General features: G+C 45.6%; 1 protein-coding gene across 1 annotated transcript; it reads left to right on the forward strand.

The window, feature by feature from the left end:
- The first annotated feature begins 5,714 nt into the window (after positions 1-5,714).
- B4GALT1 (beta-1,4-galactosyltransferase 1) lies at positions 5,715-58,146 on the forward strand. The gene is made up of 6 exons (XM_041762164.1): positions 5,715-6,310; positions 34,809-35,044; positions 49,764-49,951; positions 52,664-52,786; positions 55,009-55,113; positions 55,333-58,146. The coding sequence occupies exons 1-6, from the start codon at positions 5,893-5,895 to the stop codon at positions 55,463-55,465; spliced, it is 1,203 nt and encodes a 400-aa protein (XP_041618098.1). The 5' UTR covers positions 5,715-5,892; the 3' UTR covers positions 55,466-58,146.
- Positions 58,147-63,834: the final 5,688 nt, after the last annotated feature.

Below are 63,834 nucleotides of genomic sequence, written 5' to 3' on the forward strand. Positions count from 1 at the left end.
GTCTCTGCCTCTCTCTGTGTGTGTCTTGAATGAATGAATGAATGAATGAATGAATGAACGAATAAATAAATAAAATCAGGAAATTAATGTTGATACAATACTATCACTTTATCCTTAGTCCCCATTCAATTTCACTGGTCATCCCCGAAATATTTTACAGCAGAAGGATCCACTTCAGAATCATGGTATTGCATTTAGGTGTCATTTCTCTTTGGTCGCCTCCAATGGGGAACAGATCCCCAGTCTTTCCTTGACTCTCATGAACTTAACATTTTTTAAGATTTCAAGATTTCAGGATGGTTATTTTCTAGGATGTTTCAATATTTGGGTTTTCCTAATGTTTCCCATTGAAACTGTAAGTATTTTGTGGAGTAGGTACTTTGAAATTATGTAAATATCTTGTTACTCATCAAATGTTCATTCTTTTATTTATATCAGTATGAATTCATGGTTTCTTATTTTGTTCAATTGGCTGTAAACTATTCCCATCAATATTTATTTTCATGCTCAAATTGTTCCAGATTTGGCCAATGGGAGCTCCTTCAAACTGATTTCTGTGTTCTTTTGACATATTCTCATTATTCTTTGACCCCTTTTTAAAGACTTTTTGGTACATGATTTTCTTCTTTTTTTAAAAGATTTTATTTACCTATTCATGAGAGACAGAAAGAGAGAGAGGCAGAAACACAACACAGGCAGAGGGAGAAGCAGGCTCCATGCAGGGAGCCCAACGTGGGACTCGATCCCGGGTCCCCAGGATCATGACCTGAGCTGAAGGCAGTGCTAAACCACTGAGCCACCCAGGCTGCCCGGTACATGATTTTCTAGGCTCATCTTGTAATATCCCTGGTCCATTCCTGAAATCAGCCTTTTCTCCAAGAATACCTAGTTCCTTTTATTAGATAATGATAGATAGTGTTAGATATGCTCATTGCTATTGGGAAGTTTCTGCTCCCAGCACTTCTCCCAGGAATTTACTCATATTTACATGTAAATATATACACACACCCCTATATTTATTTCATTATCTATCTATATTTTTGTCTATCTATATATTGAAAATCATGAATTCACACCAATTTCTCATACATATATATCAGTATATATACTGATATATACTGATATACTCAGATATATATATGTATATGTATATGTATATGCATATGTATATGTATATATAGTTACTTTTAACCAGTCTCCCTGGGTTTAACAATCCTTTTATCCCACTTGGGCTCTAACACCCTGTACTAGGCTGCCCTAATTCACAGAAACCCCTAGTACCCTAATACTCCATGTAGGTCCTCATTACTCTGCTTGGGCTTTGACACCCTGCACTGGGCTTCCGTCCTCCCCACTCATCACTCCACCCTTTCTCTTTATTGGTTGGGCTTTGACACACTGTATGGTGTTTAGACTCCTACCTTGCTTATCCCTACCTAATGGTTTTTGGACTGATTTGCTCAGGGAGAGGAAGAGGAAAGGGAAGAAGGGAATTTGCTTTTTTTGATTTTGAGGAACATATCTGGACCTGATTGAGATGATGAAATTCTATACCTGGAGCCTGATCTGAAGTCTTAACAGGCTGAGCCTTTGGGGGATCTAGGAGGAGATTAATGTATTCTACATGTGGAAAGAATGTAAATAATGTGTGACCACTGGGCCAACTACAGTGGATTAAAAAAGATGGCTGCAGATTCTTTACTCCTCCACTCAACAAGAGGAGGACACATCTACTCCCTTAGAATCTAGCCTGCTCAATGAATTGTTTTAACTAAAATACCCAAATAAGTGATGCTTAAGGCTGGGCCTTATGGGATCCACATCTTCTTACCTTGTCTTGAAATGCCCCTTTTCAGAATGTACCCTACAGTTTGGGAGGAAACCCAAGTAGCTGTGTGAAAGGCCTTTATAGAGAGGTCCAAAAGGAGGAGAACCAAGACTCCTGACCCATGATCATTCTAAGCCAACCTCTAGCCCGCACAAACTGCCAGTCATGTGAGTGAAGCCATTTTGGAATTTCCAACTGTGCCAGTGCCTCAGATGACACCATGTGAAGCAGAACTGCCAGTCAACCCACACAATTGTGAGAAAGAAATTGTTGAAGATATGAATTTCTGGGGTGCTATCTTAGGCAGAAATAGATAACTGAAATAACAGTCTACCATGTGCCAGGCACTATTCCGTGTCCTTCTAATTTACTAAGGTGAAAGAGAAACGTAAACTGACAGGTGCAGATAAGGGTGCTGTGAAAGGGCAGAGCAAATACCACTAACCAGTTGAAGGCAGTCTGCAGGGAGAACCAGAGACCTGGGTGACTCTGCTTTGAACAGACAAACTACAAAACCCAGATCCCCGTTTTTGGCCAGTCAGCACTTCAACTTCCTCTCCCAGTTATCTTCTCTGATGGGGTTAGTTTCTACTTGACAAAGTGGGATGTGGAAAGAGGTAGAGAAGGTTGCCTTGGGTCTGTTTCTCATACCAGTTCATGTTTGGACAGCTGGACAATATTGCTTTGATGGCTTCTGACCTTCTGAATCTTTCTGAAGCAAAAAATTTACGCATTGTAGGTACCTCTAGATGGGGGTGGAGGTACTGATAACGTGGGTGAGAGGGTCATTGGCTCTGCATGTTCCCAAGGAATAGACAGCAAGTGTTTCTTTTCCTTGCTTCCTGGCCACAAAGAGGGTCATGGAATAAGTCTGTGACCCCTAACCTCCTTCCCCTCCACCCTGTCTCCTGGCAACTACCTGGACACATACAGGATATATCTTCATCTTCCCCGCCTCTCAGTTTTCAGATGGGGGATTTAGACCCATCCTCCCTCACTGGCCAGGTATTTTCCTCTAGGCATAGGCTGTTGGGGTCAGCTTCACACTTCACCAATTCTCTGGTGAACAACTCTTAACTTATGTGCTTAAAATAACTTAGCTGGATGGGGTGCTGGGTGGCTTATTCCGTTGAGCATCCAACTCTTGATCTCCGCTCAGGTCATGAGATTGAGCCCCATGTCAGGCTCAGTGTTGGGCATGGAGCCTGCTTAAGATTCTCTTTCTCCCTCTGCTCCACCTGCCCCCCCCCCCATGCACCCTCTGAATACATACATACATACATACATAATTAATTAATTAAAATAACTTAGCAGGATGCCTGGGTAGCTCGGTTAGTTAAGCATCTGACTCTTGATTTGGCTCAGGTCATGATCTCAGGGTAGTGAGATTGACCCCTGTGTCAAGCTCTGTGCTGGCTGTGGAGCCTATTTAAGATTTTCTCTCCCTCCCCCTCTACTCCCCACCCATTCCGATCCGAGCACACTCACATGTGCTCTCTCTCTCTCAAAATAAAATAACTTAGCAATAGTTCTTCCTTTGTCCCCTTCCCACATAATCAAGATGATCATAAGCATTCATTAAACAGGCAGTTTAACAAATATTTATTTACTCAGTGCCAGCTATGTACTAGTTTAGTTTGAGGAGCTGAGGATACAGTAGTGAAGAAGAGAGAAAGTTTCTGGACTCATGGAGCTGATTTTCTAATAAAAGAGACAGACAACAAATAAATATATTGTGTTGGGTAGTGATGCATGCTCTGAAAAAATCAAACAGGTTAAATAGATTTGGGTGGGAGATTATTCTACATAGGGGTAGTCTGAGAAGACCACTCTCTTAAGGTGACATTTGAGAGATCTGAATTAAATACGAGGGATGAGCATTTCAAACTAAGTGAATAGCAAGTACAAAGCCCTGTGGCAGGAAGAAATAAGAAAATTCAGAAAATAGCAATCAGGTTAGTGTGGCTAAAGCAGGTAGAGAGCATGGTAGAGAATGATAGATGTGGGTGGGGAATAAAGACAGGAACCAATTAGATAGGGCTTCTACACATTTGGATTTTTGTTCTGAATAAAATGGCATGCTCTGATTTATGCTTATGAAGATCTTCCTAGATGCTGAGATGAGACGAGGGAAGGGCCATGGAGGAGGTGAAAGCAGGGTGACCAATTAGAAAGCTAACCATTATAACTCAGGATAAGATGACGGTAGCTTGGTCCAAGATAGTTATGAGAGGATCAGTAAGTGGTTAATTCTCATGATTTAAGTGTAGCACTGAGAAGACTTGCTGAGGGACTGGAAATGGCATTTGAGCATTAGAGAAGCACATCAAGGACACCTTTTAGGTTTGGGGCTCGAGGAACTGGATGAACAATGGTGCCATTCTCTGAGGTCAGTTAAGAGTGAGAGTGGAGTATAGGGAGTAGGTTGTCAGGGGCAGGATGTATTGACTTTGAGATACTGCTAAGATAGGCACTTGAGAATAAGTCTGGAGATGTAGGCCGGAGATAGAAATTCTACAGTCATCAGTGAACAGATGATTATAAATTACTCTTAGAGAATGTGTAGATAGAAAAGAGCCTCATGTGCTATGTTCCGAGGCCTTCCACAACAGGGGAAGACAGACATTTTGTATCATTAATATACAGACACCATAAGTCACTCCTAGGGAGTCCATACAGACAGAAAAGAGCATCGTGGACTATGGCCTGGGACCTTCAACAACTGGGGAAGAGGAGAAGACTACAAGGAAGACAGGAGTGACCAGTGAAGCGAGGAAGATCAGGAAAGCCTGGTATCCTAGGAAGCCAAGTGAGGAAAGTATTCTCTACGATCAAGAGTCAACTCCTGAGTCTCAGTTTTCTCACCTGTGAAATGGGGACAGTAAAAGTGCCTACTTCAAAGTGTTGTTAGGATTGAGACAATGAATTATAAAGCAGTTAAGCTTGTGCTTGACTGGCATACAGTTAACTCTCAAGCTATGTGATCTTAGGTAAGCTTCTTAACCTTCCCGAGCCTTGAACTCTGTCTGTAAAATAGGGGCCATTCCTCCTTCCTGGGATTGTGTCTGAGCTCACGCAAGTTGTAAACAAAGCCGGCTGCTCTCCTGCAGGCCAGCCTGGGAGTCGCTGAGGCTCTCTGCCACCCTCCCACTCAAAGCACGGATCCTCGAGGGGCGGGCGGGATGCACCTCAAACCGAGCTGGGCGGGCCCCCGCGGTGCCCTGGGCTGGGCTGTCCCAGGCTGAGCCGGACGCGCGGAGACTCGCGCCCTCGGCGCCCCACGGAGTGCGGGTGAGCCGCGCCTCCTGCTGGCCCCCACCGCGGTGGACGGGCCTGGCGCCGCCGGAGCCGGGGTACAGGACGCCCCAGAGAATCCCTCCGCGGCGGCCCCGCTCCTGGGCGTCGAAGGCCGTTTCCTGGACAACCTCGTCCCCCACCCCGCTTCCGGACCCAACCCGGCCTGCCCGGGCTGCCCGGGCTGCAACGCCGTCGCGGCCCCCAGCCCGTCAAGTCAGCGACCCGCCGGCTTCCTGCGCCGCCGCGCCGCGGGCCCAGGCCCACTGCCCAAGCCCGTCAGCACAGCAGGAAGCGGCGGCGCCTCTCGAGGGCCGCCAGGAGGAGGAGGAGGGGGTGGCGGCGGCCGAGCGCACACGCCGAGGGCTGGGGAGCCGGAGCGCGCAGCGCCGAGCGGGGCGGGAGGGCGCCGGCCGGCCGGGGAGCCGACTCCGCCCCCCGCAGCCCCCCGCCGCGGCCCCGCGCGCGCCCCGCGGCTCCGCCCCCGGAGGCCCCGCCCCCCGCTCCGGCCCGAAGCCCGGCTCCGACCGGCGGCCCCGCCCCCGCCCCGCCCCGCCCCGCCCCGCCCGCGCCGCGGGCGCACTTCTAGTCGTTGGGCGGCCGCGCGGGCCGGAGTCTCGGCGTTCGCCGCCTGCCAGCGGGCGCTGCGTTCCCCCGCGGCCCCGCGGCCCCTCCCCCAGAGCCGCGGTCGGGCAGCCTGGCCGGCGGCCCGCGGGCGGGCCGCCCCTCCCCGCCGTAGCCCACCCGCCTCTTAAAGCGGCGGCGGGAAGATGAGGTTTCGGGAGCCGCTCCTGGGCGGCAGCGCCGCGATGCCGGGCGCGTCCCTGCAGCGGGCCTGCCGCCTGCTCGTGGCCGTCTGCGCGCTGCATCTTGGCGCCACCCTCGTCTACTACTTGGCCGGCCGCGACTTGAGCCGCCTGCCTCAGCTGGTCGGGGTCCCCACGCCGCTGCAGGGCGGCTCCAACGGCGCCGCCGCCATCGAGCAGCCCTCCGGGGAGCTCCGGCCCCGAGGGGCCCCGCCGCTGCCGCCTCGGGACGCGTCCTCCGAGCTGCGCTCGGGTCGCGACTCCAGCCCAGGCGAGGACGCCGGCCCCCGCCCCGGCTCGGCGAGCAACTGGACGTCGGCCCCGGTGCCCGCCACCACGGCGCTGCCGCTGCTCGCATGCCCCGAGGAGTCCCCACTGCTCGGTGAGTCCTCGGGGACTTTCCCGAAGTTCCTCGGCAGGGTCCCTGGACGTTCGCCCGTGCGCTTTCCCGGGCTCTCCCGCCTCCCAGTTCCGGATCGCGGCGCCTCATCCCAGCCGAGGTCCCGGGCTGGGTGAGGGGAGAGGGTGGGAGCCGAGTCCTTTTGGATTCACGTTGAAGCCTGGGGTGGGGGTGGTGCGAGGAAGCCGCAGGCCCCTCGGGCCCCAGAACCGGGGAAGGCCTTGGAGACTTCCGTGCCCCGGCCCACGCCTCAAGGAGTTTTGCAGTTTGGGTTTGCTTAGGGCTTGGAGCTGCCCTCGCCCTGCCGCCTCTGGGAGGGACCGGGAGGCAGCTCAGGGTGACCCACTCCAGTCTGGGAAACTGATGATGAGGCCTCCAGCGCGGAAGGAAGTTGACCTTCCAGTTCGCATCTAGCTCACGTATCTGGTCTTCCCGTACAGCCGCTCTCTCCTGAGCGTGGGTGAACTTTTCCTGAGCTTTTGGGCAAATGTGTTGTTTGTTAACGTCTGGTGTCTCCTCAGTTAAATGCGGGTGTGTGTGGGGGGGAAATAAAGGGAACCTCTGTCAGGATTGTTTTGGAAGATTAGATGCAACAATATAAACAGGCATTTACGTTAATGAAGGTAAGCCCTTGGTAAACTGTGCAGATCCCTGCCCCTAAGTGAGCCTGAGCGAGCTGAACCGTCCCGAGGACTGAGGGAGTTTGTGGGGGCAGAGCCTGTGTAGTAGGGGCTTGGAGGGCTAAACTGTAACCAGTTCACACCGACTTGTCCCTACCAGGGAGAAGCGTGGAGTCTCAGGTATCTTGCCCAGATAATCGGAAGGGTGGCCACCAGCCTCTGTGTCAGCATATGCGGGGAGCTTGAGTTGGTGGGTTTTGCATTCCTCCTGTTTGGAGGAGGCTGAGCCCATCCCCTCCGGCAGGATGTTTCCTGGACCTGTGTAATCCACAGGCAGTCAGGCTCAAGGCAGCCACAGGTTGTTCTCCAGATTATCATACAGGTGGCTGCTCATTTTAAATGCCAGTTTGTAGAGATTCTGGTACTGAGTAAGGGGCCCTGGCAGGAGGGCAGGCATCCTGCCAATAGGAACTCTGTCACCTTCCCGTAAAACCCTGGCAGAGCAGGCCTTCTATGTGTCTTGCTCAATTTGTCCAATAATTGCTTCAATATTTTCATATCAAGTTTAGGAAGAAGAACATGGAATTGGTCAGACATGAATTGTGGAAATAAGGGGACTTTTTTTTTTTTTTAAAGCAGAAAATTGAATCCCTTTGGACTTGGTCTAGGAAGCAGACTAGTCCTAGAAAATAAAGTTTAAACTATTTGCTAAGTGTCTGGTCTCAGGCATCTTACAGAGTGTGTCAGAGTCTTTTTCTCGTATGTAAAATGGGGTTGTTGGTGCTTAACTCCCAGGGTTATTTTTAGGACTAAATGAGATTATGTACTTTAAGAACATGGCAAATGGGACTTGGGACTTAAAGTTCGATTTTCTCAGACTCCCAAAGAGATGGCTCTGAACACCAGAGAGAGAAAGAGGGAAGAGAGAGGTAAGTTCCCAGAACCCGGAGAGGCCAGTTTTTTTTTTCTCTTTAATTGTTCCCTTTATGTTTATGCAGAAAAAAATAAATAACCAAATTAAAGTGCCCCAAAGTTCATTAGATAGATATTTGAGGTATATATATATATAAGGTCTTCTCAATGAAGCGTGAGAACCCGTGGTGCTTTGTTTTTGTTTTGTAATGGCGTTCCTCATGATTGGTGACCAGTTACTGGTATTTCTGAGCTGAATTTTGAATTGGCAGCAAGAAGGGACTTCCTGAGAGATAATATTTGGAGGGCGAGGAGAGAGACCCTGGGTATGCTCTAGCTTGGCCACTTAGTGTGACATGCATGGGATCGTGATGTTTGGGCTGCTGCTGCTGCTGTGGAGGAACCATGAAGTGAAAGCTTTTTTTTTTTTTTTTTTTTTTTTTTCATTTTAATCAAGCCCTCAGTTTTGAGTGCTTAGGTGCAGCCCACTGAATGGGGGCTCCTGGCTGAGAGGGGTCCTCGAAGCTGAAAGTCTCTTTAGGAGTGTGTGGGTTGAGGGGAGTTGAACCGATCTGTTCATCTGGGCAGGTGTCAACCAAAGCCCTTGCGGGGTGGTTTTGAGGTTGATGGGAGAAAGCATCGGTGGGGTTTAGAACTGTGGCCTTTTCACTACTTGCGGTTCCTTTCCACGACTTGGCTCTACTTTCTGGTGTCCAGGGGTCTGGGCCAGATACTGTGATAAGCTCCTATGTGGTACGTGGAGGGTAATGAGCATGCCCTTCCCTGAAGGAACCAGGCACCAGACTAGGCTGTTGATGGGCCACTGTTGGATCCCTCGTGGGTTGTCAGAGCCTTGGGATAGACTTCAGATATACTTGGGTTTGAATCCTGCCTCTGTTTACTCTATCTGTGTGATGTAAGGCAGGTTGCAGTGTTTAGAGTCATTGTAGGCCTTGCCTCAGGATCCCCCATGGGGTAGTGTGAGGCCTTCAGGACTAGGGACTGCAGAGGGGACATGGGCCTTTCCTGAGAATTCCTACAAGTTCTCAGGGGAGTTCTCTCAGAAAGCTCAGGCCTGCAGGCACTGGCCTCTTGGCCCTCAGGCTGTGGCATCTAGTTCACTGAACATGATCATGAGGCTCCCTTTCCTGGCTGTCTGGGTATGTCTGAGGCGTAGTCAACCCGGGAGGAGCAGTGGTCTTACATTTTCTTTTCTTTTCCTGGAATGTTCGCCTCTGCTCAGATTTGGTGGCAGCTTAATGTGACTTAACTGGTACTGGTAGTGGAACTGCCAGCCCAGAGAGGGTCTAGGTGGGGGGCGGGCAGTATCTCAGGTTGGACTGGTTAAGGTGGACAAGACTGACCTAGGGGCTCAAATGGGGCCTGGTACAGCTGACACAGTCCCCTCAAGGGTGCATAGGGTGTGTGTGGGGGGGGGTGGGGGGGTGAGTAGTCCTATACTGCTTAAACCCAGAGTCTTCCCTTGCCCACCTCTGCTTTAAAGAGATCCTCTTCATTTGTTCAGACGAGGACTATGATCTATAGATGGGCACCAGAGAGTCATGGGCTCCTGGGCCAGCAGACAGCCACCATAGGTAGCCAGGGTCCTGGGAAAGCATTTGTCCATGAGTCAACTTGCCCAGCTTTTGTGGGAGCTGTCAACCAAGCCTCTGTTGTGGTTTGTGCCCTTGGGAAAACAAAGCACTTTCTGCGTCTCTCCTGGGCTCTCAGCTCTCAGGTGTTTTTCCACCAGCACGCTGTCCCCTTTTACTCCCTTCTCCCATATGCACACATGTGGATGTGAGCAGGCTGCCCAGGACAGAATGTACTTTGAGGACATCTGTCCTAGCCTTAGCTCAGGGAAGAGCTCTCTCTCTCCCTTTTGGGGATGAGTTTTGGAGCCTCATCACTTCCTGGCTTGGAGTAGAGCCTCATCCTCAGGGTGGTGTGAGGCATGGGGAGCCTCCCCTTGTCCAGATCTTTAAGCTTTGGGAAATTAGATAGCTAGTATTTTAAACCAGTTTGTCCTGTTGTTTTACCTTGGGAAAATAGTTTGTTGGCAAATAGAAAGATATGCCTTCTTGTCTAACAGTCTTGAGATTGAGAAATACCTTCTATGACTGTTGGGTTTGCTTTCTTCCACTCAGCCTGATGGTGGCAGAAGTGATTCCTGCCTGTTGCCATCTATCCCAGACTCTAAGCAAGCATGGAAGCCTCCACCTCCTTGGGGCATGGGGAGCAGGAGTCAAATGTGGGATTGTATTCAAACTGCAGCATCTTGGACCCATAGCATCCCAGGATGGGACTTTCTAGTTCCCTGTCCCCATCTCTCATTGTGCTGGGGCTGGAATTTGGATCCTGATTCCCAGCCCAGTGCTCTTCCTTGAGGCTATTGCCCAGTAGACACCTAGGGTAGAGGCTCAGAGCAGGCTACTATGACCTAGAATTTGGGAGGATCCTTGCTAGGTATGTCTGTGTGTCCACCTGAAAGGTCTTATGTGGCACCTGGCCTGGCTGGACATCCTTGCTGGCTAAGGCATCTGGTAGCTTCATTCATTTATTTCCAACAATGTGCCTGTGTTGTGCTTGGTACTAGACCTGCAAAGAGGAAGATGACAAAATGCCTCCTTTCGGAACTCACAGTCCAGGCAGCGGAGGCATATTGAACTGTACTGATGTCATTTAGGAAACTAAAATATGTATGTTTAGTCTCTCCTGTCCATCCTACCTTTTCTTTCTTTTTTCGGAAACCCAGAGTTGGTATCAAAGTTCTTCAGTCCTGGTTTTGGTTGTTCCTCTAATTTCTGAAGCCTTACTTAGCTCTGCTGAGTAATCCGTACCTTGCTGCTTTATAATGACTGTAATGAGACATCAGCAGTCATATGGTCTTTGTGTAGCAACAGGGTAGGGATTTCCAGGCTGAGACTAGACTAATTTATGGGTTAGGAACGATGGGACAGTTAATGTTCAGGCTGTTCCTGCCTTTCTGTGGATTTCACCCTGGGGACCTTCTGGGCTTTGGGGGCAGGTCTGGGAGCTCATCCTCTTTGGGCTGAGCTGGGCTCTGGGTGTGTAAGAAAGGGGCCCAGTTGTCCTGTGGTCAAGTTGAACCTAGTGATTTCTCCCCTGCTTGCATACCAAGTGCCCTGTGCCATCTTCACTATTCAGTGTTCCCTGCCGGCTCCTGACGACAAGAAGCAGAGATTGGAATTCTGCTTGTAATTGTATCCACCTGGAAATTCCAGTTGTTCTTATCCAGTTTAGTAGCAATCCATTTGTTTTAGGACAAGTGGTCTGCCCTTGTGGCTTAAATCCCCTGAGTACTGGCACTGTGGCCATTTTCCACTTGGCCCTGGCACTGCCCAGGGTAGTCTAGGCAATGAGATCATTGTAAAGGCCAGCCAGCCAGACCCTAACTCCTGAGGAAGTTAATAAAGCCTGGGATTGTAAGGGTTCCTGGGCACCGGACTGTGGCTGTGATTGTAAAGGCCCCAGTTATGGAGGTCTGTGTTTACCTGGGCCCACTCAGGTTACATGCTTGGGGAGAGATTGCAGATCCTCTCGTAAAGGTCAGAACCTCTGGGTTCAAAGGTCATGGTGGCTTAAAGTCGGATAGAGTCTGTTTGGGAGCTGGTTCTGAGTGGACGTGGCCTAAAGGGATTCGTCCTTAGAAGGCAGAAGGGCTGAGTCACACGCTCAGTGTTTCAGGTTCCACTTTCCAGCCTGGCCTCAGCCCGCCCCTTCCCTACACAAATGAAGGCCAGGAGATATATAATTGGCTGTTGCTGAATTCTTTGGCAGTGATTTTAATGTCTGGTCTGGGTGTGTTATGGAGCTGCTTCCCTTTCCCCTCTGCCACCTCTCCAAAGCCCCTCACAAAGCCCAGAGAGAGAACGATTTGCTTCCCTGGAATGCTACAGCTAGGGCTCTGGGTCCTTGCTTTTCCCTGTTTTTTTTTTTTTTTTTGAGAAGTGGGTAATCTCTCCCTCTTTTTTTTTTGGGTAAAAGGTAATGCAGGCTTATTGAAAATAAGTTAAAAGAGGTAGGAAAGCACACCTATATTCCTTTCACCTAGAGGAAACAGGTTGGTGAATCTCCTGCTAGATCTCCTGCTAGTCTTTTTCATGTACGTACTTAAGAATATAGATGAACAGATAGATTGGTATAAATATAGATAGCCTGGTATCCAGCATTTGTCACTTAAGATTTTTTCTCATGAGCTTGGTCCTACACCTTTAAAAACCACAAAAGCTGTGTCGTGTCATTCTGTCAACTGAATATGCTGTAACTTTGTTTTATCATTCAGTTGTTGAACACACACATGTAGTTTTTGTTTTTTCTTAGTGGCCCTCTGAGGCTTCTGCATAGAACATTGCACTTTCTGGATTGTTTGGCTAGTAGAGCTTTCTAAAAAGGGGGAATAAAGGGTGAACGCTTTTTTGCGAAGAGCTAGGTTTTAAAACCAGTCTTACTAAAAGATAGACCCATTCAAAATTACAGGTTTACTTAGTGCTGGCAGAGGAGTATCATTTATTGGTAAATGAAGTATATGTCTAGAATTCTGATTAAAAAGGAAACTAGGTACAGGAAGTGCCTAGGGCAGGGGCAGTGGGCCAAAGCTGTAGGACAGACACTTGAGCAGAAATCTGTTGTCAACAGAAGCAATGGGGATGATGCCCCAGGAGTCAGCTTTTTCAGTAACTTCTCCATTTGTCTCCTTAGCAGCCAAGTCCCTAGGCCTGGCTTATGTGGACTGTGGTGCTAGGGAAACACCAGCCTGTTAGCTCAGTGCAGTTGACATGAAGAACTATTTCCACAAGCTGGCAACTCAGACTGTGAAACAGACAGCATAGCATTCCCACCTCCAGGGAGTTCTGAGATCTGGGGAGGGGCTGTGAAGTGAGAACCTATATGCTTCTAGGACTTGCTTTTGAGAGAGCCTCAGAGACCATTAGAGTCCAGCATGCTCAGTCGGGGACTCTTTCAGGTGGTTTGAGCAATCTGGACTCAGGCTAGTAGGCCAGGTTCTTCCCAAGGTGTCATTCTGCTTTGAAGTTATCCCACTTTGATTGGCCTCACCGGATCTCCATTCTCCTCTTTTGAGGGACACTTTGGCTTTGGGAATCTGCCAGGGGTCATTTGGAACAGAGCCTGGGGTTCTAAGGGGAGGCTATGCTGAGGAAAGGGGCAGGGTCATGTCACTGGCATGACCAGTAAGGTAGGAGGTCAGGTTCCTTCCTGCCCTACCACATGGGTCAGGAGGTCATGGGGAGGGGCCCTGATAAGGGGGTTCAATAATTGGCTGGCCCCAGTGACAGGGTACATTTTCAAAATGCCTTTCAAAGTTTCTTCCTGTTTTGCATAATGTCCTTTTGCCTTTTGAAATCCTGAAAGTGCAGAGCTGTCATTAGTGTTTCAGGACACCACCACCGCCAGCTTGAAAAAAAACAGGATAGGGCTCTACATTAAGGGTGGGCTTCAGGGAAACTGGGATTTGCATTATAGGAGCTTGGTGACTTGGCATTGAGGTGTTAGGTAGCTCCTGGCATTCAGATGAATATGAAGGCAGCCTGGGCAGGGTCCCTGCCTGACTGAAAATGGGTGGACCTGAGTCTTCACGCCAAGTCAGGAAGAGCCCTAAGGAAGAAGGTGAATGAAGACTGATTTGCTCACTCAGCAAGCTTTTGTTAGTAACCACACTCCCTGAGCATGGGAGATAGACATGGACAAGGGCTGGTTCCCACTCAGCAGTGGACAGACCCTGACAATAGCGTGTAGTCAGAGAGAGGAAATATGGGTGCCCCCAGGGCACTGAGGAGGTGCAGAGAGCCAGATGGGTGATCTGGGCCAGGTCCAGAACCAAAATGAAGGGCCTCTCTTCCAACACTGATTTTAGCATCCTTGTCTCCCTCAGTGTGTTTGCAGTCTCCCTGGTTGGGAAGAGCAGGGGTCTACTGCTAAGTGTAGCCCGTCATTTCTTCTGGTTGCTGTGACATGGGAAGAAGGCCGTGGCTGAAGTCCCAGCTCCTGCACACAGTCACCAGCAGGGCAGGAGAGGACAGGAAGTGGGAGGCAGAGTGAAAGGAAGATAATGAGAGAGAGAGAGAGAGAGAGAGAAGCTGGTGTAGTGGGGATCATGCTGCATAGAGGAGAGCTGAAGATAGCTAAACCTATCTTCAGGGCCCGAAGGAAAGAAGGTGAGGGAGAGAAAGCTACAGAATGAGGGGGTTCTTGGTCTCAGGCAGTTAGGGGCAAGCCTCAAAGGCCACCAGTGTGAGAATTCCGAGATCTGGTCCTCCTAACTCATTACATCATTTTGGGCAAGTCCCAACTCTGGGGGCCCCTCTTTCCCTCTGTGAAGTTTGAGCAGGCTGGACCTGTTGGCTTTGAGTGTCTTCCTTCTCTTCCTCCTAAAGTCTAGGTTGGTATGGGGGGAAATCCTGGTCACATCTGCAACGCAAAAGACCTCTGAAATTCCCTGTGAAGCTCACTACCCACTGCCCATTTCAGGGATCTCCTGGTGAAACTTCTGTTGAGAATTTTGTCTTCTCTAAGGAGGCACAAATGTTTTAGCAGATGAATGGCCTTTGAAATGGCATAGGGGATGTTTCTTTTCATCACTGTAGCTGTTTCATATGGGAGAGATGTTTTTCTTTCTGTGCCTCAGTGGTCTCCCCTGTGAAATAGGGTAACAATAGTGTCTGCCTCATTGTGAGGTGGGTTGGTAGGCATAAAAGGGCCTAAAATAATGCCTAATACTGAATAAGCTCTGAATTTATGTTATCTATTATTGGTAGCACTAATAGTTATTATTTGTGATGATTTTGGTTTTTGCTTTGTAGGATTTCTTCATGTTTTTAGTTGAAAATACATCACCACATTAAATGTTTAAAAAAATATGCTTCTGTTTACTCTGTAACCAAACATGTGCCTACCACTGTAACAAAACTTGACAATACTTTCTAAGTGCATACATACTTTACTCTGTTGTAATTGTAGTGTGAAACTATTTTAGTATTCTGTTAATTTCATTCGACTCTTATCCTAAACTGTTATGTTATTCATAATTATCCTAATTATCTTTTCCGAGCTGCTATCTAAAATTCTTATGGAGGGGCGCCTGGGTGACTCAGTGGGTTAAGCATCCGACTCTTGATTTCAGTTCAGGTCATGATCTCAGGGTCATAAGATGGAGCCCTGTTGGGGCTCCCTGCATACTGGCGAGTCTGCTTGAGATTCTTTCCTTCTATGCCTCTCCTCTCAAGTAAATAAATAAATAAATCTTTTTAAAAAATTAAATCCCTGTGGCTGTTCCCTTAGCATTCAACATTCCAGGTTTTTCTGTCATAGTCTTTTTAAAAAAATATATATCATGATCATGTTGAACATTTTTGCTTATGTTTAGCTCTTTGCTTCAGTTGAATTATTTCCTTGGAATAAATTTGGAATAAATTTCTAGAGAGGAATTCTTAGGCCAGAGGAGATTGTCACCTTTATGACATTGGTTCACATTGCTAGTTTCCTTTCCAGAAAGGTTGGAATAATCCACAGGCCCTAAACTTTAAATTTCTGGACTAGGGGTATTAGCTTTTAAAGAATATAGATACCTAGGGAAGGTCAGATCTATCTGGAGTCTCATATTTACACTCCCGGCTTGTGTGTGTGTGTGTGTGTGTGTGTGTGTGTGAAGCTCCTTGTGTAGGGCACTACTGCCATGTTTGATATGGGCTCTTCCTATAGGCAGGCTATTGCATCTGGGCTGTCCCTGCTGAGGTGTATCCACAAAGGAGCCTTACCTGGTGGCTCTTTGAACACCTACCTCATGTGCCTTTGCCAAAGAATTAGCTTACACAAGATAAGAAATTGTCCTTCTTCCTTTATTTGTGAAGCCAAACCTGTAGAATAGAGGCAGACCCTCGCTTTAAAAGGCTGCCTTAAAAATGGTGTTGATCTAAAACTTTGCTGGGAAGTACCACATGCACCTATCCAGAAAAGCCATGTTAAGGTTCTGATGGGCTAACCCATGTGGATCTCCTCCAGTCTGATTGAGGGGATTCAGAAATGAGGCCCAAAGGAAGAAAGACTTACATTATATCAGGCAAAAATAAGTTGATCAGTAGCTATGAATTGCCAGTTCTGCCTTTATGGCCACCCCCTTCACATACCTTTTTTGTAGATGAACAGGTGCCTGCTGACGTTCATAAGTAGTAGAATGACTTTAGAACCAGTGATTTCAGTGACCAGAGGTTTACAAATTAAGCAGATGGGGTGCATTCAACTTGTGACAGCTGTTCCTTTCATCTTGTAGCCACTCTTGTCCTCTTCTGCTGCATTCCACAGCAGTCAGCTGTGATTTAACACTTTAACACCGTACTCCCTGGAGCCATGTGTAGTCAGGCTAGAGCTCTTATCTAGCATATTGTTCCTGGGGTGCCCAGGGCAATACTTTCTTCCTTTGTAAAATGGGGAGATAGTTCTTACTTCAAGGGGTTGGTAAGAAAATTGAATGAGATGAGGTATGTGTTGATATCAGTGCTCTGTCTTTTGTTCAATGTCTAACCCTATTCCCTTGGGTACAGAAGACCTATAATCAATATAGTAGGGTGCAGAGTAAAATTTCATCCAAATGCAGGTTTGTTTGTTTTTTTCATCTGCCCTGAGGCAATTAAGTGGCTCAGGGAGAGAGGTGTGAGTATGTAACCACAACCGGAAGACAAGGTTTAGCCTGCTTAGAGACCGGAGTCTCCACTAAAGAGACCTACCCCAGGCCACAAGGAGGCCTCCGTCTTGTTGCATCTACAACACTGGGAGCTTGGAGTGTGTGTTGCCATGTGTCAGATGTGCCAGGATTCAGTGGTGTTCCACAGCCTGCCCTTCTCCAGGTGGACATTTTTCATCAGTGTCCTGGGGAGAGGCCATCATAGGATATAAATAGGTGAATGGAGGGAGCATTGGATGTTTCATGGAGTCTCAAGGGGTGAGAAGAGATGTGTTAAGAAGAGTGGGAGTTGGGGGAGGGGGCAGCCTGGGGTGCAGAGTGACTTGGGGTTGGTGTGTTATTAGAAAAACTTAGTCTGTAGATAGCATGTCTTGTAAAAGAAAGTAAGAAATATTGATCTGTAGTTTTTTTTTTTCAGTTTTTTAAAAGTATATTAAAGATTGAAGAGAGAGAGTGCACCCACATGCACCAGCTAGGGGCTAGGGGAGGGGTAAAGGGAGGGAGGGAGGGAGGGGGGGAGAGAGAGAGAGAGAGAGAGAAAGTGAGTGTTGAGAGAGAAAGAGAAAACCCCAAAGCAGACTCCCCACTGAGCTTGGAGTCTGACCCTGGGCTTGATCCCTATGATCTTGACCTGAGCCGAAATCAAGAGTCAGGATGCTTAACTCACTGAGCCACCCAGGTACCTCACAGCTTTATTTTATATAATTGATAAATATCAATGATTTGTAGTTTTCTTATTGTGATATCTTTGTCCAGTGTTGGTATCGAGGTGGTACTGCCTCAAGAATGAGCAGGGGAGTGTTCCCTCCTCTTCCAGTTTTAGAGCTTATCAAGGATTCGTATTCTTCAGATGTCTATAGAATTCACCATGAGCCATCTGAGCCTGGGCATTTCTTTGTGGGATGCTATTTGATTACTAATTCAATTTCTTGTTGCATGTCTATTTAGATTTTCTGTTTATTCTTGAGTCAGTTTTGGTAATTTGTGTCTTCCTAGAGATTTGTCTCCTTTATCTAAGCCACCTAATTCATTGGCATACAGTCGTTCACAGTATTCCCCTGGGATCCCTTTTATTTCTCTGAGGTTGGTAGGGGTGTTTCCTCTTTTATTCTGGTTTTGGTAATCTGAGTCTTTGCTCCTTTTTTTCTAGCCAGAAGTATGTCGTTTTTGTTGATCTTTTCAAGGAACCAACTTTTGGTTCACTGATCTTCTCTATTGTTTTTCTGTTCTCTATTTCATTAATTTCGCTCTAATCTTTATTATTTTGTTCCTTCTGCTTGCTTTTGTTTGCTCCTCTTTTTCCAGTGTCTTAAGGTGGAAAGTTAGGTTGTTGATTTGAGATCTAAAGGTCATGTAATTTTAATATTTTATTAGATGCTATCAAATTGCCCTCCAATTCATGCTCATCAACAGTGTTTGAGACGTGCCTGTTTCCCACATCTATGCCAGTTATCAATCTTTTCTATTTGCCATCGATGATCAAACATATCTTGCTTTAATTAGTTTCTTTGATTACTGATGATGTTGAACAAACTTTCATGTGTTTGTTCATTAGCCATTTGTTTATCTTCTCTAAATTACTTGTTAATACTTTTACCTGTTTTTTTTTTTTTTTTTAAGATTTATTTGTGAGAGAGAGAGCACGTACTTGTGTGTGAGTGAGCAGGGGAAGGGGCAGAGGGAGAGGGAGAGAGTCTCCAACTGACTCTGTGCTGAGTGTGGAGCCCAACGTGGGGCTTGATCTCACGACCCTGAGATCATGACCTGAGCTGAAACCAAGAGTCGGACAGGACACTTAACCTACTGAGCCACCCATTTTTCTATTAGTTTTTAAAACATGTTTGTAGGATATAACTCCTTTATTATATATTATTTGTAAATATGGTCTGTTACCTATATTTTAACTTTTTTTTTCTGGTATCTTTGACCATACAGAAATTTCAAATTTTTTTTGTATTTAAATCTGTCTTTTTCTTTATGGCTTCAAGTTGTTTTTACACTCAGGAAGGTCTTCATCCCAAGATTATAAATTTTTTCTATTAGTTGGTTCTTTAACATTATAGTTCTTGTCTGTGATTCTAAGCTGGTTCTTTAACATTTTAGTTGTTGTCTGTGACCATAAAAGATGAACAGAATCACTGTTTAACCTTCATGTGTTGCAAGAAACCTTATATTGTACCTAAAAGGCCCTTTGAGGTCTCAGCCTCTTCCAAATCTGGTAGATTCAGGGAAAAAGGCAAAGTAATATTTAATATCTGTTTTATTGCTAAGCGTTGTGATGAGTATATACAGGTGACTCTTGAACAACATGGAGGTTAGTAGGGGTGTTGAACCCCCACCCCCTGTGCTATTGAAAATCCACGAATAACTTCTAATTCTCCAAAATTTAACTACTTTTAGCCTCTTGTTCACTGGAAGCCTTACCGATAACATATATGCTGAACATGTATTTCATATGTTATATGTATTATATACTATATTCTTACCATAAAATAAGCTAGAGAAAAAAGATGATTTGTTAAAATCATAAGGAAAATACATTTATGGTATGGTACTGCAAAAAACCTCTGTATAAGTGGACCCATGCCGTTCAAACCCGTGTTTAAGGGTGAACTGTATATGTGTTATCTCATTTACTGCCTGAAAAGAACACGTTATTATTCTTGTTCCTTAGAGGGGGAAATTGGAACTGATTGCATCCAAAGTCATCCTGGTACCAGAAAGGTATTATCAGCAATGTGTGGCTAGCTGACTGCCCAGATGGCCTATAGGGCAGCAGCCTCTCCATAGTTGAATGTCTGGTTTTATTTATTTATTTATTTACTTATTTACTTACTTACTTACTTACTTACTTACCTACTTATGAGAGACACACAGAGAGAGGCAGAGAGAGAAGCAGGCTCCATGCAGGAAGCCCGATGTGGGACTCAGTCCTGGGACCCCAGGATCATGCCCTGGGCCAAAGGGAGGTGCTCAACTGTTGAGCCACTCACGAGTCCCAAGGCCTGGTTTTAGATGGAGAGAGGATGTATTTGTAACCAGCACTGAAGTTCCAGAAATTGAGTTAGGGCTCCAGAAGTGATCAGAGGGGCAGCTGACTCATGAATAAAGCTCCCATGAGACTTATTTACATGCTGGAATACTACATTGCTGCTTTATTGGGAAGATTAGAATTGTTGTCAGGTGGTTTAGAGTTCTCTGGCTGCTGGCAGTAGTACAAGACAAGCCATAGTATAATCAAATCAGACAGCTGGTAAGTCAGAAGTCAGAGCAGAAAAATGAATTATACTCTAATGTTGGATGGTGTCTGGCTCTTATGGCTCATGAATCCATCCCTACAGCATAGCAGACCTTTTTTCAGGGACCAGAGTTTAGTCTATTGTCAGGGCTTTTTCTCCCTTGTACAGCCCTGGAAGGACACATCCAGTTCCATTTTCACACTCTCTTTTTTGTTTCCTTCTTTCCTGTCTTTCCATCTAGCCATCAGACTTTATTTCATGGCCTGTTATCATCACCGACTCCCCTGCCTTATTTTCTTTGTTCTATTTTATTCTCATTCCTATCTCCATTTCCTAGCCCCACCATGAGCAACCATTGTAATATGTTTAATGTATATCTGGTTTTCTCTTGCCAAATTGGAGCTGCTGCTTTATATATCTATATATACACACTTTTCATTAAAAATAATTTTTTAGATTAATGTACAGTAAAGTTGGCCTTTTTGGCATGTAGTTCTATGAACTGTAACACTGTGTATATTTGTATAACCACCACCATGATAAGGATTCAGAATAGTTTCATCACCCAAAAAATCCCCCTTGAAATCACATTTTCCTCCCACCCTTAGCCTCTGGTAACCACTGATCTATTCTCCATTACCAGTGTTGTATCCTTTTGAGAGTGTTATAAATATGTATCATACAATATATGTTCATGGATTTTTATTTTATTTTTTTAAGTTTATTTAAATTCCAGTTAGTTAACATACAGTGTTATGTTAGTTCTAGGTGTGCAATATAGTGATTAAACACTTTCATACATTGCCCCGTGCTCATCATGACAAGTTCATTCTTTAATCCCCATCCCCTATTTATTTAACCCATCCTCCACCCACTTTCCCTCTGGTAACCATCACTTCTCTATAGTTAAGAGTCTGTTTCTTGGTTTGCCACCCCCGCCCGCCTCTTTTTTCCCCCCTTTGCTCATTTGTTTCTTAAATTCCATATATGAATAAAATCATATGGTATTTATCTTTCTCTGACTTAATTCACTTAGCATAGTACTCTCTAGTTCTACCCACATTGTTGCAAATGGCAAGATTTCATGCTTTTTGATGGCTAGTATTCCATTATATATGTATATATGGAATAATTTATTCATCAGTTGATGGACACTTTGGCAGTTTCCATAATTTGGCTATTGTATATAATGCAGCTATAAACATTGGGGTGCATGTATCCCTTTGAATTAGTATTTTTCTACTCTTTAGGTAAATACCTAGTAGTACAATTGCTGGATTGATGGGTAGTCTATTTTTAACTTTTTGAGGAACCTCCATACTGTTTTCCAGAGTGGCTGTACCAGTTTGCATTCCCACCAACAGGGCTAGAGGGTTCTCCTTTCTCTACATCCTTGACAACACCTGTTGTTTCTTGTGTTGTTGATTTTAGCCATTCTGATAGGTCTGAGGTGATATCTCATTGTCATTTTGATTTGTATTTCCCTGATGATGAGTGATTTTGAGGATCTTTTCATGTGTCTGTTGGCTGTACCTGTATTTTTAACTTATATAAGGTGTATTATTTTGTTGTTTATTCTGATTCTAATTTTTTTACCCAGTTCCGTTTTTAATTTTTTAAAAGCTTGACATAATTTCAAACTTAAAGAAAAGTGGCTAGAATTATACAGAAAATTTCTGGATATCCTCTTGGTTCCCCTGAGTTCATTCCCCAAATATCCTTTCACTATAGTTGCAGTTGCTTTTATTTCTCCTCTTTCTCTCTCTTCATGTATATATGTGTGTCATAGGTTGTGAACTGTGCCCCTTTACCACTAAATATTCAGCATGTATTTTCTAAAAAACAATACTTTTTTGTATAACCATAGTATAATAATCAAAATCAGGAAATCAACATAGAAAAATTCCTGTTATCTCATTGCAGACTTTATGAAGATTTTTGTCAGTTGTCCCCAGAATGTCCTTATTGAAGACCATGCATTGTATTCAGTTGTCATGTCTCTTTAGGCTCTTAATCTGGAACAATGCCCAGGTTTTCTATTATATGATACTGACATTGTTGAAGAGTATAGGCCAGTTATTTTGTAGAAGGACCCTCAATTCGGATCTGATTTTTCTTTGTGATGAGGTTCAGGTTATGTGTTTCTGACAAGAATAACATTCAAGTGATTCTAAGTTCTAATTTTTAGTGCGTCATGTCTGGATGGAAACCTGTTATCAGTTTCCTTCTTACTAGCAGTGTGAACTTTGGTCATTTCATTATGGTGGTGTTTGCTATTTCTCCATTATTAAGTTTATTATTTTGCCGCCTTTAAGAAGTATCTTAAAGGCATTTGCTTGAAATTATATAAATATCTGGTTATTCTTCAAGCATGCATCCACTAGTTTTTAGCATCTATTGATGATTCTTACCTGAATCAGTTCTTATTATGGTGGTTGGTGATCCCATTCTATCATTCCTTCTGTATTTATTACTTGGTATTTTCCTGAAAGGAAGAGCTTTCCCTTCTACCCTATTCATATATGAGTTCAGACTTAGGGATTCTTACTTTATTCAATAGCTTATAATCCTTTACTAACATTATTTATTTTTTAAATTTTTTTAAAGATTCTATTTATTCATGAGACACACACACACACACACACACACACACACACAGAAAGAGAGAGAAAGAGAGAGAAAGAGAGGCAGAGACAGGCAGAGGGAGAAGCAGGCTCCACCATGCAGGGAGCCTGACCTGGGAATTGATCCCGGGTCTCCAGGATCAGGCCCTGGGCTGAAGGTGGCACTAAACCGTTGAGCCACTGGGGCTGCCCCTCATTATTTATTTTGATGCTCAGATTATCCCAGATTGGCCAGTGAGATGTCTTTCAGGCTGGCTCCTGTCTTTTTTGACATATCCCGTCATTCTTTGAGCACTTTCTTTTAGGCACAGCAAGATGATGATCCAAGCTACTTTTGTTCATTCCCTGACTCAGCCCTGGAATCAGCAATTTCTCCAACAAGCCCTGGTTCTTTTTAGTAAAGAATGGTATTTAGAAACCAAGAACTGGGCCCCAGGCATTCACCCTTGTATTTATTTATTTATTTATTTATTTATTTAAAGATTTATTTATTTGAGAGAGAGAATGCGTGCATGAGAGAGAGTAGGGGGAAGGGTAGAGGGAGAGAGAGAATCCAAGCAGACTCCCCACTTAGCATGGAGCCCTATGTGGTGCCTCAGTCTTATGACCCATGACATCATGACCTGAGCTGAAACCAAGAGTTGGTATGCTTAACTGACTGAACCACCCAGGTGCCCCTCACCCTTGTTTTTAAGGTCCATCCATGTTGCTATGTGTATATACGTCTAGTGTCCATGGTGTTCATCTCAATTTTCTTTCTCCTGTAAGGATAGTTTCCCACACTGCCTCCAACACTATCTTCACAAATACTTTTGTAAGGAACAGCCTTTTCTACATGTCCTTGATGGACATACCCTTGATGGGTATGTATTGATGCAGGAGTGCCAGATACCACTCCAGAATGGCCACTCATCATATACATTTCCACTGGTCTCTACTTCCAACAAATACTCGGCATTAACTAGCTTCCTAATTTTTGGCCAAGTGTATCAATATCCTGGGATAGGTCTCATTTTAACTTGCTTTTCTCTGATGACAAATGCTCCTATGCTTGATGACCTATTGAGTTTCTTCTTTGGTAAATTGCTTGTTCATGATAATCATTAACCAGTTTTTTCTGTGGGGTTCTTACATTTTTCTTGATGATGTGTAGGAGTTCCTTATACATCCTAGGTAATAATCCCTTGCTGGTCCCAGACATTGCAGATTCTGGATTGAATCTGTCCTCTATCTGTTCACTTTGCCTGTGCTATCCTTTTTTGAATACAAACCCTTTGTTTCCTGTTTGTGAGGTCTCTCAGCAGCACTTCATTTTCTAGAACTATGTTCATACCCTTTGTTCCTCCACAGTGTAAGTGTGCTAGCGTAGCTGATCTCAGCCAATTCTCTTCAACAAAGTCTATCTTTATGATGACTTAGAGTCTTACTGAGTGTATCAAGAATGACTTTACCTTTAGAGTGTGAGGCCTGTATGTAATTATTAGTCCTGTATTTATTTGGCAATTATATGCTGTAGGCCTATTCTGTGTTAGGCAGTCTGCTATTACTGAAAAGGTTCAGAGGTTGTGAACCTAGCCTGCCCGTGGCTTTTCAGAGGTAGAGTAGGGATTTGAGCCTCTTCTTACCATACTGCTTCCCTCGGAAACTGAATTTGATTCCTGTCCCACTGTGTGTCAGATTTTTATATCTAACAAATGGCCTAGGAAAGTGGAGAGCAAAGTGTTCTCCCCCAGCATCCTGAGGAGGGTAAACTAATAAGAAGAATGGAGGCAAATGTGTCTCTTGCCATCCTAGGCCCAGAGTCCTCAAGTGGTAGGCTCTGAGCTACCTGTTGGTGACTGGTGAGTGGCTCCAGGCTGAGAGTGGAGGTCCCAATGGAAGCAGGAAGATGGCCTCGGTCTGGAGAGGGAGGTCATAAAATAACCCCAGGCCTAAATCATTCTAATCCTTTTTGAGACACTCATATCTTCTCTTGCAGAAGTGCTGTAGTTCTTTTTAAGTTTTTTTTTTTTTTTTAATTTATGATAGTCACAGAGAGAGAGAGAGAAAGGCAGAGACATAGGCAGAGGGAGAGGCAGGCTCCATGCACCGGGAGCCCGATGTGGGATTCGATCCTGGGTCTCCAGGATCGCGCCCTGGGCCAAAGGCAGGCGCCAAACTGCTGCGCCACCCAGGGATCCTGAAGTGCTGTAGTTCTAAGATGAGAGAGAGAGATGCCCTAAGATCTTCCTGGAGCTAACAGAATTTCCAGGCAAATTGGCTTCCCAAGCCTTTCCTGGTAGTGGTAATTGTGGGCAGGAACAGTTTCCAGAATTTCCACAAATTCCAGAGGAGGGAGGGAGAGAAGCCAAAGGGAGAAGAGCTGAGTGAGGAGGAAATCTGCCTTTGGGCCAGGACCAAACAAAGCAGAAAATCCTCCTAGGACAGATTTTCCCTGGAGGTCAACACTGGGAAGCCTGTTTACTGACTGGGCTTTAAAAGCCTGTGGTCCCCAGCACAGTTTCTTGACCTCAGTATCTCTGTGGTTTCACCATGGATGGAAACTTTCTCTTGGGTCACCCCAGGACAGAAGTGTACTGTTATACCCCCCAGTTCCAGGGCCTTCCCAAGGTGTCCTTGCTTCTCCTACCCCACTAAGTTCTGGAGCCATGACCATGTATGATATAGAAATGTGCTTGAGAAGGGTTTAGATCAGTCAGGTCAAATAAGATTCACTTTTATGCCACCTTGGATCAGTTGGTGGCTCCCTGGAACCCTAGATTAAGAGGGATTCTGAAGCAGTCTCGGTGGGCGTAGCATAGAGAGCGAGTGGAGGGACATGTGTGTCTTGCGATTTGCTGTCTGCTGCCTAGGCACATTCATGAACATCAGAAGCCTAAAGGATTAATGAGGGCAAGATAAGGATGAATTTTTTTTTTTTTAATAAAAAGCACTTTTATTATTTGGTAAGGACAAGCCTTCCCTTTATGCAAGGTAAAATCCTGGATGGACCCCTGATGTTAAAATTACCCCCTATCAGGTTATACCCTGATACCTAAGTGATGGTGACTTTTTTAAAATAACCAGTTGAGGTATCATTTGCATTATCATACATAAAATCCACCTATTTTAAGTGTGTAATTCAGTTATATTTACTAACTTGACAGAGCTATGAATCCGTCACCATAATTTAGTTTTAGAAATTTCCATCACCCAATAAGACCCCTTAACCCATTTACACTTAATCTCCTTTCTAAACCCTGGCAAATTCAGAAAATAGCAATTAGATTAGTGTGGCTAAAGCAGGTAGAGAACATGGTAGAGAATGATAGATGTGGGTGGGGAAGAAAGACAGGAACCAATTAGATAGGGCTTCTACACATTTGGATTTTTGTTCTGAATAAAATGGCATGCTCTGATTTATGCTTAGAAAGATCTTCCTAGATGCTGTTTTGTCCTATAGATTGCCTTTTATGGATATTTACCTTCCAAACTAGGGTCTTTCCCTGAAATTTTTGACAGTCTCTTAAGGATGGCTTTTTTTTTTTTTTTTTTTTTTTTTTTTTTTTGCCATTCCGGAGTATCCTTGAGAAAGTGCCAATCCCTCTGTCCTTCATTTTACCTCATGCACAGCCTTGGGGTTGAAATGTAATCCTTAAACAAATTTTTTTTCTACCTTATTATTCATTTTTTCCTCTCGTTTATTTTTTTAAAGCTCTATGTGGGGCATTAACTCATGGCTCTGAAATCAGGACTTGTATGCTATACCAACTGAGCCAGCCAGGTGCCCTGAAACTTAATTCTTAAGGTCTCTGTAGCTCTGATCTGCCAGGACTCTCTGGGGTTCTGGTGTGAGGTAGATCCTGACCCTTCAGGGTGGTGGAATCGGACTCGGGCTTGTTTCCTTAGGGTTAGGTCTTGATACTTCTGGTGACAGAATCCTGGACTGAGTGACCACTCAAGGCTTTTCTGGTGATCTCATGACCCACGTCAGACTGAGTTTTGGGGTTATTCTCTCAAGGAATAAATGGTATTTGGTGAAGAGCCTGTTTTCATGTGGCTGTGTGAGGTTTAGATGAGGAAATGCAATGTTTTCATTAGGTTAGGCTGTCCACTGCCACAAAGTCTGAAATTATAGGCCTAGAACCTGGAGGAAACTCATTTTAAAATTGAAGGTGAGGAAAAAAAAAAAATTGAAGGTGAGGGCTGTGCCTCTAGATCATGAATCAGTTGCTATAGCTGGACACAAAAAGGCATATTTAGAGCCCAGGAAAGCGAGTGTTTGGGGGTGTGGTTGCCTTGGTCATAGATGCACAATTAGGACCACAATCTAGATTCTCGAACATCAAAAGCCAGATGATTCCCTGCCCTGTTAGTTCTGCTTCTTTGGACTCATAGTTGAACAAGTGCTGTGTGGGTCAACATACATTTGTGACTCCTACTCCACCAGAAACTGTCCCAAGTACAGAGAAGAATGGGACACAACCCTTGCCCTCAAGGAGAGGAGGGTCTAATGAAGGGAGCGGGTAGATAGACTGGCGCCCTAACCCCACAGGACTCCACTGTAGGCTTATAAAGTTTGTAATGTTGGTGTTAAAGGGTGTTGTGGGCAGGTAGAGTGGAGACTGACTGGTCCAAGGGGAAAACTTGGAAGAGGGGATGACATTTGGCTTGAACTTTGAATTGTTCCCTTACTTCTTTCACAAGGGTTTTTGGCATAGCTTATAAGGGTACATACTGTAAAAAGGACAGATATAAATAAAATCAAAAGAAGAGAAAATGTGACTTACAAAGATAAAGCCTGGGGAAGAGTTAAAATGTAGATATTCACACCTTCTGGCCCAACATAATTATTACATCTGTCCCTTTGCAAAAGCCAAAAGTAAAACATGTTCTGTTATATGATAAGTATTGTCAGAGAGCAGAAATATATGGTAGTTCCTGAGTATAGATTGTTTTTCTTGGTACCTACTCTTTTTTTTAACCTAAAAATAAATTTATTTATTTTTATTTTTTATTTTTTAGAGATAGTGTGAGACACAGGGCACATATGTACTCAGGTGGGGGTGTGGATGTTGGGCAGAGGCAGAGGGAGAATCCCAAGCAGGCTCCGTGCCCAGCTCTTCAGAGCCCAACTCAGGGTGATCTCACAACCCTGAAATCATGACCTGAGCTGAAATCAGGAGTCAGACATCCAACCAACTGAGCCCCCCAGGCATCCCTCTTGGTACCTACTCTTAAAGAGCTTTGTGGGGGTGGGAGGGTGGTGGTGGTTAATGAGTCAGCCTGTAAAACCACCGTTTCTTAAAAAGTATAGGTCCAAGGACCTGCATTAAAGTTATCTAAAGTGCTTGTTAAAATGGCAGAGTCCTGGTCCCCAGTCCCAGACTTACCAAATCGTGAGCTCTGAGGAGTAGGATCCAGGAATCTGCAGTTTTATGTACTTTCCCAAATGATTCCTCTTGCACTCCACAGTTTGAACCTCTGCAATAGAAGGAAACCTCACCAGCATTTTGAAAGCCAGTACAATTGCAAGTAAGAGTACTTGACCTCGGGGTGCCTGGGTGACTCAGCTGGAAGATCACACAATTGTTAATCTTCGGGGTTGTCACACTGGGTGTAGAGATTACTAAAAATAATAATAATAATAATAATAATAATAATAAAAATAACTTTAAACATTAACTTAAAAAAAAAGTACTTGGTCTTTGTTTGAAGATTGGGTAGGAATTTAATGAGGGAAGAGAGCAGAGTGCAAAGAAAGGGCAGTTTCACTGATGTGGATGGTTCGTTGATGGCCACGTCACTTTCAGGTGATATTTTGGCAGACCTACAAAGTGTGACAGTTCAGGGACATGGGAGGACCACTTCTAAGCACAGATAGAGGAGTATCAAATGGATGCCCCTGTTCTTGATTAGTCCAGCTTCCTCTTGGCCCACCTGGGCTCTGCTCTGCAAACCTCCTCGGGCAGGCTCCTTTATTCTTTGAGCAATACTTTTGTTTTTTTTCTGTACCCCCAAGTGCAGGGTTCTGAGACCACAAATGTGTTCTGCTTCCTGCTGAGAAAGCGTTTCCGTCTCTGGGGTCTAATGGTGGCTTGGATGGTGAGTTGGCAGAAAGAGCAGTGGGTGTTGAAATTGTATTGAGTGTATGGTATGCTGGAGACATAATCAAGTCAGCATTAGTACTAAATTATTCCTCTTTTCTGGTCACTGAGTTGTATGTTTTAAAATCTTTATTTTTCTATTTTTTATTTCTTTTAAAGATTTTTTTATTTATTCATGAAAGACACACACACAGACACACACACACACACACAGAGAGAGAGAGAGAGAGAGAGAGAGAGAGAGAGAGGCAGAGACACAGGCAGAGGGAGAAACAGGCTCCATGCAGGGAGCCCGACGCGGGACTCGATCCCTGGACTCCAGGATCATGCCCTGGGCAGAAGGCAGGCGCTAAACCACTGAGCCACCCAGGGATCCCCTGAAATCTTTATTTTGGAAGATACTTGGTTTTTGGGGAGGGGATGAAGGAGGGGTGTCACACTTCCTGTCCTTGGGTTATATTTTGAAATATTTATTATTTAATTTTAAAGATAGACCAAAGGTATAAAGAAAAAAAAAAACACCATGAAATAAATCATTTCCAGTACTTTTGAAGCCTTTGTGAGCTAGATTTTAAAATTAAATGAGTAATGGTTACCATGGGACTTGAGAAATCTCTTCTGGTGGCTCTCTGTTGCCACATTTCCTTGAAGTGTATTGAAAGTCTCTTGGCTGCTTGTATCAGCAGCAGGTAAGCAGGGAGAAGAGCTGTATGCTGTCCACTCAGGTAAGATTTGTCGGCATACTCTGTGTCCATAACAACCAAGTGGGCACAACTTTTGCATGATGAGTCTTCTCTGAGAGGAGATGATTCTGTGCAAAGCTTTCTTAGACTCTCTTCCCTGGTATACCAGATACTCTTTCCTCTGTGCCATTTCAGTTGTTCTCACCACTGTCATCCTCACCAGTTTGCTGGTCTCCCTCCCGTCTGAGAGCAAAGAGCTCTGTATGCCTGGCGCCAGCCTGGCCTTGTGCAGAGGATGGTGCTTTTAATTTCTAGTCTGAGGAGCCATAGGGAGGCCCAGGAGTTCATGAGACCTCTGTAGACAGCTGTTACCCCAAGCCTGGGGATTTGGTAGGACCCAGTTTCCAGTGTGTTATCTGACCTTCAGAAGATCGGTACAGAGAAATACAGCCTACCCACATGATCCTGTGAACAGCACTGTCGTTGACGGGGAGATGGTTTGAAGAGGCACTATGTCATGCTGTCAGGGCTGAGGCCTCTCCGAGGAAGACATGCCAGTATCCCAACTTGAGAGCTGCAGAACTTTGGGCACTGCCTGGTCTCACAGTTTCTAAATATTTGAATTTCATTACCCAGGAAAGTTTCTTTTTTTTTTTTTTTTTAAAGATTTTTATTTATTTATTTTATTTATTCATTTATGAGAGACACACACAGAGAGAGAGAGGCAGAGACACAGGCAGAGGGAGAAGCAGGCCCCATGCTGGGAACCCGATGTGGGACTCGATCCCGGGTCTCCAGGATCACGCCCTGGGCAGAAGGCAGGTGCTAAACCGCTGAGCCACCCAGGGATCCCCCCCAGGAAAGTTTCAAAAGAAACTTAGGAACCTTGATCCTGGGCTGTTGAGCATGGATTTTTAAAAAATTAAAATAAATCGATTTAGTTTAATAATCCACCATGATTTCATAAAAGGACATTTTAACATTTAAAGAGCCAGAAGCACCTGACAGGAAGCAAGGGCATTCCCACTGATTACATTTAGCTTTATGAAGAACACATTGTCTTTACATTTACCATTTGTGGCAGGCTGGTGAATATTGTCATGACCTAGCATCACGTCAAAGATTGTATCCTGAGCCACTGGCCAGTCAGCTGGGAAGTGGTGACTAGATGTTCAAGGCTGTTTTGCTGAGGATAGAGAAATGAACTAGTGGCTCAGCCAGCGTGAAAGTGAGACAGGGAATCCGTGCTGGGTTGGCTCTAGATTAGCAGGGCTTTGATGGAGGGGCACGCGTGTGTTTGGGTTTGCCGTGCCGGGCAAGGGAGCAGTGGAATTTGTCTGAGTTGAGCTCACACATTGAAGTTATTGAGCGCCTTACACGCAAGGCCGTGACCTGGACTCCCAGCCGAGAGGCCCACGTGGCGGGGCTTTAGCCGGGGGAGCCGAGGACAGGCTCACATCTGCTCAGCTGCTTACGTAACCCTGCTTCCAGCTCCCAGAGCCAAGAAAACACACAAGCCAGCCCAGCAGGGCCTAGGGGCTGTGGTAGCACACACCATGCGCTGCACAGCAAGGGAGCCTTGGCTCAGCATGAGGACTGTCATGAAGCCCTCAGCCCTCTGCTTCCTCCCCTCGCCCCTCTCTGAGGCCCCTGGCAGTGGCTCTGAGCTCTGATAGCGGCTCGTTGTGGTTCTGGGCATAGCTGGTCACTGTCCTCCTGGAGTCTGAACTCTGGATTTTCTCACTGGGACAGAGCCAGGCATGCCGTGGAAGACTGCCCTTGCAGCATGGCAGGGGGTGTGCAGGGCACTCAGGGAGGTCTCCTGACTGGCACTGGACCCAGGAGGCATTTGGCTCCAGGTCTGCAGCCGCTGTTGACCAATCTCAGGAATGAGACACGGGGCCCTTAGGGCTATGGAGGCTTCAGAGAAAGCAGGTGGGGAAAGAATTGCTACAGATAGCAGGATTGGGGATCAGGGTGCTCTGGATGTGTTGCAGACACGATGGGTGTTGTGAGAAGTGCCCAGAGAGGAGCTGGAGAGTGAGAAGAGGCTGTTCAGTAATAAAGCTCTGCATGAAGCCATTGGAAGTCCCTTAGACAGCTTTGAACCAGGGTAGTTTTCATTTAGGTCAACAGGGAGCTTCTTGAAGTGAGGATGGGTCTTGACTCTCCCATCACCCGCCTCCCCCGCTGGGCACACAATCTGGCACACAAAAGGTGTCCAGAAAGTGCTGATTAAAACAAATTGGAAGTGACTTTGACATACCATAGGAAAAGTTGGCATTAAACACTTCAAAAAAGAGTCTGGTTTGGCACTTGAGTAGGCTCCCATGGATTGTCACATGCTGTTGACGCCTCCTGTGTATGTGAGTGAGTGAGTGTGCTGGGTTTGGGGAAGGGGAGAGGGAATAGAAGATGGATCATCTAGGTTATCAGCTCCCAGAGTCTGGTGGACAGTGGTGTCAGTTGCCAAGGAAACCCTGGAGCGGTGCCAGGTTTGACTACAGGTGGTGAAGGTGGTGGCGATGCATTAGTCGGGTGTGTGTGTGTGTGTGTGTGTGTGTGTGTGTGTGTGTGTGTAGGAGTGTTGAATAAAAGTTCTTTTGGTGCTGGTTGGGTTCCAATCCCTGCAATCTACAGATGGGAAACTGGTATCCTGAGAATGGGTAGTACTTGCCTAAAGATTATCCAGCAGGTCACTGGTAGAGCTGAATCAGGGCCCAGGCAGCCTTTCTCCTGTCAAGGAAACTACCTTAGGACTACCTTTTAGGAATCCTCAAGTGGCCAAAACCAAGATGCTTTCCAACCCACAGATGTCTGCTCTAGGGAGGTTGGGGAGACCATTTGTGAATTCCTGTCTTCTGAGTTGGTTTTAGAAAGTGTGTGGTAGGGTGACAGTCCAGATGCCTCTTAGGTTCCCGAAAATGGAGTTATGTTTAGCAGCATCTTCAGTAGGTAGGGTGGGGCTGTATGTGTGTGTGTGGGGGGGTGGTGTTGCAGATGTTGTGGGGCCCTCTGAAGTGAGGAGAGCCCAGTAATCTTCTTTTCATGTTCTTTTCAGTTCACAAGTGCACTGTGCTGCAGGGCCTCTTCTTTTCAGTTCACAAGTGCACTGTGCTGCAGGGCCTCCCAGAAGCTTTGCCGGGGCGAAGCAGCCCAGGCCTAGTGGCCTTTGTGGGGAAGGGCTACCTCCATGAAAGCCACAAAGCTTGTGAAGATGAGAGGTCCAGCTCCCTGTTGCCCTAGCACCCCGGTTCCTTGGGATTTACCTAGGTCCTTCCGTAAATCAGCCAAGTCATCCCCCAGGGGAGTGGCCTGAGATTCCATATTTTTACGAATTACCTCACATGATACTGATGATGGTTTGAGGAAAACTGGTTCAGGTGACCCCTTACTTAGTCCTGGAGCGTAGTACCTACTCACTCGAGGGCACCCCAGGAAGCTGGAACTGGGTCAGTTGTGTGAAGGACTGATCTGAGAGGCCCCTGTGTCCCTGCGCCAGGGCATCTGCTGTCTGAGCTCTGGTAATGAAGAGAGCAAAAGGATGAAGCCAGATTGGGGCTTTATTAATTTTAAGATTCCGGTCTGTCCTTTCATGCAGAAGTCTGTTGCTAAAGGAAAGAAGGAAGGGCATTTTTGGCAAAGAGAAAAGTGTGGACACAGGCATGGTTTATTGGAATGGGGAGGGAGGTAGAGCTGACTAAAGGGCCTTGTTGCCGCGCTCAGAGGTTTGGCCTTACTTGTCAAAAACTATATAGCCTTTGACCATCACAGGTGTTTTTTTGTTTTGTTTTGTTTTGTTTTTGTAGGAAAATGGTCTGATTAGATCTGTGTCTCAGAAGAAAATAAATGGATGGGAATGGGCCCAATGATTATGATCAGCATCAGCACTGGAGGAAGGGAAGGTGTGAGAAGTAGAAGGGGATGCTGAGGAGGAGGAAATGGGGAGTCTGCACCTGCTGAGAAGCAGGAGGAACAAGAGTCATAGCTTACTTCTCTGGGGCTTGTTTCAGGAGGGCGAGTGATCTGTGGCAGACACGGGGTGTTTGGAGCACCACATTCTTGATGAACAAATAGGGCAATGGAGTGATGCATGCCTGGCCTTGGGTGGGTCTCACCAGCATGTTTCAGGTGGATTTGCTTGCAATCTGTGGTCAGCAGTCTCACTTCTATTCTGTGGTTTCCTTTGTCTTTGTGGCCAGTTGGCTTCACAGGTGAAGCTGGTTACACTAGAGTAACAATTCTCAAAATATGTTCCATGGTAGAATGATTTGGTGGGCAAATAAGTTTGGGAAATGGTGGGTTATATAAAGTGAAGGGAGTTTCTTGACTGCACAACTTCTCAGAGCCTTTGGTGTGCCTCATACTTTTCAGAAGCAAGATTAAGTATGCTTATTTGACCAGGGGACATGTTCTTCCATTGAGCGTATTACTGGAATTATTGTTTCCTGCAACCTACTTTGAAAAAGTCTGGCCCACAGGGAATACTGGAGTTCTGGGTTTGAGTATTGGCTCTGTCCCCAATTCCCTCTGCAACCCCAGGCCATCTTTTCCCTGTCCTCACCTTGCATACCACATGAGGGGCGTTCCCCAGTGGAGTGGTGCAGTCCTCTCCTAGTTCCACCTTAGGAAACAGGGACTTCCATGTCTGTATCTGGATCTTAACATTGGCCTCTCCTTCTACTCCTAACCTGTCACTGCCTCACAATCCACCATCCATGTCTCATTGATTTTTCTTCTAAGTCAAGAGCTGTCTTATTAACATATTTCTCTCATCTGGAGCCATATTTTTCCAGGCCAGAAGCTTGGGGTAGGGGACCTCTTTGATTTTTCCTCCTTTCTTCATCCCTTTTGTTACTCTGCCTCCTATATTTACTCAGCATTCTTTTTCAGTGTTCTTTTTAGCTGTTTCTCCTCTTTTTTTTCCCCTCAGTCTGCTCAGGGATCTCAGTTCCTTCGGTACCTATCCTTGAAGTTTTTTTTGTTTTTTGTTTTTGTTTTTTAAATCAGTGCATCAAGTGCCTTCCTGAGACATAGGTTATTCATGCCACTTCTTGCTACCTTCCGATTTGAGGCTGATTCCCATAACACTGTCCTCCCCAACACACACACACACACACACACACTCTCTCTCTCTCTCTCTCTCTCTCTCTCTCTCTCTCTCTCCCCTTTCTCCAACTAGGCTAATTTCAGAGAGTCGATGGAAGTCATTTGTGTAAGGCCACACAGCTGAGCTGGGAGGTGGCAAAGTTAGGTCTCAACCTCGGGATTTCTGAGAAAGTGCTTTCTCATCCATTTTCTCTGATCCTTACAACAACCTTTCAGGAAGTCTGAGCAGCAATCACTCTATTTCCATTTAGAGCTGAGAAACATAGAATCTCAGGGCGTGGGTCCTGGGCAGATGAGTGCTTCATAGGGTGGCCAGCTGTCCAGCTTTGCCTGGTACTGAGGGGTTTCTTGGGATGGTTGATCATGCTAGTGCTGGACATGAGTGCCTTTTCCACAGCCACACTGCCTCCCAGAGGATATGTCTCCCGAGGCTGTGGCCTGGGTGAACCCTGTAGCCTGCTAACTTCTCCTTCCTTCCACCTCTCTAGTCGGCCCTATGGTGATCGAGTTTAACATGCCTGTGGACCTGAAGCTTGTGGAGAAACAGAATCCAGAGGTGAAGGTGGGCGGCCGCTATACCCCCAAGAACTGCATCTCTCCCCACAAGGTGGCCATCATTATTCCATTCCGTAACCGGCAGGAACATCTCAAGTACTGGCTGTATTACTTGCACCCAATCCTACAGCGTCAGCAGTTAGACTACGGCATCTATGTTATCAACCAGGTGAGGTCTGGGAAGATGGAGTGAGGGAGGGAGCATGTGTGTGTGTTTGCACACATGTGAGCACATACATGCACACAAATATGTGAGTAATGGAGTAATGAGGGGTGAGAGAAAGAACATGATACTAGATACGTGGCATTTTATAACCCCACCGCCATCACCCTCCTTAAATGATGCAGATAAGCTAAATACCATACAACTTGCTTGTTGCTGTTAGCTCATTAGGCAAGGGTAATTGCCAGGGTATTTTGTTTTCTTTTTGCTGTTAAGTACCCTTCCAGCAAAACTGAGAGAAAAATGACAATCCTTAGTCTCCCAAAGTAAAGCACTGACTATTTCCTGTCTTTGGGTGTCTGTGTATTTTCCTTTAAAAAGGAAAAACAAAACACCCATTTAAATGTCAGAGTTTTAGGCAGCTTCGAAATGATCTGGTCTGATTGTATCTCCTAGGACATGTGCAGGAGATGGCACCCTTAGATCAGGCCTGAATACCAGCTCCCAGCAAAATGGCTGGCAAAGTCTGATTCGTAGGCCACTGAGTTTCATGTACACTGGGCTGGGTCTGAGAAAATATACTGCATGTCTGACTCATGTATGTTGACCTTAGCTATGCTAAGAAAACTAATTTTGAAGACGTGCCAGCCTTTATCAGCATGTCCTGGAGAATCAGATTGATCTAAAATGCAGTTTTTAAAAAATAACTTTGCTGAATTCTAGTTTGTTGAGAAGCATTATTTTTCTAAGAGTGTAACTCTGGTGTTTTGAGTTAATTCTGAATATCTAAATTTATATTTTTATAGACTATCACCTGCTAGGTGGAATAACACGTTTATGCTGTCTGCTTACTAAAGTTCATTGAAATTCATCCAAAGAGATAATACAGTATGCCCAATTCTAAAAGGCCCACTCACTGTCCATTTCATTTCAAGATAAACTGTGGATCTGCTTGAGGTTGGTAGTTGACAGCTTCTATCAGAGTTAGAAGGACTTTGTATGCCCTTCCTGGGACCAGAGGAAAGATGGAAATAGCAGTGTGTCCATCAGCCATTTCTGAGCACTGTCATGACATAGTGCTGCAAAGAGATTCTAAAGAAGTAAGGTCCCAGTTCTATCTGTCCTGAGGCTTCCTTCCCCACAATGGCAAATAGGACCCTTCCAGGGAATAATCTGTTAAAAATCCCAAATAGCACATGATTGGATGGTGGCTGCCATATGCTTTGGAAGCTCAGAGGAAGGAGAGAGCAATGAGTAACCTTAAAGAACCGGGATATAAACTATGTTCCTAAGGGCTAGAGGGACACCTGGGCATCCCAACTGGAGCCAGTGAACAGGGACTTTAATGCAGAAAGGAGCTTGGCATGTTCCTGGAGATAATAGTTGAGCATAGGGGTAGGAAAGCAGCAGAGGTGGTAGGGCCAGGTGCTGGAGCTGAATCTTCAGGGAGGGAAGAGCAGAACAGCCCTGTTAAAAGGAAACTGAAGTTCAAGGTGGGGGAGTAGGTGGCAGGCAATCCCCTTGAGGCTGTTGAGTCCCCTGGCCAAGTGAGGCACAGACCAAGGTCCTGAGAAAATCTGCAGGCAAGGCAGCCAGACAATTGTAGATCATCTTGGAAGAATATTTTACAATGTAAGAGAGAATAGGTAAATGCCCTATACAATCCAAGCATCTTCAATTATTTGTTTAAGAAAACCCGTGTCATCAAGGAACATTTGATGCCAATGAACACATGTTGATCATGGCAAGATCCAGGAGCATTACTAAAGCAGTGGCGGTGATTTGCCTAGAAGAGGAAGCCACCATCACTAGGAGCTAGTAAGGATCACTAAAAACAAGCCATGCCAGCTATATCTCCTTCTCTCTTTGACAGTTATACCAGTAGATGAGTGATCACTGTATTGTCAGATCTTATTACGCAGAGCATCTGATGGCTTCCCACAAATCTGTCTGACCACAGGGGAAATAACTATGGGCTAGATAGCATATAAATTAGATTAAAATATACCTTTGAGTAAAGAGGGTAAAGGAATTAGCAGTGATGTAGAGTTTTTGAATTTAGGTGACTGAGGTCAAGGAAGACTGGAGGGAAGGATGGTGATGTAGAGATATGTTATATTTTAGGGGAATGAGAGACTTCCCCATTCAAGTATAAAGTCAGAACAAACACTGGATCGGTGAAATTTAGCCACTATCTTAAATTCCTCACGATTTTATTTTATTATTATTATTTTTTTTAATTTTTATTTATTTATGATAGTCACAGAGAGATAGAGAGAGAGGCAGAGACACAGGCAGAGGGAGAAGCAGGCTCCATGCACCGGGAGCCCGACGTGGGATTCGATCCCGGGTCTCCAGGATTGCGCCCTGGGCCAAAGGCAGGCACCAAACCGCTGCGCCACCCAGGGATCCCACCTCACGATTTTAAATTCCTATGGTGTACTATATATAACTGTTTCCCAGGTGTCACACAACAGATTTCTGAATGTTTTATACTAGCTGTATGCCCCTACCTGCCCCAGTCTAAGCGGGGGGGACTAAACAAGCCAGCTTGGACAGTGACACCACTGTGCTGGCTCACGCTAGACCCTGCATAAGACAGGGCTTTTTCCAAAGTGTGCTTTCTGAAAAGGAGCTCTGAAGCCAAATGCATTTGAAAAATGCTGGATTGAACAACGGGAAGCAGGCTTCATTCCTGCAGAGCATTTAGTGTGCTGGCGTACATTACAGCCTCCAGAGCTACTCAGCACACGGTGTTTTCTGAACTTGGCTGACTGGAGATCTGTTTTCCAAGAACGTCTCAAGCAATGAATGTTCTATGAATGACACTTTGGGGAAAGCAGGCCTAAACGAATACCTCCCCGCTACAACCTAACTTCCCTAGGATACTGAGACCCTTCTCGCCCCATCTCTTCCCACTTGCAACTTAACACTGGAAATATTTTATTTTTAGCTTTCCAAACATATTGATACATTTTTTGCCTCCAGTCTTGTTAGTATCATCATCTCACCACCCTCCCTCCATGTCTTTTTGTTTCTCCATCTTTTCTTTCTTTTCTAAGGGTTAACTTTCCACGTTAGGAAAATCTTTTCCTCCTTATCTCTCTTTTCCCCAGCTAATCTTATTTATTCTGCTCCACCTCATCCTGATTATTTGGGAAAATGTGATCTGACTTCCAGATAACTGAATCACGAAGAAACTTGAAGTTTGTTCTAGCTTTCCAGTAAAGAATATCATTTGTATGTATCCATAAAGAGCACATAATAATAAGGTGGTGATAGGAAACCTAATCCTTGAAAGAGGCAGAAGAAGAAATATTTGGAACATGGCCCACCTACAAATTAGGAATTTCCTCTGTTCTCTTTTGTTATATAAAAAAGAGGAAGAAAGAGAGTTGGTAGCATCTGGCTTTGACCTTTGTGTAAATAGGCAGCAGTCAAGCCTCCCATCATCTCCCTGCCTCAGACACCCTGCAGTGGCCTAGGCCCTTCATTCACTGCCTGCCGCATTAAAGATGAGAGAGAGAAAGAATGCTTATAGTAGGAGGGCCTCGGGGACATCTATTCCAAGGGTTCTAACAGGTTTTTGAGAATGGGAACTTCCTGCCTCATTAAAATGTTATGTAATCCCCCATCATATAAGGATACAATGGCGCTATTCTACTTAAAGTAGAGTCCCCATCCCTAACCCTCATTTCCCACTTCAGTCTTTGCTGGGATCTGCCTGGACCCCCAAGGCAGAGGAGGAAACAAGGCTCAGAGAGGAGAAGTGACCGGGAGGAAGTCCCGTAAGTAACAGGAGGGCTGTAGCTCAAAGCCCAGCCCCTGTTACCTAGTGCCCTCTCACTGCATCAGCACTAACTCCACTCTCTAGGTCATTTGGTCCCTTCTTCAAAGTCTTTTTCCAAGCTGGGTATAAGGGCTGGCAGTGAGCTTCAGGCTCCAGCTCTGCCATTTCCCAGGCTCTGTGATCCTAGGCTTGAATTCTTCAGACCTCTGTTTCCTTATTGGTGGGAGTGGGAGGTTTTGGTATTTACACATGAGAGCTGTAAAGCACCTGGTGAACCCTCAGTAAACATTTACTGTTCATGGTATGATTTGTGTTCCTTCTCACCCCTCCTTTCTCCCTGCCTATTTCCCCTGCCCAGTGCTGTCGTGATGAGCTCTTGACTGCTCCCCCTGCCTCCTGCTCCACTATTTCTCAGTACCGGCCCCAGGACCTTCCCTCCCATTTGTATGGCTTCTGTGGGGTCAGAGGATGGTGGATGATGACAGGAAACGGAATCTCAGGGGACTTAGTGACCATGGCAAGCCTAACAGCTTCTTCTGAGTAGGATTGTGTCTCAAGCTCCGCACACAGGGGTGAGCTTTCATGGGCTTTTGTGGCTCCTGCCTGTCTCCATATCTAGCTGTTAACCACTCACTTTTGGTTTAGGTCCCTCCAATTACCATAACAACTTGCAAAAAACAAAAACAAAACAAAACAAAACAAAAAACCCCAACAAACTTGCAGCTCACAGTAAGTGAGGTGGAGGGGAGTGGGGAAGGCTTTACCAGCGGAGATTACTGTTCGTACTCAGGTCTCCACCACTCCTCCTTCCACCGGTGCTCCAGCCTCACATCAGAGCTCTGGCATGTCCGCCCTCTTGGAGCTGAGGATGGTGCTCTGTGGCACAGATGTCCCACAGTCTAACGCCGGGACCTCAGTGCAGAGGTGGATATCAAGATATGCCATAGCAGATGAGGGAGGGGCATTGTAATTCTTGATACTCAGGAAAGGAAACTGTAAAACCACCTAGGGGGAAAGAAAGGCAGGTTACTACCTGGTAGTAAAAGCCATACAAAAGAAATAGAGGATATTTGTGAGGTTAACGAGCACAAAAATTACCAGACAGATGAGGAATGCAGGCCCAGCCAGTCAGGTGGGTTGGTAATAACTGTGCAGCCCTTTGTCCTGAGTCAGGGCCCAGGAACGGTCTCTCCAATTTTGTTTGTCTATCCTCTGGTGCTTCTGGTCTCACCCAGCTGTCCCAGATTTTCCTATTTCTGACCATGTTACTCCTTAAGCCCTTCAGATGTCCCCACTGCCCACAGCCAAGGTTGTAAAGGGTCCAAAGCCCCAAGCTTGGCATTTAAGACCTGAAGTCCTCCCATGACCTCCCTCTAGTCACTTCCTTGTCAGTCCTTCTTTGGCCACACTTGACACCACAGCCACAACGGACTCTCCATCTACACTGAGACACACTCTGTGTTCCCTTCTTGTGCCTTTGCTTATGCTGCCCCCTCTTCCCCATGTGCCTGTCCTTCCTTCCCCTAGTTGATTTCTTTCTAGCCACCATTGAACCCCTGCCCCTAGGCCCCCATCCCCTTGCCCCACCTTAGCTCTGTGAAGCCTTGGAGTAGAGCCCACTTCTCCTTCTCTGCTGTTCCCAGGCCAGTCAGTGCTTTCTGGTGAGGGGTGAGGGCTGATTCTGTATGTACATTCCCTCCCTGGCCTGTGGCCTCTAGACCAAAGGCTCCTCAGGTCTGCTACCCTCTGTCTCTCTGACAGCTCCATGTACAGTCCAGTGCTTAGTCAGGGTTTGGAGCTAGAAGCTGATCCCTATGATCCTTGCCCATTTACAGAGCACCCATTCCTAGGACCCCTTGCTCCTCGTTCTCTGGTGAGATCTGTTCCTCTTGGAAATAAAGCCTCCTTTCCCAGGTCAGGTTGTGACCCTTGGGAACCCACCTGCACAACCCTTCCCTGGGGCCTCTCCCCAAAGCTTCCTCCTCCTCACTCATGGGAGCAGGCTGCCTGGGACATTTCCCTCAGGGTGACCTTGCTCTTCAGGAAAAATGCAGAGAATCTACCTTAGCCCTGTGGTTATTGATGGTCATAAAACTTTATGGTCCTTTGGTCCTTTCATGGCCTCATTTCAAATTTTGACCCTACCAACAGCCCCCCCGCCCCTCATGAGTACCCTCTTTGTTCCTGCTGAGAGAAAGCTCATGAAGGTAAGCAGCTTGCTCAGGGCCCCCATGATGGCTGGATGGCAGAGCTGGGATTTGGACAGAGATCACCTGAGGACTAAGGAGTGCCTTGGCTTGCTACATTTAGTCCTGAACACACTCATTCCCCTCACTGGGAAAAAGCTCCATATCCATTGGCAACACCACTTTGAATCTCAGTGGGTCATGAGAGGTGAGTAGCAGCTTTGGAGTAATAGCCTCAAAACCCCCTGGGAGGCTTGCCCAGTTGTCAGGCTGACAGGTAAATCCTGGTCTGAAAGCCCGGGTGTGCAGTAGACGGGGACCTGCCTGAGGAGTCTTTGACTTTGGAATTTTTTCCTACATGAAGCTAGGATGAATTAGAGTGAATTAGTCACATGGGTCCATCCTGTTATGGAAGAGGACAATTGCCTGGGCCTATGGCCCCCACTAGTTTGATTTCTGTCTTGATTTTGTCCACCATCCTTCTCCTCACCCCCTAATCCCTGCCTTTCATTTTCTCCTGAAGCTGTTGGCACCCAGCTTCACCCCTGAAGCTGCAGACTGATGTGTGCAGGAATGGGGCTCGGGAGTGGTAGAGCCAGTCCCGTCCTGCAGCAGCCCCTTCCTTGAGTGCTTGGATTCTTCTGGATCTGGGGGCCAGAAGCATGGTGGGAAGGCTAGGAGTGTGTGTGTCCCACCAGAGTTTGTGTGCTGTCCCAGTGACTGGTTGTTGCCTTTGCTGTGTGTTTTCTCCACTCCTCCTCGGTGGCTTGGTCCACTCTCCTGGGGAATGTGGCAGAGCACTTACAGGGACCCAGAGCTTGCCAATCGCCTCCCTGGACATGGTTTTTGGAAGTTGTTGTTTTCTCTGCTCACCTGTGATGTCATAAAGGGGAGTGACAGCTTCTTCGGAATTTGCCTTTGCCCTGGAATAGGAGGGTCAGAATGGGCGCCCCCCTTTTCTTCACAGCCTTGACATTGCCTCTTTTCCTTACCTCACTCCCTTGCATCCATCCTTGTCTCTTTTCTTTTTCTTTTTTTTTTCCCTTCTAGTGGGGGCCTTTTGCTTTTACTTGTTAATCCTGTTTGTAGCAAAGCAAGCTGAAGGAGGAGCTCCTCTTTGTGATCTGCTTCTTACTCTCCACCTACCTCCTCTTCTGTGCCCTCCACCTCCTAGAGAGAGAGAGAGAGAGAGAGAGAGAGAGAGGAGTGCCGGCCTAACTCCTGCTGTGACTGCTGCCGCCGCTGCCACCACTGCTGCCACCCTGGTAATGTCCACACGCCCCAAATCAAACCCGAGCCTGGGCCCTGGGGTCTCCAGGCAAGGTCATAGTTTTTGTGGGCTCACTTGGAAATACTGAGGTCTCTGGAAGCCAGCCTGTTGTGCAGAGGTCTGAGATACAATGCCTTAAAATTAAGCCACAATTGAGCTCATACTGTATGTGTATATCCTTTTGTGTCTTGTGTTTTTCTTCAATTCTGTGTCATCAGCATCTTCCCATGTTCTCTCATAGCCTTCATAATCCCCACCGTCCACACTCTCCTACTAGTTAAGCATGTGGCTTTACTGTAATGAACTTAGCCATTCCTCTACTAGAAGGCATTTGGTAAAAAAAAAAAAAGAATACTAATAATAAATTTAAAAAATTTAAAAAGAAAGCATGTAGGTGATTCCCATTTTCTCACTGGTGTTGATAATACCGTAATGAACATCTCTGACTTGGAAGCTTATTCAGTGCTTGCTTCTTCCACATTTAGAATTGTTTCCCCAGGCTAGATTTTACAACCCAGACTTAGAGGTGCAGAAGCAGTTTAAACATGTTTATGGTCCTTCATATAAGTGGTCAGATTCCTATTTGAAAGAGAAGACTTTATTTTCTAAAATGTTTTCCTGAAGAAAGTCAGATCTCAGGGCCTCAGGGCCTTAGGGCCTCAGGTCCAAGGAAAGAGAAGCACATACTACTATGGCTCCTGTGGAGCTAGGGTTGAAAAACTCTATTCTCTGTGCTCACCTCACCTAGAATTCCTGCTGGACTGTTCTATTTGCTCACTTCTCTCTGAAGGCAACTTAGGGCTTCTGACCTATGTTCTATCCAGCTGGGGTTAAGGATCTGCTCACTTACCAGTTACTTTGGCAAACAGGGCCACCAACCCCTCAGCTCTCTGGGTGAAGAGCTGAAATATCAGATCCAGGTTTTGTTGAGAGCCCTTTCCAAGCTCGAGGCTACCATATTATTATGGTTAAGAGTCGAGGCCCAACTGCTGTGAAATCATGGGTGACTGGATATTAGCCTTCCACAAACTCAGCATTTGTATAATCCCAGCAATTCTCCAGGGATCACCTCCCAGCCAGTCTGTCTACTACCCCAGCATCCACACGTAGAGCTGTGGGTCAGTCCTGCCATAGGAGTGCCCAGCCAGAGTTTTCTCTGCTTTCCTGCCACCCACTCAGCCTAGGCTTTTTCTCTTGGTGACTGATTGGGCACAGAAAAACATGCAAGGGGAGTTTGGGCAAACATTTCCACTGACTGTAGACCTGTGATCTGTGGGCTTGAAAGCCTGTGGGTTACTGTGGGTATTGAGAAGGGTGTGTGTGTGGCTTTGTGATGGGCCAGGGTATGTCTATGGGAGCAAAATTGTCTCTCCCATCACATAGAAATTCTGATTCATTGAGTCTTGGCTTCGGCTTGCTGTTTCCAACCTCATTGTTGCTGTGACTTTTGGAGGAGGGGAGGAGTCAGATGTGGTCAGTCCCTAAGTTGTCATGGTAGGGAGAAGTGTCTTGTATATATACACATGGGCCTAACATCCAGGGAAGGCAGGGTGGTTTAACCAATCCTTTAGATACTGTTAGAACTTGGTCAAGGGAGGCCATGGTCTTTGGTAGCTGGTTATGTGTCTTGCTATTACGAGGAGAAGTCTACTTTCGCCTTAACGACAGTTAAGATTTGCCTAACTGGGGATTTTTTTTTTTTAAAGATTTTATTTATTTATTCATGAGAGTCAGAGAGAGACAGAGGCAGAGACATAAGTAGAGGGAGAAGCAGGCTCCCCACAAGGAGCCCGATGTGGGACTCAATCCGGGATCCCAGGATTATGCCCTGAACAGAAAGGCAGATGCTCAACTGTTGAGCCACCCAGGTGTCCCTTGCCTGGGGATTAGACTAGACTTTGGTACCTTTTCTAAAAGCCCCATGGGGCAGCCCAGGTAGCTCAGTGGTTTAGCACTGCCTTCAGCCCAGGGCATGATCCTGGAGACCCGGGATCAAGTTCCACATCGGGCTTCCTGCATGGAGCCTGCTTCTCCCTCTGCCTGTGTCTCTGTGTCTCTCTATGTTTCTCATTAATGAATAAATAAAATCTTAAAAAAAATAAAAAAGCCCCATGAAGGCTGCTTGTGTGTACAGTGCACATGCCCAGGGAGCAGGTGAGGCATGAAATGGAAAAGTGGAGCCCTTGCATTAGCCCTTGGAGGAAAGCATTCTCTACCTGCCCGCCATTACTGCCCATCTCTGATGTATCTCCTATGACTCATGCAACAGCTTCCAACTGGATCTCCCTGCCTTCAGTTGTGAGGTGGGGCACAAGTCCCTCCTTGACACATAGAACAATCTTTGTTTATAATCTTCAAGGGCTCCCTATGGCTTAAATAAAGGACAAAGCCTGAGTACTTTAGTAGAGTTTCCAGGCTCCCTGTCCCTGGCATGATTGGGTCCACATTCACCCTCATGTCTTATTCTGGCTTCCCCATTTGTATTTCTCACAGCTCCTTGAATTGTCCCCCCCCCCCCCCCCCCCCCCCCCCCAGCCATTAGAAATGCTGCTTTCTCTTCTAGGAACACTTTTCTCATGCCTCTCTAGTCCCCCAGGATTTGATCAGTGTTTTTACACTCCACGTCACCCCATTACAATTCCCCATTTATAACTCAGAACTACTCAAAAGTAGAGCCTATGTGTTTTTCTTTTCTGTATCCCTATATGCTAAGCATGAAGTAGACATCCAATAAATGACCAGAATAAGTATATGAGATAGAGGGAGAAATATGACCCTCGGTCCTCTTCTGTGTCTGGAGCTGGCTTTTCTCTTCTTTCTTAACTTTTTTTTCTTTCTGATAATCATTTTATTGAGATATAATTATATACCATACAATTCACCTACTTAAAGTACATAATCCAGTGGCTTTTGGTGTATTCAGGAGTTGTGCAGCCATCACCGTAATCAATTTTAGAACGTTTTCATTGCACCAAAAATAAACCCTGTATTTCATAGCTACTAAATCGCTTCATTCCTCCTGGCTTTGGGCAGCCACTAATCTACTTTCTCTCTCTATGGATTTGCGTATTCTGGAGGTTTCATATAAATGAAATGATACAATCTGTTGTCCTTTGTGACTGACTTCTTTAACCTAACATGATGTTTTCAAGGTTCATCCATGTGATAGCATGTATTAGTACTTCATTCTTTTTTATTGTTGAATACTATTGCATTTTAGGGATATACCACATTTTATTTATCCATTCATTAGTTGACAGACATTTGGATTGTTTCTACTTTTTATCTATTTTGAATAATGCTGTTATGAATGTTGTAGAAAGGTTTTTGTGGGACATAAGATTTTCTTTCTCTTGGATATAGATCCAGGAGTGGAATTACTGGATCATATGCTAAGTCTTTGATTATCCATCTAAGGAGCTCCCAGACTGTTTTCTAAGATGGCTGCATCATTTCACATTCCCACTGGCAGTGTATGAGGGTTCTGTTTTCAGTGGATATACTACTTTTCTCCTTAGTCTATATGAGGGCTCTAGAGAAAGGTTGTAACAGTCTTACAGAGCTATCTGATGCTTCTTATGACATTTGTTCCTGTCATTCAGATCTGCCAGAAGGGCCCTAGATTTGTTGTGTGAGGTGACTGAGGGCAGCCTTTTCCCCCTTTCTTCTTCCTGAGGAGCTTGACTTCACACCTGTGCCAATCTCCTTACTACTCCAGGCCAGCATGCCTGGCCATACCTAGGTTTCAGTCCTCTCCGGATTGGCATTGTTGGCTTTGCTTGACTGAGTGATACACCCATTTTTAGGTACAGGCCCAGTCATAAAAGGTTTACAGGTTTTTCTATGAGCTTTGACCGGTGAGACAGTTTCTCTGTCCCACCTGTGGGAATGCCATATTATATTTGTCCTCCTTCCTTCTTTCTTCCTATCCTTCCCTTCTGTTAATAGGAGCCAGTTGTCCTTAAAGGAGGGGATATATGTAACTCTTGCCTACCAACATAAGATGAAACCTGCACTAAAACGCTCAGTCTTTCAGAGGGACTTCTGCTGTTAGTGCCCAGTTCTTCTTCATGTGTGACTTCCCAACCATATCATACCTCTAAAGGTCTCTCTGACTTTCTTCTGCTGCTATAGAGATTCTAATTTTGTGAGCCTCTTGGGTCTCCTCCCTGTTTGGGAGCTTTGTATTGCTCAACAAACTTTGCTTTGCTGCCCACCAAAAAAAAAAAAAAAAAAAAAGGTGAGGCACAGGCTAACTCACTTGAACCCTAATCCTTTTTAGAACCCCCCACCACCAACCGTCAGAGAAGCAGGATTTGGGAGGGCTTTTGGAGCTGATTGGGAAAGACACACACAAACACCAGAGAAGGGAAAGTCTCCATGTTGGATTTCTGGGAGACAATTTGAAAGATTTGACTATTCAAGATGGATGGGAAGACCTAATCCTATAATAATGATAGTAGCTGACATTTGTTGCCAGGCAATGTGCAAAGGCCTTTTCATGCATTGTCTGATCTAATAAAACATATCTGTTGTCATCTAAATAACCAGATGAGGAAATGGAGACTTAGAGGTGTGATTTACTCGAAGTCATATAGGTAAGAAGCCAAGAAGCTTGACTGGACTGTAGTGGTGCTTGATAAATACTTACCTGAGGGAAGGAAGCAGACTCACAGATGCATGTGTCCGTTGAGAAGGGGCAGGAATGAGGGCTGATTGTCTTCCCACCCTCTAGATAGGAATGAACACTTCCAGTTAGTGGTGGGGGTTGGCAGACTTGCCAGGGCCCGCCTTTCTTATCGAGGTTACTCAAGGTGTTATACCATTTCACCCAAAGAAGCTTAGAGTTTTCTAGACTCCCAGGAGAGGAAAGAGAAAATTCGTACTTTCCTTATACCATTCTGCTGGTCTGATGTTTCAAAGGGCCCTGGTAGGGAATTAACAACTGTAAAAATGTACACTCCTTTCCCCTCTACCAGAATCATAGAGGTGAGGCCAGGATGAGAGGAGTGACATACAGTGCAGGCTATGCCTGCCTAATTCTAACTGTGGATCAGACACTGAAGTGCCTCATTGAGTCGAAGGAGCTGTTATGCCACATGTGGGGGAAGGGTAGAATAGATCAGCTCAAAAAAAAAAAAAAAAAAAAAAGAATAGATCAGCTCCTTAGATTTCTCCTCTAGGCTGCCATTGTTCTTGGGGCATGGTGCCAGAGGTATCCATTCATGGTTCCAAATTCCCGGTTTCTGGGAGAGGAAAAATGCTTAGTATAGTCTCAGTCAGATATCTACTTAGCTCAAACGGTGATGGCTAGCAGGCCAGGCCCTGTGGTTTGAGCATGGCCATCAAGAGCTCCCTGCCCCTGTTAGTCGAGAATGTATTAAATGAAGGGAGCTTGGAGTGGCTATCTTCCAGCGTCTACTACACAGGTATGAAAAGGCTTTGTTGGGACACCCTTTCACTTGTCAGAAAAGTGTTCAGTGGGGCTGAATTATGTTTGAAACTATTCAGAGGAAGCTAACATTTAGGATCTTCATGGAGCTAGAGGAGCTAGAGGATGAAAAGTACCAGGTGCAGACACCTCTCTCCATTGTCAGGAGGTAGAAGGGTCTGGGAAGAATGAAGGAAATCTGGGTTGGGATGAAGGTTGTTACAAGATTGTTGAGACGTTTAAAAGCCTGTAAAACACTTGCCCTGAATGTCATATCTTCCAATGAATTTTAGCAATGTGTTGTAATAATAGCAATTAAAACAACTTTATAGTTTATGTCTGGTTTCTAAACTTTAAACTTCTTTTCACCTCAAGACTTGCAGAGGATTAGGTGAAGGCAGGATTCTGAATGACTCTTCAGTGGTGGGTACAACCAAAGATCACAGTGTATGCTGTTGGGCTCAGCCTTCCCCCTTTCACCATGCTTGATTAGAAAGCTTTGTCATGGGCTGAAGAGAGGAGCTCTCTCTTGTATAAAATGTTTCCTTAATTCATTCACTGTTCTCTTGGCTGCTCTTTCTGACTTCCTGGTACTTGTGTTCATTTCTCTCGGTCACCCACCTGAGGTTGGGCATCTGTGGCACCATCCGTATGCCCTATATTCACACAGGCAGCCTTAGCACTAGTGTTCAGATCCTTTCTTGGGGGCCTGGAGAGAGGATATTGGGGATCCCACCTTTGAGAATGTGTAGCCACTGTAGGCCCTTGTGAGATACATTTTTTCCCAAAGTAGAAGGTCCTAGGCCCTGGTCTTGTTGATTCCCAAGAGATATTGGGAGAGAACACTAAATGAGGATTTCAGAGTATTGGGTCCAGCATCAGTTGTGTCACTTTTGTACCTTTGTTTCTTCATGGCATTTTTGGGAGGATTCTGACTGGGATGAGTACATGTATGAAAGGGTTTATGGACTACTAAGTGTAAGGGTAGCAGTGTTGATACTGTTACTGTCCTTACATGGGGCCGTGAGAATTGGTAAGAGCAGAGAACCATGGTGGTGACCCTGAGAGAGCCTTATGGTTGAAGCTTCCCAGAAGAATTGTCATCTGCCATTATTTGTTGAAATCCATCCTTTGGTCTACTCATCCATCTATCCGTGTGTCCATATATCCATCCAGCAGTTATTTATTGAGCTCTTATTGTAAGCCATGCAGTGTTCTAGGCACTGAGTGAACTAAAAGTTAAAAATTTCAGCTTTTATTGAGCTTATTTATATTCTAGTGAAGGAACTGAAAATAAATAAGTAAATAAAATATGAAGTACCTTTGCACCAACAGACTTGGTGCTTCGGGACTCAGTGGTTGGCCTCCAGAAGCAGGTGTCCTCTTCTCTCTCATACACCCTGTTTCTGTCATAGCCTGTATCACAGTGCTTCCTACCCTACATTGTGAACACAATGAGAGCTAAGATTGATTTGGGTTCATCATATTTCTCTGGTACTTAGTTTAGTGACAGACACCTGGGAAGGCACACAATGTGGTAATCAAACAACAGTCAACCATACCAAGAGAGAAGAAGCGAAAAGTCCAATAGACACCTGTTTCCTGGCTATCTTTATGGTATTAATCTATATGTAGTACATAAATATATGACACATATGTTTAAATGCCTTTCATGTAACAATACTATCTTGAAAATTATCTTCTTTTAGAGCTTCCTTATTTTTTTAAAACAACTCTATCCCATTATTTGGATGTTCCATAATTTATATAACCATTTCCTTAGCAATGCTTATGTAATTGTTTGGAGTCTTTTGTTATAATGAAAATCCATGGTGAGCAAGTTGTTCATATTTGCAAGTCCTACATGATAATTCTTAGAAGTGGGATTGTTGACATGGGGCATGCCATTTGGTATTGATTTATAAAGTGAGAGCAGAGAAACGAGTGGACTCGTGATCACATGTAGTCCGATAAGTCACCAATCTTTGTCAGTGTTCTGCTCAGTGGCCTCATGATATCTGATATCACTTCTTTTATTTCTGCACTAGGCTGGAGAAACCATGTTCAATCGTGCTAAGCTCCTCAATATTGGCTTTCAAGAGGCCTTGAAGGACTATGACTACAACTGCTTTGTGTTCAGTGACGTGGACCTCATTCCAATGAACGACCATAATGCCTACAGGTGTTTTTCACAGCCACGGCACATTTCTGTAGCAATGGATAAGTTTGGATTTAGGTAAGAGATATTTACTAGAATCTGCAGAAAACATGCTCTGCCCCTACATAAGGACTAGGAGATGCAGCTCCTCCAGCCCAGGAGTTTCTCTTGTAGGTTCTAGAGGAGAATCCTTCCCCTGAGAACAGGGTGCTTTTTAAGCCCAAAGTCAGTTATTGTTTGAGGAGGAAAGTGAAATCCAGGAACACACATACCTCTTCATATCCAGGCAAGAAGAGTGTTTATGTTTGGGATGGCTCTAGCCTTTAAGCTCCAAACAGCTGCCATATTTCCTTGCTTTTTTCTGTCCCCTTCCCCACACAGTTTGGGAAGCAAGTTGGAATCATTTGCCCCCAATAAATTCTTGGATTTGGATGCCTTAGCAGATATACCTTGGTGCTTTAAGAAAGAACATGATGCACAGGCTTCTGTTTAAACATTGGGACCCAGACTTTTCCATCAAAATGCCCCTAGTGAGGGTGCCAACTGATGCCTGTCCCCCACAAGGGCAGTGGGATAATCCAAAGCATATTGTCATAGGTGGAAAATAGCCTTGTACTTCTTTTTTAATCTTAAAAAATAAATCTGTATTTTGTTCCATAATTATCCATGTTTCTATTAATATAGAATTGTTTTAAATCACCTATCAGTTGAGTAAACTGACCTTTCCTTCCCTGTTCTAAGTCAGCGTGAAGTTCCACGAAGCTGCTGTAGGTACTCTATGTGCTATGCATCCCTGGCTTAGGTTGATACCCCAGTGTGGCAGTCCTGTGCCAAACAGCAATCCCTTGGTTTAGATACAGATGCTATTCTTCAGATTCATTTTACTCCCATAATTTCATTCTATCCTTCTTTCCTGGGGGGCTGGGGCCTGAGAGATGAAAACAGGGATGCTAAGGGGCACCTGGCTAGCTCAGTTGGTAGAGCATGTGATTCTTGATGTTGGGTTCCCAAATTCAAGCCTTACATTGGGCATGGAGCCTACTTAATTAAAAAGAAGAAAATATGGACGCTGTGAAGTCCTTTCCCCAGACCTGACCCTAAACTCGCTGTCTTAAAGAAGGGAGAATTTGACTATAAATGTCACCCTGCATCTCCCATCTTTCCTCCCTACCTCTCCTTGTATGTGTATCTTCTCTTTGAGATACACAGGCTCAAACCCTGTCCCCCTCTCTTAGAGCATGGTGGTGATGACATCATTTTTTGCCATAGCACCATGCTTGTTTTACCCAGCACCAGTCAGGCTTGGGGGACAGGCTGTTGGTTAGAGAAAACAGCGCAGACAGTGAAACCGAATCTCATCATCTCAGCTGTACTTTCCCATGAGGTCACCAAGAGTCCTTTTTTGTAAAAACACTGATTGTGAGAAACCATACTGGCCTGGCCACCTAATTCAAACCCTTCCTTGCTGTCAGGCACAGACTGTAGTATGAGGTATGCCCAAAGGTGGATAACTAGGCACCTAGGTGATGACATGTAATTACAGATAGATTACCTTTGACTCATTAAATTGGGCCCCCAGGGTTCTTCGTGGATACTTAACAGTATTGAAAATAATAATTACACTTTTTTTTTGTATGTTCTATATGGTTTGGCTGACTTTCCCCTCAAAGTCTGAATTAAAGTTTTCCTTAATTTGTATGATGGGTTTCAGTCTCTTTGGATTCCAGTAAGAGCCCTAGTGTGGTTTAGTGCTGTACACAAGGTCATCACAAAACCACAGCCTCTAAAGGACCCATGGGAAAGCCTTTGCATGGCTTCTGGGCATGACTTGAGTCTTTAACATTTCTCATTGATGCTCCAGCTGCATCCTTCAGGAGCCCATGATTCATTACCACTGAAGTAGTAAAATACAAAAAGGTGGAAAGATGAGAGTCCAGATGCCCTATGCTTGAAAATGTGTCAAAATAGATTGACCGGGGATCCCTGGGTGGCGCAGCGGTTTAGCGCCTGCCTTTGGCCCAGGGTGCGATCCTGGAGACCCGGGATCGAATCCCACGTCGGGCTCCCGGTGCATGGAGCCTGCTTCTCCCTCTGCCTGTGTTTCTGCCTTTCTCTCTCTCTCTCTCTCTCTCTCTGTGCGACTATCATAAATAAATAAATAAATAAAAATTAAAAAAAACAAAATAGATTGACCATTATACATTTTGCCAAGTTAGGATGTGGTAGAAATTTCCTAGAAAATTTTACTTTAGCAGATTTCAGAAATGCTATTTCAACTATTTGGGTCAGTGTTCAAAGTATACCTGTGGAAGAATGAAAGTTAGACTGGTAGATGGGCTGAGGGTGGGAAGGGAGGGCATAACAGAGTGGGCATAGGGAGGCTTTACCACAATCTCAGTTTCCAGGACCTCCTGGATAAGATTTTCCATGCAGGAGCAGGATACATGGAAAGCAAATTCCTGAACGGGGCACAAGAAGTGGGTTTATGCTCTTGTCACTGACTAATTTTCCAGGTAACCACAGAAGCAACACAGTATTCTTAGAGCAAGATTATACTCTTTGATATCTGTGTCTTCTGTAAGATAATCTGAGTCTGATATAAAAACAGAACAAAGAAAACCCTCATAAATCCCCAATTAAAAAGTCCCAGAAAATAAAAATAACTTTAGAAGTGGGTTTATGCTAAAAAAAAAAAAAAAAGTGTTTATGCTTTGAGCAGGCTTTATTTTGAAAAGTCAAAACTTAACTAATCACTGGTCTTCTTTGTGTGTGTGTATGTGTTTCCCCCAGCCTACCTTATGTTCAGTATTTTGGAGGTGTCTCTGCTCTCAGTAAAGAACAGTTTCTCACCATCAATGGATTTCCTAATAATTATTGGGGCTGGGGAGGTGAAGATGATGACATTTATAACAGGTAATGGTCACAATTTAGATCTCTCTCTTCCCTGTCTCCCTTCACTTCCAGTTTTTCAATCAGTAGCAGGTTATTCTGCAAGGATTGACCCTTCGGTGGATATAGTCCCCACTTGGCCCATATTCTTAGATGCACCCCGCTGTCAGTGCTCTAGGTGCTGAAGAATGTCTTCAGGAAGATTAGCTTCTGTGATTTTTGCATTAGTCTTGGAACATGCAAAATGAGAACCAAGTGAAGAATTGAGTTTACTTTGATTTATAACACATGCTGTTTTGTCCTGAAGAAGTAAACATGTGTCCTTTGCAAAAATTCGGCATTTCATTGTGGTCCCGCTTGATTATGAAACAAGTTTCTTTGGGCAGGATCCTAAGTTCCTTTACAGAATCTTTGTGTTCTTTGTTTATTTTGGAACATTTTTAACATACACAAAAGAGGACTGAGTAGCATAATGAACTTCTGTGGACCCACCCAGCCCCAACAACCATCTCTCCACTGCCAGCCCTGCCCCATCCACACCCCGGGGCTCCCTGTAAGCTGGTAAGCCTTTATCATATGGGGATTGTCATGGCAGATAGTTTAAAAAAAAAAAATTCCAATGGCATTTGAAACTGCACTCTGCCCAGTTCTCCCTGGCCATGAGGACTTTAGCTCTGTCAGCACAGATATCTTATCTGCACCTTCTGCCTCTGGGAGCTAGCCTGAGCTTATCAGTGAGCTTGATATCAGAATATACCCTAGCATCTTCCTGAATTGGAGTACATTAAATTTTTTTAAAAGATTTTATTTATTCATGAGAGACAGAGAGAGAGAGGCAGAGACATAGGCAGAGGGAGGAGCAGGCTCCCCATGGGGAGCCTAATGAGGGACTCGATCCAGGACCCCAGGATGATGCCCTGTGCCGAAGGCAGACACTCAACCACTAAGCAACCCAGGTGCCCTGCAGTACACTAATTTGATCAGTTCACAGAAGGTGTCTGTCAGAGCAGCACCCATGTCAGCTTAATGTGAGAACCTATCATACGACCCAAGTCTTTACTATCAGCCTGGAAGAAAACCTGAGTTTGAGTGTGTACAAATTGATTTACAGGCATCTCCAGCATGCAGAGTGCTATGTCATACCAGGCCCCAGTGGGGAAGATGCTGAAGCCCTGGATAGGGGGTCCAGACAGAAACAAACTTGCTTCCACAGTGCCACCTGGGCAAGCACTGGGCCTTTGGGATGGTGCTCAGGGCTGATGTGACCTCCACAGACCTGAGCGGTTAAGAAGGTTAATGGGAGAGAGCACTGAAGGTGGAGAGACTAGAAGGATGAGTGATTTGTGGAGCAGCTTTCTTGAAAGATAAAGGACTTCACTCTTACACTCTGACTTGCCATGTGCCCGGCACTAGGTCAGCCCTGGGGGAGATGAGGCCAGAAACCTTCAAGTATATCCACAACCAGCTAGTCCTGCCTCTTAACTGACTTGTATTTCTGCTGTCAAGGCTTTGGTTTTGGTCCTCATTCCTTTCCCGCAGACCTCCACAGAATCTTCCATCCTGTTCTGGCTGCCTCTAGTCTTGTTCTCTGCTCTTCATTCTTACAATGATTATCAGAGAGTCTTCCTTTTGGCCAAAAACCTTTGGGGAACGGTGTATTATATCCCTTTCAGACACTGGCACTGATCATTGGGAGGCTAAAAGCTCTGAGAAGGCCTCCATGATTGAGCCTTCCCCCTTCTTTCCAGCCTCATCTCTGGCCACTTCTTACTCCAGACCCTTTCCACCAGTCCCTGGAAGTTTGTGTTCCCTGAGGGCCCTGTGTTTGCTCTCTCTTCCTCTGCCTAAGCTGTCCTGGCTGCCCGAAATCCTCTAGCACACACTCCTTCATCTTCACAGCTGGCTCAGCCTAGTCTTGCTCAGGGAGAGTGAGTGGCTTCTCTTTCTCTGCTCAGCAGCCCTTCCTCCCCTCTTCACCTCCATCCTGACACTGATGGTCCTATGTTCTAAGTTTGTGCTATACGATCTATGAGGGCAGACTCCCCCAGTGCCTGGCACAGAACAGTCACCAACACCAACTGCAGAACCAGTGTGAGTTTTAAGCAGTACCACAGTGGGTTGGGGTATGGGCTGAATGAGAATAGTAAACAAGATGGTGGATGGGGTACAAGTCTTATAGCTGGGGCTTTTGGACCCCAGCCTCATGGCAGCTCTACAGTGATGACTTGTCTTTTTACTCCTTTCAGATTAGTTTTTAAAGGTATGTCTGTATCTCGCCCAAATGCTATGGTTGGCAAGTGTCGGATGATCCGCCACTCAAGAGACAAGAAAAATGAACCCAATCCTCAGAGGTGTGTTCTGTGTTCATTTACATTCCTTCTTTCCCCTTTCAAATGGGGTAGGCTACAGGATTGAGGCTCTGGAGAGGGCTCCATGCCTTGACGAAAAGGGAGGGTTCTCTCCATGGGAATGGTAGATTGAGTCGGTGGACATGTGATGAAAGATGTTTAATGTTTTTTTTCTTAAGATTTCTGTTTTGACACCATCCTTTTACCTATTTTTCTTTGTAGGTTTGACCGAATTGCACATACCAAGGAGACAATGCTCTCTGATGGTTTGAACACTCTCACTTACGAGGTCTTGGACAAAGAGAGAAACCCATTGTATACCAAAATCACAGTGGACATCGGGACACCGAGCTAGCATTTTGGTACACTAGTAAGAGACCTGAAAATGGCCAGGGACCTTTGCTGTGCGTCTCTGCCAATCTGCTGGGCTGGTCCCTTTCATTCTTAACAATCAGAGTGATAGGCCTCCTTCATTCATCATTCTGATGCCTTCCCAGATGACCAGGACAAGTGGGATATTTTGCCCCAAACTTGGCTCAGCATGTGACTTCTTAACTCTACAAGGTGTTTGTAAATGTAGAAACCATCAGCCTTTGGGGGACTCTCGGCATGTTCACAGTGTCACCCCAAAGAATCAGTACGCAGCCCCAACTTTGATGACTTTGGGACTCATTCCCAGTGACAAACTGCTAATTAGTTGTGAAATAGGTAAGAATTTCGCTTTAAATTGTGGTATTCTTATTACTTTGTGAAAGAATGGAGAGTGCTGCTGAAATCGGATTGGTGTGATGTTTTTTGTTTGCATATTTTAACAGAAAAATACTATCTCAACTATTCTCATTTTACCCCTCCCCCACCTTCTTTTAGTGGTATGCAATTACTATAGTCACTGTGTGTGTGTGTGTGTGTGTGTGTGTGTGTGTGTGTGTGTGTCTTAGCAAAAGGATTTTAAAACTTGAGCCTTGGACCTTTTGCCCTGCTTATGTGTGAATTCCAAGGCAACATTAGTCATCAGAGCAAAAGCCTTGGGTGTTCTCACATTCAGTGGCCTTTTTCCAGATTGTCTGATTTCTGAATGTAAAGACTTTTTTAAAAAGCAGTTTGTAGTATTTTAAAGAAAGAACAAATCGGGTTCTAATTATGATTTAGCTTGATTCTGTGTTGATCCAGATTTGCATAGCTATTTAGTGTTAAATCACGGCAATTTATTTTTCTGAGCATGCTATATAAACTTGAATTTCCTATGTATTTTTATTGTGGTGTTTTAAGTGTAGGGAGGGACTGAGCATTTTTTTAGGGAGAAAAATATTGTATGCTGTACTGGCTATGAGCAGACCTCTGATTTAGTTGGCAGGCCAGATTTTGTGAAGAACAAAATCCTCTTTGGGCCCTTTGAGGGCAAGGCCTCCCTGGCCAGAGTTATCTTGCTAGACCTCTGGGGGAGGCAGAAGCTTAGGCCTGTGAAGCAGAGCTCCCCACCCCCCTCCCCAGGTGGGAGGGGGCCCTAGGCTGTGGAGTTGTAAATGACAGCCATCAGGTTGTTTGTGTCCATTAGTCTGGGGATGGGGAGGAAAGCTCTTTTACAGCCCCTGTGGAGTCAGGGGGCCACCTCCTTTGCTGTGCTGGCCACACTTCCTGGCCTACCTTGCAGGACCCATTCTCCTTCATCCCCATTTCTTGTTCCTTTGCCTCTTGCCCGTTTCCTAAACCTTGCCTGTGGGACTCAGGGTCAAACAGACTATTCATTCTCCAGCATGAATGTGCCTTTTAATTAGAGATCTAGAAAGAAGTTCAGCTGAACCTTCCCACGCTCCCCGACAACCATTCATGGTGCCTGAAGCCTCCCATTACCCCTCAGGTTTTTTCGCCGGTGCTCCCAGTCCAGGGAGGCTGATCCACAGGGGTGACTTCTCCAAACCCATCTCTGCTGGGAGAGGGTTAGCCTCTCCGGGGTGAGATGCACAAGGCAGTTGCTACCACTGGGTGCTCCTGCATTTCAGCGGTCTGATCCCAGGCTGACCCTTCAGCTGGTGGCAGCCCAGAGCCCCCGCCCTTAGTGTGGAGGTTGAGCTAGCGCCCAGCCCCAATCTTACCTGTGCCTTTATTGCTTTGAGCATCTTGAGATGCTAACGTGGTTCTTTTCCAGAAGCCTTTGTGTTGGTTAAAAATTCTTTTCCACTGCAGGAGCAGCTGGGCTATGCAAAGAGTATTCCTTCTGTCAGTTCCCCCCATTCCCTAAAAGAGATGTCAGTGGAACCAGGAATGACCGCACTGAGAGGGAGTGTAGGGAAATGCAAAGAATGAAGGCCTCTTTCTGTCCCCAGATCCTGACTTTTCCGAAGTGCCTTAAGAGAAAACAGACAAATACCCTGGGCGGTAATTTCTTTGTTACTTACTTTACTCTTAAAGAAAATTCTGAGGTTCTGTTTTCCTGGTGCACTTTCCTTTATGTTCCATTGGAATAGTCAAGTATGTGGTTCATTCTCAGAACCAAGGGAAATCCTGCTTTCACCTGTTAACCATTTGCTGACCTTCTGGTGCTCTCGGAGGGGGGCCCACTTGGGTCTAAGGTTAGGCCCGGATGCTTGCCTGGTTCTTAAGTTGCAGGTGTCCTGTTTCCTCCCTGAGAAGTTCAGGGCTGAGGGTTCAGGGAGCATTTCCTTCGCCTGGAAGTTGTCACCGTGATGTTGTTGTGTGCTGTGTCTTTCTCTGTTTCTGTCCATCTCATTGCTGGTGACCCTGTAAAAGTGGCCTTTGGGAAAGATTAAAAGGAAATGCTGGTGCTGGCTCTCAGTCCAGGCAGGTCTCTGCCCACCTCAGGGCTGGGTGTGGGGGTGCCCCCACTCAGCCAGGAGGGGGCAGCTTTCCTGTCCTAGGGACCTGTTGTGTATTTTGATCTCCTGTGTATGCAAATGTATGAATTTACCATTGTAAATGGGGTGAGGGGAAGGTGTCTGACCTTGGTGTTCAAAACAACTGTATTTTTGTCTTTAAAATCCAGTAATATAACGTGAATAAATGACCTTATCTTTGTAACCTCAGGTGGTTTGTTTTCTGATTTAAGGGGTTTGGGCTTTCCCAGGGCTGGAGGGAAGTGACTGGGATTGCCTACTGGGAGGATGAGAAGAAACTAGAGGTCTGCCATCTGCGCCTGCCCCATCATTGCGGGCTGGGCGGTGGGGGGTGGGGTGGGGTGTCTCACTCATCCATGCTCCAAACACCTCCCTGGAATCAGCTGTTTCTGAGGCTTAAAAGAGATGATGTGTCTAAAATAATGCCTGGCACCTCACAGGTGCTTACTACGTAGTAGCTAGTGCCACTTCAAGATAAAATTTTCCCTAGTGATTCTCTGGCCACATTCTGCTTTATTCAACAAATGCCAAGATAGTTCTGAGCTTGGGCTCCAAGCCATTTGCACAAGGTGTTCACAGTGTAACTAAATGGTATTCTACAAAATCAGGTTTCCTGGCAGCCCTGGGAAGTTTATGGAGGTGTTTTGTGGGGTCTAGTTGTGACTCGAGGTTCTGAGACTGTACCTCCCCCAGTGCCTCCTCCTTCTCACTGCCCCCAGGATCGGGCACCAGCAGCCTCCTAGATGATGGCTTGGTTGACTTGGCATCTGGAGGAAACCAGTGGGCAAGAGAGTTCACCCTCACTGTCTGGGCTGACGGAGCTGTGAACATGGAACCAACTGGGGAAACAGGAACAGGAAAGGCAGTGCTTTATAGTGCCCACAGTGCCATTCAGCTGTCCCCACCCATCCTTGTGACTGCTAGAAGGACCCCTAGGGGCTTCAGACCTGGACAGAGGTGGCCCAGGGCTCAGGTCTGACCTTTGAACAGGAGACTCTGGTCTTTTAGACAGAGTGCTGCCTTATGAGTCTTTGCAAGCTGTAAGGTGTGGGTTAAGTGGAGCATCTTCTGTCCCCAAAGATGCACATATCTACATAGATACATACCTACGAACATGCAGAACCACCTGACATGTGCCTATGAGAGACCAGAGTGCCTGGGTTCAAGTCCTACCGTTGCCTCTTCCTGGGGCTGTGATGTGACCTCTCCTCTTCCGGAGATAGCCAGGGCCTCACCGGGGGTGTTTTCCCACCTGCCGTACCTGAACAAAAGTGTTTAGAATGGGAGGATTGGAGAGGAAGGGGGTTTGAACCCCCAGTAGACTCCAAGGGTGCCAGGTAGGGAAGGAGGCAGGAGGAAGGGGGGGGCGCAGACAGGCTCCTGGGGTCGGCCACTTCCTTGAGATGTGCTCTGTCTCTAGTCTCCCACTTCACATGGACCCAGACCAAGTCTGAGCCAGCAGAGCCCAGTAGTTACTGTGTGGATTTGGTGGGCACCAGACCCCCCTACATGGAAGAATGTGAACTGGATGCCAAATCACTGACTTACAAACGTCCTTCAGAGGCAGGACTGTGGTGCCCAGGCTGGTGGGTACTTGTGGAGGTGTATGAGTGGAACCTCTCGAGGCAGGACTGTTTGCTGCTGGTGACAGAGGGAAGCTGTGTGTGGGGAGGATGGGGGAAGAGGTCAAGGAAATGAGAAGATGGCCAAGTTCTAGATGTTGCCAAGTCTCCGCCACACTTGCAGACTCCCCTCCTCTCGTTTGTTCCAGGAGGTGAGAGTTTGGACATTCCCAGGGGCCCATTTCTTAGAACTGGAACCTCTTAACCCTGTCAGAAAGGAAATGAGGTTTGTCTGGCTGAGCAGGTCATGTCATGCCAGACCAGCCTCATTTCCTTCTCTGGCAGAGTACCCGGGCAGGGAATGTGGCTGTTGCCTTTATCTGGGCTCAGGGAACTGTACCCTGGCTGTGAGGCAGAGGAACCTTCAGGGCATGGTTGTTGTGGGGAGCGATAGGGTCAGTGGACCAGAAACCAGAGGAACGTGACACTCCAAGGACATCTGCCCTTGAGCAAGGTGCTTGCCATGTCACCAGACAGGGAAGGTGGCCAGTTAAAGCCCTATAAACAGCGATGATTACCTCTGGCTCTTTCTGCCTTCCCACTCACTGTGTAACTCTGGGCAAGTGGAGTCCCCTCTCTGAGCCCTTAGTTTTCGGACTTGCTCTCAGAATCCACCTCTGGTCTCCCCATAGTTTTGCCCTTCCCTCCAGTAGGAAGTGCCCTCATCTTGGGTTTCCTCTTGTTCCTGAGGTTAAACCCTTCATACCACCTTGAAAGAAGTCATTTTATCTCTGAGTTTTTATTTATAAAAATAGTACCCCCACCTGCCCTATACAGCTCTAAGATATGACCTCACACCAATTAGGATGGCTGTAATAAAAAAAAAAAAAAAAGGTAAGTGTTGGTGAGGATGTAGAAAAATTGGAACCACTGTGCACTGCTGGTGGGAATGTAATATAGTGCAGTACTTTTGGAAAATCACATGGTGATTCCTCAAAAAATTAAACAATTGTCATATGATCCAGTAATTTCACTTGAGTATATACCCAAAAGAAATGAAAGCAAGGACTTAAACATCGATGTATCCATGTTCACAGCAGCCTTATTCACAGCTATCAAAAAGATGGAGATGACCCAAGTGTCTATCAACAAATGAATGGATAAACAAAATGTGGTATATACATCCAGTGAAATACCATTCAGCCTTAAAAAAGTAAGGAAATTCTGGGGCACCTGTGTGGTCCAATCAGTTGGACGTCTGACTCTTAGTTTCAGCTCTGGTTGTGATCTCAGGGTTGTGGGACTGGGCTCCGTGTTGGGCTCTCTGCTGGGTGTGAAGTCTACTTGGGAGTCTTTCTCTCTCTCTGCCTCTCCTCTCCTCTCTGTCTCTCTCTCTCTCTCTGAAATAAATAAAATATTTAATAATAATAAAAAAAAAGAGGGACGTCTGGATGGCTCAGTGGTTTAGCGCCTGCCTTTGGCTCAGTTAGTGATCCTGGAATCCTGGGGTCGAGTCTCATATTGGGCTCCCTGCATGGAGCCTGCTTCTCCCTCTGCCTGTGTCTCTGCCTCTCTCTCTCTCTGTATCCCTCATGAATAAATACATAAAATCTTTTTAAAAAAATTCTGACATATGCTACAACATGGAGAAACCTTGAAGACATTATGCTAAATGAAATGAACCAGTTACAAAAAGACAAATCCTACATGACTCCACTATGTGAAATACCTAAGTAATCAAATTCATAGAGACAGAAAGTTGAGTGACGGTTGTCCAGGGCCAGAAGGGAGAGTGAGTAGAGGGAAGAATGGGGAGTAAGTGTTCAATGAGTCCAGAGTTTCCGCTGTAGAAGATAAAAAAGTTCTGAAGATAGATGGTGGTGATAATTTCACAATATGAATGTATCAAATGCCACCAAACTGTGTACTTAAAAGTAGTTAAATTCCATGTTATGTATATTTACTATAGACTGAATGCGTCCCCCCAAAATTCACCTGGGCAAACTTTAACCTGGGTACCTGGGTGGCTGAGTTGGTTAAGCGTCCTGGGATCCAGCCCTGCATTGGACTCTGCTCAGCAGGGAGCCTGCTTCTCCCTCTCCCTGTTGCTGCCACTCCCCCTGATTGTTCTCTCTGTCAAATAAATAAATAAAATCTTAAAAAAAAAAAAAACCCACAGAACTTTATTCCCGATATGATAGTATTTGGAGCTGGGGCCTTTGGGAGGTTTTTAGGTCATGAAGACAGAGCCCTCATGCATAGGATTAATGCCCTTATAAGGGTAGCCCCGGTGGCGCAGCGGTTTGGCGCTGCCTGCAGCCCGGGGCGTGATCCTGGAGACCCTGGATGAGTCCCATGTCAGGCTCTGTGCATGGAGCCTGCTTCTCCCTCTGCCTGTGCCTCTGCCTCTCTCTCTTTGTCTCTATGAATAAAATATTTTTTTAAAAAGCCCTTATAAAAGAGACTCAAGGAGGGGTACCGGGGTGGCTCAGTTAAGTGTCAGGTCATGATCTCAGGTTCCTGGGATGGAACCCCCCCCCCCATTGGGCTCATGGTAGGGGGAGAACCTGCTTTTTCCTCTGCCCTTCTCCTCTGCTTGTTCTCTCTTGCTATCTCTCAAATAAAAATCTTAAAAAACAAACAAAACCCAAAAATACAAGAAGTCCACCAAACCTTCTAAAAAGAGAGAGAGAGAGACCCAGAGAGTTCCCTCATCCCTTCTGTCACGTGAGGTTTTATAGCAAGAAGGTGAGGTGTGCAGTTTGTGCACCGGGAAGCAGCCCCTCACCAGACATTAAATCTGCCAGCACCTTGATCTTAGACTTCCCAGCCTCCAGAACTATGAGAAGTAAATTTCTGTTGTTGATAAGCCATCTAGTCTATATGATTTTTGTTATAACAGCCTGAAAAGACCAAGCTAGTATATTTTACCACAATTTAAAAAAAAAATGAAGCAGCTCCCCATAGCCAAACTTGAGTTCATCCTGCTTTGAGAGGTGGCTGAGTATGGTGGTGTGAGTCCAGCATCCACCTGGAGATTTTGAGCGTGAAAAGGGCTGGCCCCCTGAGGATCTGCAAACCGTGGGCATTCAGCGTGCTTGCTGAATCCAGCTTGGCACTCTGCCCCAGATGACTGGCTTTGCAGTTGCTACCTTTGCCCAAAACAAACAGTTTTCCCTAAGGAAGCTAGATGCAGCAGAGCTGTGACATAGGTACGACTATCCCTTAGCCAGGGGGGTTTGGGTGGAGAAGGTGAAGTCTGGACTCTTCTGGTAGGATATCAAGACTAAGGGGCAAGGAGGCGCCTGTTCCCAGAGCACCCCCTTGGTTCCCGTTTACTGTTGGCAGAAACTAGGGTTTGAGGTGGAGACTTTTTAAAGGAAGAAATGATAAGCTGGGAAAGATTACACCTTGGCATGCAAACAGTCACCTAGACAGGTCCCGTCTAGATGAAGGGGAAAGACCCCCCCAAGGGTCAGGAGGGAGAGCATAACAGGGTTCTGGAGGACAGGAGAGACACTTCAAAGAGATGGTCCTATGACTTGGTGTGGGTGAGGGCAGGAGAACCTCCACCCTCACGCTGCTATATTGGTACAACCTTTCTGGGAGCAAACAGTAGAAAAGTAAATCCTTTTTTCGCCCAAGATTTATTTATTTAGAATAAAAATCTTGAAAAAATCTTTATAAAAATCTTCCAAGATTTATTTATTTAGAGCCATCATGCATGCATACATGTTTGAGCCAGCCAGGGGAGGGAGAGAAAGAGTCTCCAGCAGATTCCCTCACTGAGCAGGGAGCCCAGTGTGGGGTTCGATGCCACAATCCTAAAATCACAACCTGAGCCAAAATCAAGAGTCAGACGCTCAACCTACTGAACAACCCAGGCACCCTAGTAGAGAAGTAAATCTTAAAAGTGGACCTATCCCTTGACCTTGCAATTCAGCTTCTAGGAATTTATCTAAAGAAAACAGAGCTGTGCACCAAGATGTATGTGCAGCAGCGTTTGCTAGGCCACTGCTTGTAATAGGAACACTTAGAAGCTACCGTCAATGAAGGACTCTGCTAAGTAAAATGAGGTGCATCCAAGCAATTAAATACAGTGACCATTGAGAATGATGAAGTGGATCTATATTTATTGATTAGGAAGAGGTATAAAAAAAAAAAGCAAACTACAGAATGGTATTTCCATATATGGTAGGGAAATATATAAATAATTTAGTGCAGAAATTACTCTGTGATTGTGGGAGCAGATGCATGAGCAATAAAATGAAGAGATGATCTTCCCTTCTCGGCACAGACTACAGCCAGTC

This window comes from Vulpes lagopus, chromosome 7 (assembly GCF_018345385.1).
Source record: "Vulpes lagopus strain Blue_001 chromosome 7, ASM1834538v1, whole genome shotgun sequence".
NCBI lineage: Eukaryota > Metazoa > Chordata > Mammalia > Carnivora > Canidae > Vulpes > Vulpes lagopus.

What these genes read in the sequence shown, in the direction of transcription:
- B4GALT1 (XM_041762164.1), top strand. Translation starts at nt 5,893, where the DNA reads ATGAGGTTTCGGGAGCCGCTCCTGGGCGGCAGCGCCGCGATGCCGGGC. An exon ending in GATGATGACATTTATAACAG is followed by an intron (nt 52,787 to 55,008) that starts GTAATGGTCACA and finishes TACTCCTTTCAG; the next exon opens with ATTAGTTTTTAAAGGTATGT. An exon ending in AATGAACCCAATCCTCAGAG is followed by an intron (nt 55,114 to 55,332) that starts GTGTGTTCTGTG and finishes TTTTCTTTGTAG; the next exon opens with GTTTGACCGAATTGCACATA.